Raw genomic sequence first — 70,891 nt, forward strand, 5'->3', positions numbered from 1 at the left:
GTAATGGAGGCAATATTGGTTTCAGTGTCAAGCTATGCCAGTGACTGCATAGCGCCCTTGAGGGAATTCTCCAATCAAGAGGTGGTGTGACTGAATGCTCCTGTTCCATTGGCTAAGGCTGAGGCACTTGGCTACGTGAATGGCAGAGGGGGCTGGGAAATGTAGATGAACTGGACCAAGGTCTGGTGAACAGTTGGCCGTCTCTCCCTCAGTCCACTCTTCAGGTCAGCAGTTTCAGGCTATGCCAGTGCCTGTGAAGTGAAACTCCAATGAAAGGGTCTTCTGATCACGAGCTGTTTCAGTCTTCCAATCTGCAATTGGTAGACTCTACTGCAGCTTTGAGGGACCACCTCTAGCAGTGCCCACGCACCCTCATGGTACCTCCAGTCTTCTCTGGGTTGTCTATTCTCTGTCTCAGATTTCTTTAGACCGCATTAACTCTGATCCAACAATAGCTACAACTTCCACAAACCCCCCATCTTTGTGAATACAATGTCTAATGTGTGTGGAAAAGACAACTTCTATTTTCAGTTACCTGGATATTAATATATAATTTATTAAAATTCTAAATATAATCTCTGGTTTTGTTCAAGCCTTTAAATTCAAAGCCTGAAATTCCATTTATAAATGTACTAAATGGTTTTTAATTCCATTTATTCTTAACTTAACTTGAATAGATTTAAATTTCCTTTAACAATTAGTCCCATCTACAAACTTAGTAAAAATTTCCATAACTGTTTTAGACCCTATTCATATGCTTAATATAGTCTATTTTTTTCCTGATGCACTTCAGTTGCCTGATATGGTAGACTTAAAATCCTTACCTGCAAAATCTTTCTTATAACAGAAACACCTGTAAACTAATTACTTGACTTACCATGTTCAGATGTTCAGTTTGCCTTAAATGCTCTAAAACTCTTTCTAAGCACAAGCAGTTATCTTACACCTATCATCTAAAAATCAAAATTTAACAAATATGTTGAGTTGAAAATGCAAAGTTTTGGGCCTCCCCTGGGCGCAGGTGGTTGAGTGCAGCGCTGTGAAGCTGTCCACAGCCTCTGCAGCGCTGGTTCAATCCCCACCGGCCAGCAAGAATCACATATGGTGCAGCAGACCTCTCCTGTCTCGCCCGCTGCGCCCCTCAGCAGTGTATTTCGTCAGTCTGCCTGTTCTGTTCCCCACTCTGTCTCTGGTGAATCCTCTCACCCTCCTGCGCATCTGGCCTATACCCTGGTTCTTGTATAAATAAATAAATAAATCTTTTTAAAAAAAAAAGAAAATGCAAAATTTAATTTAACTTAAATACAGACTTTTTAATGTATCTTAAACTTAACATCAAAGTGTTATGATTTACTTCAATGCCTCTATGTTCAATTTTAAACATCTTCTCAGGAGAACAATTTAACCATCTCAGAAGGCTGAGGTTATTAGGTCTAAAAAAAAAAAAAATAGTGCCTTAAAACAGCTGTCAGATTAAAGGCAGCATGGGAATTCTGAGGCTAAGGGATTCCTGGATGCCAAGGAAGTTCTCGCCAGTGAAGTCACTGAGCATTCTGGTGGAGTTGTCCCTGCTGGCAGCAGGGCTGGTCACATCAGCAGGTCATGTTTCCTTACCTGGTCCTGGGTAGATGGACCACTACTGCATGTCCACCTAAATCTCAGCAGATTTCCCTCACTTATTAAGTCTTGCATTCCTTCTGTGTTCTTGTCTTACCTGACCCTCTAGCTCTGCCAATGGCCTCTCTCTTCTGTAGGAGATCTGTAAGTCTCCTTTTCCCTTCCATACCTGCCTAGCCTTGGCTCAGTGACCTCATGCTCCCCAAATATGTGTCTAACTTGTCTTCAAAGACCAGAAGGGGCCTCCCTGGTGGCACAGGCAGTTGAGCGCAGTGCTGTGAAGCTGTTCACAGCCTCTGCTGTGCCGGTTCGATCCCCACTGGCCGCGGAGATACCCACATGGCAGGGTAGACCTCTCCTGTCTCAACCGTTGCTCCCCTCAGCAGAGTATTTCATCAGTCTGCCTGTTCTGTTCCCTGCTCTGTCTCTGGTGAATCCTCTCACCCTCCCATACATCTGGCTTGTACCCCAATTCTTGTATAAAAATAAATAAATCTTAAAAAAAAAAAAACCCAGAAGTCTTTCTTCCAATGAAATCTATCTCCACCTCTGTTTAACCAGGCATCTGTTTTCTTTCAATTTCCACCTCCCCCGTTCCAGAATTAAGAACTAATTCTAGTTGTCACCTCGTCCTCTCCTCCTCCACTACCACCACCATTTCTTAAGCTGTTCCTCCCTGACTCCCTGAGCAAACATGATTCTTAGAATCAAGATGTTCCAGACCATCGACATTTTTAATTGCCTTCTTGAGCCTTTGGGTTTACAGGAAGTTCAATCATTTTTCTATCTTAACAAGAAAATCGTGTATCTCCTCTATAAGGACTCCTCACTCCTTTTGATCTCTTCATTGGAAAAAATATATACCACCTTTGGCAGCTAAAGCCACTGCTGGGTCTTCAAAATTCAAATTCATGACTAAGGGATTGTGCAATTAACCAAAGGATGGTAAAGGTTATAATTTCAAAGCCATGGCAGAGATGATAGGGAGGTAATTATGCAAGTTTGTGGACAGACCTAATAATCTGGAATACTAGCCCTGCCACACTTCATTCCTTTGTCCCACGATGGATTTCACAGAGACAGCAAGAGATAGACTACACGTGGCCCTCCTTGCCCACACAGAATCTCACATACACACACATACACAGGCTCACACATGCTGGGGGTGGCATGCAGCTTCTTTCAAGGTTTGAGGTACAGTTTCACAATCTGGATGAAAACACAGCAAAACAGTTATTGTAGCCGTCTGACCTGGAGGCCTTTTCTAAAAAAACCTTTATAACTCAGAGTCTGCCATTCCAAGGTGAGACCAAAAGACTTCTATTTGATGAACTAATCTCTAGTTTTGCCTTCACTGCAATACCAGATCACTTTCTCCATCGAGCTTAAGGTCAGCACAGAAGTCTGCACCCAAAGCCTGAGAGCTCCTGCATACTAAGACCGTGGGAGCGCCTGTGGTTCCACCCCCACCTGTTACAAAACATCCTTGTGCCAGTTTCAAACAACCCTGGTAACTATAAAAATAGACACTCTTCTTATAGGCATAAACTACAATAAGTTTCTGTAAACTGTGAAGGTTTTGGGGGGGCGGGGGAACAGGTGTGTCTGCTTCTATTGCTTGTGTTCCAAACCAGAACCTCATGCCCTCTATGTTTTGAATGGAGGGAAATTTAAGATCCTGCCATCCCCAAGTCTTCATGTTTTTAAGGACCCCAATGTCACAGGGGCTAGCTATAGGTCTTGTCCATCTCGTGAAAATTAATGGTAATGATAGCTAGCACTATCAGAAAAAATTATCTTGTTTAAGCCTTGCTCAACCCTTTGAGGAAGCAGTTCTGTTAGGTCATGAGCTAAAACATAGAGGCATTAAAGACCAAGACTGAACACTAAGTGGCTGGGATTGGACACAGGCAACCTGTCAGCAAAGGCCTCTTCCCACACCTCACCCAGCAAAAGTTGCCCCTCTGAGCTGTAGGATTTCCCTCAAGATGGTGGATCAAGAGTAGGACCCCATGCAGAAAATCACTGGCTCGTTGATCTGTGAAGGGCCTGCTAGACCTCCATGTGGCAGGAGCAGGCTAAGTCCTTCCCGTGGGCCCAGTATTCTGGGACTTTCCCCAGTTATCACCTGGAGCTAATATTATTTTCTCTTTCTCAAGCCTGTAGATTGAGAATGAAGGCAGACTATACCCCCTGCATTGGCCTTACTGAAAATCAGATTCTCAAGTGTTGCTTTTGACGTGGTGGTTTTCCTCTGTCCTCAAGATAAACGGTAAGCTCCTGGCATGGCCCTTTAATACCTGGGCCCTCCCCAGCCTCATTTCTCACCCAGGCCCCAAAATATTGCTCTGGCCTATTAACAGCCTCTTCCCTCCAGAGCACGCTGCTCTGCAGCCCTTGGAAAAAGGACAACAGAAGCCCAGCCTGTTGGAATTGAAAAGAAAAGAAAAAAAATCGCATCTGATGGAGGAGGCAGAGAGGGCCACAGAGCTGGGGTGGGAATTGGGGTCAGGTCTTTGAGATTGGCTATTTGGGACAGACGTTCCTTTTTACCTTTGTGGATTAAAATCTTCACCCAGGCATCATGGGGTTCCCATTCCTTTTCTGACAGAACGAGTTCCACCCCATTCCAGTCTCCCTCCCCACTTTTCCACTGTTGCTAAATTTAAACCCTCATCTGTCCTTTTCCTGTAGGATGTGGGTATTTTAAGGGAGCGCCAGCATGCGCCGCTGCCACAGGAGATGCAGTGACACGGCGCTGAGAAGTAAGTGTGCCGCTCCGGTCTGCCTCAGATGCGCCCACCCACCCGCAGGGCTCACCCATCTCCAGCCCCTCTCTCCTCCTGCCGTCCTCTCTCCCAGGAGGCAGCCACAGGGACTCCACTGTGAGCCCCCAGCAGACAGGGATGGGAGGGGAGGAGGAGGTCTCAGGGAGGTGGGGTTCAGGAAACCCTACCCATAGTTCTGGAGGAGCACCTGACCTCAGTTCATGTCCATAGACACCCCATGAAATACCCCAGGGCCTGAGGAATTCACCCCCAACACAGTCCTGAGGAGCCCTGAGGTGTGATAATCTGGAGAACCCCTTACACGGAGATTAAAATCTAAAGGGACATGAGGTCTTCCGTAGCTGCTAGGAGGCCAGACCGGGATCACCTGTCACACTGGCCCAACCCAAGCACGTGCCTGGGTGGGTCTGGTGGTGGGCAATGGAGGTTTCAGGGTGGTTGCTAATTGGTGCATCAGGACCAGGGTTAAAGGTCACTGGTGGACAGGTGACTCCTGAAGGAGGCAGACCCTCTGCATTTATCCACCAACAAATGGGTTTCTGGTCTCTGGTAACACGCACACACTGTCCTTGAACTGAGGTCACGTATCTGCCTCTACAGTGTGGCACTTCCCAAGGGACAGCTTTTCATCATGCACCTACCCAGAAGCTAATTTTCCTTGCAGAGTGGATTTAAGAGGAAAACAGCCTTCCAATGCAGGCAAGACTGAGTTAGGCCAAAGGAGTTTGCTGTTTTGAATGAAATCAAGATGGGTACACTGGAGACTCTGCTCCAGGCCTGGCATCCTGGAGTTCATGAGGAAGGGTTGGGACAGCCCTCCAGGAGATCTTGAGCAACAAAATAAAAACCCAGTTGGACACCTGCCTGCTGCCCTTGCGCTGCATGATTGGAGTTGGCATCTTGCTTCACTCTTGATTCCAATTTCCTCGGGGCGGTGGGGGCAGAGGGAGGGTGCGCATGCGTGTATGCATGTGTGTGTGAGACAGAGAGACTAAGAGTGAGAAGGCTGCCTGACCATCAAGGACAGAGTGCGCGTCATTTTGTGATACAGGAGTTCAAGGTCTCCTCCAGGGTCCTATGTATACCCCCACCCCAACATGGCCTGTTTTCCCATCCAAATGTCCTAGAGGGAGACGTGGTAACTGAGGACTGGGATCTGTGGGTCAGGTGCTGTGAGTGAAGAGGAGGGACAGGGAAGGTCACACCTATAATACATGCCCAATGGCCAGGGGTTCCAATTCTGCAGTCTCTGGGACACCAAGGCAGAATGTTGATGTCCAGAGAGGAAGAGAGTCAGGCCAAAGTTGGGCAGAGGCTGAGGTTCTCTGCTGCCCTCACCTTGATGTGTGTGCACCAAGTGGGTCAGAGTTCACAGCACACTCATTCTGTCTCCCATTTGCCCCTCCCCGCCCCCAGAGTTCTGGCTTACACTGGAGGTAAGAAAAGACCCCAAGTCTCGAGTCTAGGCTATGAGTCGGGGGCTCCCAGGGGTAATACAGAAATAATGGGATCCACTTGGCTTCTGCTGTTCTATATGTGAAGATGTGGTCTCGGGGAACAGGGTGGGTGATGACTAGAGGGATGGCAAGAACAGAGGGGTGTGAGCCACAAACTAAAATCTCACTCATGCCCAGATGAGAGCAAAGTCCTCCCATGTCACCTGAGCCTCGGAGAAGCAAGGGGTTAACAGGCAGGACAGATTCCCATGGGGGATTGCCACAGACGCTGAAATATCAGCCTGGAAGCTCCATGGGCCCTGCAACAGGAGAGTCGCTGCAGGCCATTTGCTTGGCCACCTCTGTCCTCTGTACACTGACTCCAAGGTCAGAGGGCCGCCAGGGCAGCTCTCTTGTTCCCTCCTACCAGTAGGTCTTCTCTCAGAGTGAAAGCCACACACATGACCTCATTCACCATTTCCAGAGCCCCATGCAAGTGGCTGCAGACATGGCAAATCTGGTAGAGACACCCGTGAACACAGCCTGGGAAGAAGTGCTGTGACAAAGGGTGAACAGGGGGTGATTCTTCCAGGAAGACTTCCTGGAGGAGGCCACATTCCAACTGGGTCTTCAGTGATAAATAGAAGATCACCAGGCATAATTGGAGCAGAATTCAGGAAAAGGTTGAGTTTGAGGCACAAAATGCCCTACAGAGATACCAATGGGTAGGTGTACATACGGTGAGGAAAGAGACCTGGGTGAGAGATATAAAGATGGCAGCATCGGCACATGGCTGGTATTTGAAGTCATGGGCAAGTGGGGGGACACCTGGCAGAGCTAAGAATGGGCCCCATGGAGCATGGGATGAGCCAGTGAACTCATCTCCTCCCCAACGGTGTTGAAAGAACCAGTTGAACTAGAGGAACCAGAAGGGAAAAACTGCTGAGACTTGAGGGCCCTTATCCCACAGAAAGAAACTAAGACTTGGATCTCGTATTCCTGAGGAGGCACCGACTACAGCTCACTCCCCTGAAATCAGCCCTCTGGTCACTGGCCCTTACTACCTGGGGCCTAAGACAGACTGGGTCAGGAACAGATAGCCCAGAAGACAGAGGAAGGACCAGCATCTGCCTGCTCTCAGGCCAGGCTGAGCACGAAGCAGGCGAAGGCCACTCAGCAGCCTTATTAGGAGAGCCGTGGAGACATCATGGATCAGAGAACTGGCTAGCAAGGAAGGCTCACTGAACTTGTCTCAGAGCCTGTTCTCTTGTTACAATAGCAGTGGCCTGCCCTCTCCTAACAGAACTTCTATGTGCGTCAGGCAGAATGTTCTAAGACATGAGGAGGGGCTGACAGTGGCCCCCAAAGCCCAGGAATCTACCCGGAGTTCTAGGATTTACCTGATGATGGAATCCAAAGCAATCATCCCTGTGACCTCACCTGAGTTCTGCCCCTCTCATCTCAGTCCTGTTCAGAGACCCCAAATGGGCCCTGAAACCCAAGGGCCTGCCCTCCACAAGATACCCACACAGGACCAGGTAGGAGGCAGTTCAGGGAGTCTTTTTTCTGGTTGTTTTATTTGAAAACTTTATGGTGTGTCACCCCTCACCACACCCATCCCTACCCCCACCCCAGGACATGACGATGCCACACACACACACAAGGCTGTGAGCTGCACACGGAACACAGGAGCTGCGCTCACGACAACATGAAAAAATATACATTATATATAATACCCCCGGGGCCCCACGCCTGCGCCCATCCCACACCTAGCCACCTCCGGGGCATGTAGGAAGGGGCAGGGGCTACAGGACCTCAGATAAAGATTGGAGGGGATAGAGGACAAACAAGGAAGAAAGTGGGTACAGTGAGGAAGCAGGGATCCCTAGAGTGAGATGGAAAGAGGTGGAGGTGGATTGTCAGGAGTAGGGAGGCCCTGGGACAAAGGCCTCGGGGGGCAGGGGGCTGGGAAGGGTAGAGGAGGGCTTCCTTCAATGTCGTCCAGGGCTCCTGCCCTTGCTGCTGACAGCCCCTGCCCCCCACACAGCACATGGCTGGTGGAGGAAGAGAGACAGAGACATGGTGAGGGGAAGGGGCTGCTGCCATGGGGGGCAGAAGAGGCAGCCAGAGTCTTCCACACCAGGGGGGTAAGGGCCTGCAGGCACCGGAGGCCAGGGGTAGGGGTGAGGGTGGAGGTGGAGGGCGAGGGCCCACTGGGATTCCAGGTAAAAGGATGACTCTGAAGAGTTCTCTCCACCTTGGTCTCTCTTCTCTCAGAATGTCCTTCTCTCTTTTCTGGGGGTGTCTCTGTCACGCCAGGGCAGAATTCTCCCTCTGTCTGGGGAGGGGCATAGGCCTTAATAGCGGTGTGGAGGGGTCTCAATGATGCGTCTCTCGTCGCTGCTGGGGGAGTCGGCAGCCTCAGAGTCACTGCTGTCCTCATCTTCCTGCTGGCCCCCAGCAGCCCCTGACACACCGGCCTGCCGATTCTGGTAGGACTAGAGAAGGTGGAAGAGAGGACTCAGAGGCCTGCACACTCCCAGAGCCTCTTCTTTGGGGGCCACACCTCCTTCAGTGTTCTTACCCCTCCCCACCTCCCACCCCCACTCTCCCAGCTTTCTCCTTCTTGCTTTGGCTGCTCTGTCTAGAACTTTCTATCCAGGCCCCGTTCACAAGTTAGGAGTCTGCTGTGTGTGCTCCCGCTGAATCTTGACTCTGCAGACCTCTACATGCCCCAGGGCCACTCACCTCCATGGGGTTCACAATAATGGTGAGAGCGGAGTCATCCCAGAAGAGGTCAGGGTCCTTGGGGTCGCTGGACACCCCCGGGGGCCCGCCGGTCCCTGCCACGCGGCGGTGAAGGGAGTGGATACGCACCAGGCCCAGGATGACCATGAGCACCAGGAAGCCCACACACACCACGATGATGAGAGTTGCCGCACTGGGGATCACTGTGGGGACAGCGAGGGCTTAGGAGCTGTGCCCAGGCACACCGAGGGCAGTCAGGGAGGGGAGCCCTGGGTAGAGGGAGTCCCTGAGAAAGAGAAGACAGGACCCAGATGGCCCAGAACAGGGGTCTTGTGGAAGTTGGAAGAGAAATGGGCCCCACCAGGGAGAAAAGGAAACAGGGAGGGAAGGGTGTGGGGGGTGGAGCAGCTGCTGCTGGCACCAAAGGGACAGAGGCAGAGGGCAAGAGATGTGCAGAGAGGCAGGGCAGGGGAGGGGGGCAGGAGCGAAACCACCCTATTCTCAGCAGAGGGCAAGGATTGGCATCAGCTTGTGCCTTCCCCTCAGACCTAGAAAGGAGGTAACTGGTGCCCAGTGGGGGCGAGAGAGGCAGCCACACAGACTTGATGGAGCAAGAGAAGAGAATGTCCTCATGCATCCCCCACATCTGCCAGAAGGAAGTGCCAGCACCCAGAGCTGGGGGACAAGTCCAAGAGACAAGCAGCAGCCCCTTCACTTACCCCCTGGACTGAGCCCACGCCTGCTTGGTGACGCCTCCCTTTTCCTTGTAGGCTTAGGGCTCTGAGACATCTGGGGCTTCTTCTCCTCCAAAATCTCCCTTTGAGGTACACCCACCTCTCCCTTGGCCCTCCCATGCCTCTGGCCTGGCACCCTAGCGCGGATGCCCAGGTTCAAGGGGGCATGGGCCCTGAAGGGCAGGGAGACAGAGAGGGGCGCGTGCACCTTCACATGGACCTTAGAGCTGATGGCGGTGAAGCAGATGTGCATGCACAGGAAGAATGTGTGGGCACACAGTTGCACAAAGTTTGCCAACCCCTTCACCCGAGCCAGGCCTCTGCTGACCCACACACCTGCCCGCACCAGCCACCTGGCACCTGGTTCACACAGCAGGAGCAAAGGGACACGACTGAGGGTGTCCAGCAAAGCACAGTAGAGTATTACGTGCAGGTTCACCCAGATGCCCACCAGGTGGGCAAAGCAGGCCACCCCCTGAAGGAAGAGGTAAACACTCCAGATGCGGAGTATGCGGGCCGGGGAGTGAGCAGCTGTGAGCACAGTGCTGCCTGCCTCCTGCACACACACATACAGCACTCGGAGAGGCAAGAGGAGGCAAAGCAGGAGGGTCCACAGCCCCAGGGACAGCAAGTGGAGGCATAGACTCCATGTACGTGCTCCCAGCCTCACGGCCCTCATGGGCAGCTGGATCACCACAGCCCACATGAGTGCACCCCTCCACAGCTCACCCCCCCACCGAGGCTCCGTGAGGCACAGACCCTGGGCAGTCCTTTTGCTGCAGGACTACTACATGTACGCACTACATGCATGAGCGCACACACACACACACACACACGTTATACACTAGCCCACACAGATATCTCCCAGTCCTGAATTTACCCCTACCTTCTAAAACTCACATGGCAATGACAGAGCAGAGCGTAGGGAAGCATAAGGCACAGGAGACCCCCACAGACCCCTCCATGCACCCCTGCAGCCAGCATATGCAGGCAGGAAGAGAAGACAGGACAGATATATGGAGAGTGCCAGCCTGAGCAGGAACACAGGCTCATCCTCACCCTTAGGCCGCCCCGATGGCTCTCTGCCAAGTCGGTGCCCATCCTGACCTGACCCCTAACCCACTTGAGGCTGCTTGCCAATGAGAGCTGACTGCACAGCAGGCTCCCCAAGCACTGGCTCCTGGGCAGAGATGGACTGGATGGATCAGCATTTCTCAACTGCCTGGGCATGGGTGGAGGGAAGATGGGTACAGAAAGTGCTTTCTGGCCATCTGCAACAAACATCCCTCCCATGTCTCCATGTCAATGGGCAAGATTCAGGGGTGGTGACCCCTCAAGCAGACGGACCCCTTTGGCCCCGAGAAGGTTCTAGAAGTACTGAAGACACCCTCCCTCCTCAAGTGAGGCTGTGGCAGGTGAGCTTGCTCTAGGGATATTATGATGCCTGGTCTGTGCCTTCATAAACGCACTTGTCCTTCTGTCCTCCCGGAGCAAATAACAAGTCAGGAATAAAAGATGACCACAGGAAAGACAAAGTGGACATGGTCTATGTTTGTCTGTCAGCAGACAAATAAGTATGGTTAATTCGTTTAAAATGAGACAGCAGTCCAGGGAGATGGGAGGATTTCAAAATTAGCTACAGACAAAAATCGGTAGTTTATAAGAAGCAAAATCAACCTTTCCTGCAATATTAAATGCAAGCTATTAATTCTGGACTTAAATGACCACCACAGACATTAAGGAGTATTGTAGCAAAGGGCCCAGCCCAGGGCAAACTCCTGGTTTCAGCTGACTGTAAGGACACTGTTGAAATCCCTGCCCACACTCCCATCTGGTGCCTCCTTTGGAAATACTGGTTGGCTCCTACTATGTGACTCTCATAACCACTCAGGTTTTCCTTTTGCCTTAGCTACAGGAAGTTTAGAGTCAAGTTTCTGACCCATGCTAGCAACTGTGTGGTGTCTCATAGATACATTTCATACACAGACTATTCCCTGGCTTCATCTTATTCTTCTCTCATCAATGTCCTTTCTCCTCACTTTCTCATACATTTCCCACTGCGTCATATGTGTGTGTGTCAAACCTCCGATACTTTGTAGGGAACAAGGTAGGAAATCGTTCCCTTATACTGCCCTACACTGGAATCACCTAGGGATCTTTAAAAAGCACAGCCGGGCCTCCCTGGTGGCCCAAGGGGTTAAGCACCACATTATGAAGCTGTCTGCAGCCTCTGCAGCACGAATTCGATTCCCGGCCAGCCATGGAGCAACACACATGGTGCAGCAGACCTCTCCTGTCGTGCCCGCTGCTCCCCTCAGCAGTGTATTTCAGTCAGTCTGCCTGTTCTGCTCCCCACTCTGTCTCTGGTGAATCCTCTCACCTCCTCCCGCCCCCCCCAGCATCTCTGGCCTGTGCCCCAGCTCTTGTATGCATAAATAAATAAATCTTTAAAAAAAAAAAAAAACACAGCCACCTGGCCCCACTCCCAAGCACTCTGGTTTCATTGGTTTGGGGGCTAATCTAGGCACCAAGTGCTTTTATAGCCCCCAGGTGGTTCTATAAGCATCAACATTTGGGATGACTTGAGAACATTGTCTTTATCACCTTATCTCGTCCTTCTCAGACATCATGCTTCCTAACTCACCTCCCAATTCTCAAATCCTCATTCTCACTCATACTTGTCCAAAATCCCTTCTACCCTCCAGGTCCAAGCTCCAAGTTTACATGCCCCACAACTGCGCCCCTGACTATCCCTATTCACACTCACCCTTTCCTTTAAAGAGCTTCTGAGAAACGAACCTCCTGTTTCATTGGAGGAATTTACATCTCTTGCTGCTTCTATCGATAAATGCTTGGAGCAATTTGAAATTGGAAAGCCATCATTTCATAACACCAGTCTCAGAGAGGAAGGGGAAGGAGTGCCTCGAGGAAAAGACTTACGGAATGGCTTTATGGACTGGGTCTCCTGGGAGGCTCGAGAGATGTCAGTCACCAATGCCCTCAAGTGAACTAGGAACTCCACACCCTACTTAGGTCAAAATTGGGTGGGGGGGCGGGGAAACAATTGGAATCTCAGGAAACTGGGTCAGCATGTCTATCAGTTCAAAACAGTAGTTGGGGGTGAGGGCTGGTTCACTCTGAGGACGTAAAGTAAGGCCGGTGACCCTCAGTCAAAGGAGCCCAGGGAAGCCAGCAGGAGCTCCCTCAATGTAAGTGCAACCATAAAAGAATAAGACTTTTTTTAATTAAAAAAAAAAAGTACCCAACATAAATGGAGAGGGTGCAGGCTCTGGAATGCTGCTGCCTAGATTTGAATCCTTTCTAGCTGTGTGAGCTTGGAAAAGATGCTTAACCTCTCTGGACCTCCATTAGCCTACCTTTCAAGGGGGTAATTCTAGCAGCTATTTCATTTGTGTTTTAAATGACTAAAGGGGCTCATGTGTGTAAAAGTCCATGAGAAGGGTGGCCGGCTGACACATGTGTTTACTGTTCGTATTGTTACATGTATTCAAAGTGCTGAACTTTCAGGGTAAAGCTCAGTGACCATGAACTTCTTCCAAGAAAGTATTCACAGAACACCTTAGGGAACTGCCTTCAGAGCCTGTGACATGCTTTTTGTTAGCCTTTACTATTCAGGTTTTATTGTAAATCTCTAAGTGGGGAGAAAGAAGGTTTTCTTTTCCTCCATTTTTTTGACCTGGAAGTTGCCTCCACAGGCATCTCTAACATGCCAAAGGGCACTGGCATTCCACAAAACCCAGATCAGAGAATGCCATTCCAAGAACTGAGGGAAGCCCCAGCTGTCCAGGAGACCCAGCTCCCAGCCCAGCAGGGACATTCCCAATGGAAAGCTCTTGTGACACTCCTTGAGACTTTTTCAAAAGTGACAAATCCGTGCCCTCTGAGACTGTCTTTAATGTTTAAAAACTGAAACTCACACCTTACCACTAGCTGAAATCTGGCCTTTTGCAACAACACTGATGGAAGTTGAACAAACTATGTTAAAAGGAATGAATCAGAAAGAGAAAGACAAACACCAAGTGGCTTCACTCACATGTGGAATATAAAGAAAGAAGTGAACAAAACACAACAAAAATAATTCTTAGACTCTGGGAACAAAATAATGGTTACCAGAGGGGCAGGGGAAGGAGACAAAGGGAAGGGGTAGAGGAGGTCAGCTGGACAGTGTGACAGGCACTTGAACTTCAGGGATGAGGATGCTGTGTGGTGTCTGCACATATCAGGTGTGAGGCTGTTCTCCTGAAACTTACATAATATTATAAGCCAATGGTAATTTATTTTTTATGACATCCAGAGCCAACTCTGACAAAAAGGGATGCCGAAATTGGGTAATAACAAACTGAGCCAAAAGTAAGGTAGGTCCAAAAAGTAACAAAAATGAAAGCATCTCTTACACTGCCTTTGAAAGTAATTCTGAAAAGGCTTTCCAAAAATCATTTTCAGCCACATCAGAATCATTTTGCAGTCAATCATTAATCACGTGGGAGATGACTCATTTTATATTAGGTGTCAGTAAACATCAGGTTGCAAAATAGTTTGAGCCCAATTTCATAAAAAGAAAAAAAAGCATACAAAGACAGCTGGCGGGCCTCCCCTGGTGGTGCGGGCAGTTGAGCGCAGCGCTGTGAAGCTGTCTGTAGCCTCTGCAGCGCCGGTTTGATCCTGGCCAGCTGGTGAGGGTCCCACATGGTGCAGCAGACCTCTCCTGTCGCACCCGCTGCGCCCCTCAGCAGTGTATTTCGTCAGTCTGCCTGTTCTGTTCCCCACTCTGTGTCTGGTGAATCCTCTCACCCTCCTGCACATCTGGCCTGTACCCCATTCTTGTATAAATAAATAAATCTTAAAAAAAAAACTGGCATGTGATATGCCATATTAAGAATGGTTTTCTCTCTGTGATGGAATTTTGCCTGATTTTCCTTATCCATACCTCTTTTTCTCTAACTTTTCTACTATTCAGCAACACTTAAACAGAGAATGGAAAATTACATTACTGGTCAAGGAGCATGGCCAGGCGTAAGATCGCTTTGAAGAGCAGCACTCCATCTGGAATCATGCTTTGTGTGTGTGAGGGTTTCCTTTAGAAACAGCCTTATGACTTTATAGGGAACACAGTCACAGCTGCGATGGTGGCAACTTTCTCCTTGGGGATAGGACAGTCTCTAGCCTATAATCCTTTCAGATTCCTAGTAGTTTAGGAGTTAGTACCCAGTGGCTGCATAATGCATACTCAATACCATCACTACCCAGGATCTAGAACTAATTTGATGTTGTTGGAGACAGAGAGAAGCAGAAGGGACAGCAAAGACCCTACACCCACATGGACTCTGTGATTCCAGAATGGGTTCCCCCTGAGAAGCTCATGGTCCTGGGGATAAAGGATTAGAAGACAGCATCCCCTGAGTGAGCCGCCACAGGACACAGAACCACCCAGAGGTGAGGGGAAGGCAGCCCAGCTGCCCCTCTCGGCCCTGCCTGGCCCCACGCTGCCTCACGTACTGGAGTTCCGGTGGGAGCTGGCCAGGCTGTGTCCTGCCATCTCGGGGGGCGGCTGGTGGGCACGGTGCAGGAACTGCTGGGAGTTGAGCACGTGGCTGGGGTGGGCCACCCGGTTCATGCTGTGCAGGACGTTGACCTGGGGAGAGGGCAGGCTCTGTGGGCACACATGCATCTCCGGGCCCCGCTCCTCCTCTCTAGAGCTGTCGCTAACCACTGCCCCTTCCACAGCGCCAGCCCAGGAGTCGCCCATGCTGCAATTTCCATTCCCACCAGCTATGAGTCTCAGCCCACTCCTCCTGGACCCTCACTAGTGGGGCGTAGGAGGGGGAAGTTACCTCCACGATGAATTCATTGCTGGAGTAACGGCCATTCATCTCCGAGCAGGAAAGCCGGAATTTCCGGGCATAGAGGGCAGCTCCGTGTCGCAGCCTATAACGAGCCTGCTGCAGGATCTCCTCGTACACCGTGATGCTCTCCACCCCTGGGGGGCAAGGAGCAGATGGGTCCAGGGGCCGATGGAAGGGCAGGACCCATTCCGACTCCCATCAGCTGACACCACACAGAGATGCAGAATGGGCCAGTGCCACCCCCGCCACCCCTGCTGGGGGCTCCATTTCTTTTCCCCAGTTCAGCAGTTTGGGCGCAGGGGCAAAGAAAAGGAAATGAGGATACCCGGTGAGACAGAGGGAGGTGGCAAGCAGAGGGAAAGAGAAAGGAGAGAATATAGAAGGCTTTGGAAGGGAAGGGAAGAGGAGGGGACTTCTCCCCTACTGCCCTGTGCAGGGCCTTTGGAGAAGAACAGACTTTTTCTGGAAGCTCTGGAAGCATTACCACTACTGCTTAAGAGATGAGCGTGTAACTTAAAGCTGTGATGTGTGCATGAGGCTGGTGAGGTGGAAGACAGAAAAGACAGCTACAAACAGCTGGAGGAGTAGGAAGTTAGGGGGAGAAAAACAAGTTAAGGAAGGTGAGTGAGGAGACCTAATGGAAAGTAGAAGGGGAGTCAGGGTGGCGGGGGGTGAGGGTGAGCCAGGCTGTCAAAAGAAGCAGGGAGAAAAGAACATTTGCCCCTAAACCTGAAACCTGGAGGAGCTTCCAGGCTGGGAAGCTGCCACATGGCACTTGAGTCACATCCCTGGGTCCAGAAGGGGGGCCTCTGCAGTGCCCAGACACTTGAGCATGGGCAGGCGCTCGGGCCACTGACCAGCAATGGTGAGGTAGGCGGATGTGTTGGTGAGCTCCAGCCCTCGCTGCTGCAAGGATGCCGTGTCCAGCAGCAGACTTTCCCGCTCGGGGTCCAGGTCATCCCCCACCAGAGATATCTCGCAGCCATCCAGGTTGTGCACGATCTCATCTGACATGCGTGTGTCCGTCACTGAGTGGGAGAGCCAGGGCCCAGGTCAGGGATGACAGCCCCTGCCCCTCCAGGTCATTCCCAAGAGCAGCCAGCATCATTTTCAAGGACGTCTTTACCCGACAATCTCCTTACACCCATGCGTCTCCTGCTGCCTCTGTAGCATACCCTCTTGTCTGCAGTTCCGCTTTTCACAGTCCAAAAATATTACATACAATAAGATACTTTCAGACACAGAGAGAGTGACCCCGCTCACATAACTCTTATTACAATATATGGTTGTAATTGTTCTATTTTACTATTTGTTATTGTCATTAATCTCTAACTGTGCCTAAGTTAGAAATTAAGCTATCACAGGAGAGCATATATGTGAAAAGCATAGCATGTATATGGGGGTCTTGGCATGTATCCCCCCATGGATGAGGGGGCACTTCTGTACCCCCAATGACCAATAGTCCTAGTAAAGCAAATGCAGGATGGAATCACCCTCTCCATCCAGCCCCAGATTTTCGCCCTCACGCTGACTCCAGATGAGGGCCCATCTCTGGATGATGTCCTCACCTGTGCCCTGCCAACTCTCATCCTTTTTGGCCTCTACCTGGTGAGAAATGGAACAAGTGATTTGAAGATCGGGAAACAAAGGAACCCCCTCAGGCCCCTCGAAGTCCACAGCTGGACGGGCAAAATGAGCAGTGCCACTCAGCAAGATCTGGGGGGCATCTGGCTGAAGAACCACCACGTAGCCCTCCACTTCGGGGATGGAGACACAGGATTCTTCGCTGAAGCACCTACATGAGAAAAGGGGAGAGAAGCAGCTTGTGACCCCAAGTTAGATTATAAGTTATATTCCATTTTGTTCCCCTGGGCCCCTATCTCTACAGCAGAGCACCCCGTGTCAGGGAGGGCAAGGAAAGGAAAGAGGAATCAACTCTACACCCCCCAGCCCCCAGGAGTAAAACTAGAGGGAGATGTCACTTCAGCAAAAGGTCAGAGACAGGCGTCAGGCAGCCCTAGTCTGCAGGAGTGATCACCTCATCAACGTCCTGCCCAAGGCTATGGCCCAGCTCTCAAACTGTCTTACAAACCAAACTCTCAAAAGTGGATACACATCCACAGTTCTATAGCCAGGAGGTTAAAAAGAAAAGGTGTTCAGTACAATATCTGGGATATATGAGGCAAGAAATACTCAACAACAGAGAAGTGGGGTGAGTTGGGGGAAGCTATCAAAAGATGTCCTTGAGGTGTCTCCCATTCATTCCCTTCACTATGAGAGAAATACTTTGGTAGATGAGTGAATCTGACCATCTGGGGCCTGCAGACACTGTCTCATAAGCCTCCCTGATCTTGGTGCCAGAACACACTCTCCCTGGAGAACTCAGCCAGGCCACGGCCCCCAACAGCACAGCCACTCAGGCCTGTGCACCCAGGCACCTCTAGCTCCTTCCTTTGCCAATCAGTAACAATAATTCATCACATTCTCTTAACATTTGCCAGCGTATGACGTCTTTTGCCTGTGTTATTTTGTTCAAACTTATCTCAATGTGGTGGAATAGAGAGGAGAAGCTAACACTCTTTGATGAAGTCAAAGCTTAAATCCATACTTCTCATTCCAAGTTCAGTCAACCATGGCAACCAGCTGGGGTGTGGGCTTATACCAATCAAATTTATTTGTAAAGAGGTACCCCCTTGCACAAGCATCTTCGCAAGTGTGTCGATAATACAGGAGCAGGGACCATGGTCTACAGGAATGTGCTACTTGAAATGATTGGCTCCACTGCTAATAGTGTTACTGAGCATGCCCAGCTTATAGCCGGAGACAGAAAGGAGAAGGTGCAATCTCAGCAGAGAGGTTACTGATGTCCATGACTTGGCGTGTCCCTGCACCACAAGGAATGGGATCTAAAGCAATCGGCACCATCATCCAGAAAGGCCCACATCAAAGCCTCCCAGCAAACAACCCCACTGACCCTGGGAACACAGGCTCCAGCAGACACTCACACTGGGATGGGTCATCCAAAGGGGACACAACTGGAACAGGGGGCTGTCCCACACCCAAAGGCACAAATAACTGGAAAGTTTAAATGAAACCATCACATGAGAGGAAGAAACAAAAAGCCACAAGAGCTGAGATGAAGAGGTTATTTCTGGCTAGGATGGAAGTGGGGTGTCTGACGAGGAAGGGTAGGGATGATGGAGAAAAGTAGCAATGGGGCTAGCCTACAAAGGGGAGAGGGGCTACAATAGGCAGAAGGTTGACACAGGTGGATGGTGAGGAGTGTCCTAAGGGGAGTAAAGGAACACATGGAAGGAAAGGCAGGCAAGGGCCAGATGGTGGGGGCTTTGAGTGCCATTTTTATGGAAATGAAAAGGAAGCCATCAACATCATCTTCAGGAGAGAATAAAATTCTGATTTAAGATCACTAACAGCCCCAGGCGGCAGGTAAACTGAAGTCAGAATAGGGACAGGTCAACTAATCAGGAGATTAAGACAAAAGACCAGGTGAGAGGTAATTGGATCCTGGCCTAGAGTCCTAGCAGCAGATGGAAAAGCAGAGACAGATTCCAGACACCATGGATCTAGGTGACCTGGCAAACTGATGGGGCGTGGAGGGTAAAGACAGGGAGGATCAAAGATGACTCAGAGGCTTCAAGCCTGGGTGATGGCAAGCAGGAGGCACCATTACAGGAGACAGAAAATTCAGGAAGAAGGGCTAGTTCAGGTGTTGAAGCTCATTATTTCAGCATTGGCATGTTTGCTTGCACAACTTCTTGAAAAAGGTTATAGCAAGCAGGTAGATATTCAAAAGCAATGTAAAGAGGACAAAGCTAGAAAAAAAAGATAGGGTCATTATGTGTTCAGGAGTTAATGCCACGAGTTAATGGGCTTTCTAAGAAAGATGTTTAGAAAAAGAAAAAAAGGAAGGAAAATCTGCATTCACTGGATAGTTGCATAAATCTGGCTTAATGTGGACAGAGGTCTGAGAAGAATAGAACACTGGAAGTCAGAGAAGCCTCACAGACTGGGGCCAGGAAGTATGTGTATCAGGGAAAAGGCGCACACACACACACTCACACTTCCCCATACTCACACTTTTCTTACCATGACCTCTGGAAGCATTAGGGCAACACTAACCAGCCTTAAAAATGTAGAAATGAGGGCCTCCCTGGTGGCAGGGGTTAAGTCTCAGCGCTATCAAACTATTGCCAGCCACTGAGGCAAGAGTGTGATCCCTGGCCAGGGAGTTGACACACATGGCACAGCAAACCTCTCCTGTCTCACCTGCTGCTCCCCTCAGCAGTTTATTTCAGTAGATCCGCCTGTTCTGCTGCCCACTCTGTCTCTGGTGAATCCTCTCATCGCCCCCTGCACCTCTGACCTACTACACCCCCAGTTCTTGTATGCATAAATAAATAAAAATAAATTTTTTTAGAAATGTAAAAATGAGAACTCTCTTTCCATTTATTTATTTATTACATTTTAAAAGGACAGGTTTATTAGGAAAAAGAGAGGCACCTGCACAGTCACAGGTGAGCAGGAGAGCTGCCAAGAACACTCTTTCCTAACATAATAAAGAAAACAAGGCCCCCTTCCCCTCCACTTATGGGCCAAAGTCAGTTCGCCAAGTAAAAGAAGTAGGAGGAAATCAGATGAGCCCACCAACCAAGAGGATGTCAACCCTCCCCCTGCGGGATCCCAGCTGCCATGGTCCTGAACAAACTGAAGGGGATAAGGCAATTCCTGGGTGTCTGGAGGACTAAGCCCTCCAGAACAGGACAGCAGCCCTTAAACCATCAGAGTCCTGACCTACTCACTCTGATCTGTGTGTACATGGTCTCATCTTTCTGTGGCTTCAGCTCCACACCATGACCCACCATTCCCCAAAGCTGCCTGCCTTCCATAGCTCTAATTGAAATGCCTGATATTCATGCACAGTCACTGTCTGGGGCGCAGAGCCCTCTCCTCTTTAAATTCACTCCTCCCCCAAGATGGGGATAAGTCAAAGATGCTTATCTCCATAGCATTTGTGCAAAAACTGAGGCAGAGTAGGGGCAGAGAAGCTGCTTACTCAGGAATCCTGATATTAAGATCAAGTAATCCACCCACTACATGGTAGGATCTCCTAAAAACTGCCCCATAAACCACAATAAGGGGTGAACATATCTTCATATAAAAGCCAAAACAGAACAGGCTTTCTGCTAGGCATGGAGCTGAATTTTGGTTACATTACTGAGGGTTCATGACAATTTCCCAAGTTAGATACTATTGTTCTCCCTGTTTTACTGCATTTCCTCAGTACTAAAAATCTAGTAGTAAGGACATAGAGTCCTTAACTATTATACTTTCATTACCTGTCAGTTCATCTATATTTTTAAATACCGAATATATTTAAACCTTGAGTCGAGTACAGTTTCTCTTATAAAGAGTTGAAAATCATTTACTCAGAATTCACAGGGAAGCAAAGTTTTCCTGGGAAGGGCCAGACAGTAAATATCTTTCAGCTTTTGGAGCCATTCCAACTACTCAGTGCTGCCATCACAGGGGGAAATCAGCCACAAAACAATGTGCAAATGAATGAGCTGTGTCCTAATAAAACTTTATTTACAAAAACAGCTGGTGGGCCAGATTACATCCAGGTCATGGGGTGCCAACTCTCAGGCTTAGATCATCCTATTTGACCTTGCAAGAGCTTGATAAATGAAGACTAAAGTAGGTGAACAACTGGAGCTCTTTGCCCAAAGTCAACCAGGCAATTAGTATTGAGTCAGAATTAATGTCACCTCTACCGGCTCCCAATCGACCCTCCCTGTCTGGCTTTACATAGCAACACAGAGAAGATTAAAGCCTCCAAATCCTGGAAGTTTGGCTTCAAGAGTAATGAATCAGTTGTTGGGAAACTGAGTCTGGTCCAAGCTCTTCTACAGACATTGCTACCACTGTGGAGCATGTCAGGCGTGGCCTCTGGGGGCCCAATCTCTCCATCCATACATGAGGGCCATGTGCCCAGCCTGACAACCGCTAAGGCCAAGAAGTCCTGATGTTGTCTGGCTCTGCTCTGTGATTTGCCCTCCCCCCACACTCACTTGACGGCAGTGGTGAGGCGCAGGGGTCTGACGCCAGGCGTGGCAAAGCGCAGAGTGTTCATGTAAGCCACATGCTGCAGGGCATGGTTGAAGGTCTCCACATCATCCCCCTCCAGGGTGAGCAGGGACTGCGAGGGGTTCACGTGGACCTGGGTCCCAGACACAGACACAGCTAAGAGCAAGACCGGGAGGCGGGAGAGGAAGGGAGCAGGGGTAGAGACGTGGGGAGGGGCAGGGCAGGGGTCATGCCCCCAGGATGGGATAGGGGAAGGGACTATACCTTCATGCCTTTGCCCAGGCTCTCGAAATCCCTATAGTCCAGCCCCTCCCGACATGCATAGAGGCACTCGATGACCTCGCGGCTCTCCAGGCGGCCTGAGCGCACGCTGAAACCAGCCAGGTAGCCATGGAAGTAGTGGTGGATCGGCAAGGGGTCTCCTAGGGCAGGAACACAGGGGCGACAGGAGGTGAGAGAGAGGAATGGGGCATGGGGCAAGGAAAGGGAGCTGAGTGGAAGGGAAAAGAGAGGAAGAGCGGCCTTGGGAAAGAAAATAAGAAGGAAAAATGTGGAGACTTAAAAAAGGAGAGATGACAGAGCCGTGAGGCTGAGGAGAAGGCAGAGAGCTCCAGAAGACAGAATCAATCCAGGGGGAGAAAAAGAGAGGAGGGAATGGAATAGAAGCAACAGGAAAAAAAGAAAAGCCTCAGGGATGGACAGAGAGGAAGGCAGGAAGGCAGGAAGGCAGTACCAAAGGTGGTATCAGGGAAGGTATCCGAGGAGACAGGAGGACGAGAAGCTGACTGTGGAGAGGGCATCTTTAGGGCATGCAAGGAGCCCGGGATGGATGTGTGTGAGCTTCACGGACGCCCGATGCCCCTGCTTGTGGCTGCCTCCTGCCCCATGCCCAGAAGCCAGTGTGAGAACCCCTCTCCTCCACCCTGCCGGCAGGAGGGGACTCCACATCCAGCCTTGCTCCCTCTGGCTTCACCTCTCCAGGAAACCCTGCCCTGCCACAGTTCTGGGAGCCTCTGCCCTCTGGTGGTGTGTGAAGAGGTTAACAGAGGCTGCAGGGGGTTGGGATGCAAAAGGGGACACCCAGCAGAAGGTGCAGAAAACTCTCTGACCTCCAGTTCTCCCACACACAGTACCTTGTGAGGTGTCAGTGCTGTTGTCTCCTCCCTTCTCCTTCTCTTTGTTCTTCTCCTCTGGAGGGAAAAAGAGGGGGAAGGCAGTGAGCTCAAGGCTGAGCAGATGGGCAGAGAGCAAGAGGGCTTCTCTGTCTGACCCAGCCCATGGAGGACTTGCAAGCTCTCAGCAGAATCCCAGCTCTGCTTAGTCTGTCTGGTCTCTGTTACAGACAAAAGCACAAGTATGTTGCTAAGGAAACACAAAGACTCTGGTAGACACACACACACACACACACACACAGCCAGCCAGCAGGAACAGATGAAAGAAATTGCTTAAAAGTTGGAAGACTGAGGGCTCTCTGCAGGGCAGCCTGGCCTCCAGCGGCAAATCATGCTGGAACAAGGTGGGGACAGTGGTTGATGTTACAGATAGAGAGAGTCTGCTGATGCCTGACAAGGGGATGGTCAGCAGCTGGGATGACCAGCTAAATGGATAGGCCTACAGGAGCAGTCTCCTCCACTGCAGAACTTTCTGCCCTTGCTCTGTCCACTCCAGCCACTGGAGGCTCCAACTCTTAGTGTCTTCGCTGAAATGCTCAGGGACTTACCAGCCCAACAGGCCCCAATCATGAGAGCAGGTTCCCTTCGGGGTGGATGGATGAGACCATTGTCGTGGATGAGGGCAGGGTCGAAGGAGATGCCATCAGCGTAGAGAGTGACTGTGGGGAACTCCAGATTCAAAGCATAGTGGTGCCACTCATCGTCACAGACCTGGAGGGGCAGGTAAGGCTCAGAACCCCCGGCAACCTCACCTTCAGGAGACTAACACAAAGGGACCCAGTTCCCTTATTCTCCCAGTCCTACCACCAGGGGTCCCAGCTCAAAACCTATCAGGCACCAATCTAAAATTCCACTCTTCAGGGAATTCTTCATAAACATTCCCAGGAGGAGTAGCACAACATTTTGTGAATAAATTTTCCCCCAAAAGTGTATATATGTGTGTATGTGTGTATGTGTGTATGTATGTGTGCTTGCGTGGGGGCAAGGGGAGGCACTGGAATCTCCAGAGGAGCTTGGCACCCCAGTGAAGCACTGAAACAACAAACACTGAAGCTTTGGAAACAGCCCAAATGCCCAAAAATAGATGACTGGATCAAGAAGATGTGGTACATATACACCATGGAATATTACTCAGCATTCAAAAAAGATAAACACATGCAGTTTGCAGCAACATGGATGGCGCTGGAAGGGATCATGCTCAGCGAAATAAGCCAGAAAGAAAAAGAAAAATACCGGATGGTCTCACTCATAGCAGGAAGCTAGAAAACTTAAATAAGGGACCAGGAAAATGAATAACTATAGGAAAGTGAAAATCAAAATCAACAAAAAACTATGAACCAGAGACACTTTTGGGGGGGGTGGCGGGAGGGGAGGGATTGGGGTCAGAATGGGGGGGTTGCAATTGTATGGGGAATATAAAAATAAAATCTATTATTTAAAAAAAAAAAAACACTGAAGCACTTTCCTCTTCCCAAGATGGGGTGAGGGTGGCCAGCAGAATAAGGAGATAGAAAGTTCTCTGCTTTATCAACTTCCAAATGCTGGAATCCCTCAGAGCTCCACTTGCCCCTCTTACCTTTTCTCTATACCCTCCCTTCCTAGGGGTTACTTCATCTGTTCCCACAGGTTCTGCTACCATATCCAGGCTGATAACTCAAAATCTACCCTGCCAGCCCAGAACTCTCCTTTGACTGCTGGACACTCCGTTTGGATTCTCCCAGGTACTTCACACCTCGCCAGTACAGGCACACCTCAGCAGTACTGCAAGTGTGCAATAAAGTTATGATTGCAATGAAGGGAGTGGTGGATTTTCTGGCTTCCCCATGCATACAAAATTGTGTTTATGCTACAATCACATGCACTGCTTAATGGCAGGGATGTTCTGAGAAACGTGTCATTGGGCAACTCAGTCGCTGTGCGAACATCAAAGAGGATTACACACGTCCAGATGGTACAGCCTGCTACACTCTAGGCTCCATGTATGGCCTCCTGGGACCAGCACCTACATGCAGCCCACCTCTGACTGAGACGTCGTTTAGCAATGCATGACTATGTGCTGTCATCTGTTAAGTGTGAGACAGCTTTAAGCCTGAAAAACCAATGCACACATCATCCCTAAAAATGCTTTCTTGCTAAGAAAGACTAACCATCATCTAAGCAGTTGGAAAAAGGGCGCCAACAGCCTTGCTAGACACAGACCACAAACTGTCAATTTGCAAAATTGTGAAGCACAATAAAGATAAGTGTGATAAAACAAGGTATGCCTGTCCAAGGTGGAAGGCCATGCCCCCTTCCCACCCTGCAGGCTTCTCTGGGTAGCACAGACACTCCACCATCCATCCAGGTGCTCAAATGGATGACCTAGCCGCTATCTTTGATCTTTCTCTTTCCCTTGTCCTCACGACATCCAACCAATCAGTGGGGGCTGTCAATGCTGGGAAGAGAAAGAACTGAGTGCTGTGCTTCCGTGCAGCTCTGTGTCCATGGCCAGTAGAGTCCTCTGCCGTTCTCATGGGCCCCACAGTCTCGTCTGCGTACTTACACCCTTACATCTTCAACACGTTCCTCCCATAGCTACCAGTGGGGTCCCTTATATGTAAATCTGATCAGGTCATGTTCCTGCTTTAAGCCCCTCAAAAGGTTGTCCATCTCTCATGGGACAAAATCTAAATGAAACCCAGTCGACAAAGTCCACTGTACAACCTGATCACTGTCCATCTCTCCAACCTCTGTCCAATCTTTCCCTGGCTCACTGTACTCAGTCTCACTGGTCTTCTTTGCATGTTTGGAACATGCTAAGCTCTCCCCCTGCCTCGGGCCTTTGCAGCTGGTCTTTTCTCTTCTCACAGCTGTTTCTCATCCTTTAAGCTTACACTTCAGTGATGCTCTCCCTAAACGCTGAATCTAAAGTAAGTTCCCCTCGCCTTGCCTTCCCCTCAGGCCCTTGAATTGATAACAATTTATCAATTTTACATGTCTACCTACTTTAAAAAAATCAATTCACCCAGCTAAGATGAAGCTCAACAAAAGCAAAGATTTTGCTTCATCTTACATTCTATTGTATCCCCAGAATTTATCAAGGAATAAAGGAGTTAATTGATATTTAATAAATATTTGTTGAATAAATAGGGATAAACATAAGAAAAACAGAAAGAGTACTGTTACCAGTGTTAGCAACCTGGGAGAAAGATCGAGAAGCAGCAAATGGCTGACTGCCTCTTTAAAAGAAGACCACAAAAAGCAGAAACTTTTGCAGATAGCCCTCCATTATCCAATTTGCGGATTTTCTAGACCCCTGATTTCCCTCTCTCTCTTTTCCACATCCTGCCTTTTCCCAGTCATTTGTTTACTCAGCCACTTCACCCGGTCGCAAGGAAAACAGGAGATGGAAACTTAAATTAGTCCTCCTGGCCTTTGTGGTCACTTGGAGGATGAATAAAGGAGAGGCTGCATCTGCAGGCTCAAGAGAGGATGTTACAGTTTTTTGGTCCATTTTTATGTCTCCATCATCATGGATAATAGTAGTGAGAATTAACATTTCTAGTGAGAACAATAGTGGGAATCTTCAGTCTATAACATCAAGTACATGACTAAATCCTACAGCAACCCTGGGATACAGAGTTCTTAGCATCTCTGTTTAATAAGTGGAGGCCAAGAGGTTTAGACATATTCGCCAAGACTCGATGGCTAGTAAATACCCCTGAAGGGACTCAACCCCAATCTGTGTATCTCAGAGTTATTCATTTTCTCAATTACAGCATGCTAACTGCTTGGGAGTCAAGGATATTGCTGCTACGTTTCTAGATAAGAGATGAAATAAAGCAATGGGGAAAGACAGTTGGTTAGGTCTGATGTTAGTAGTAATTTGCTCCCTATTTCCTTTCAATGCAGGCAAGCTTTCTGCAGGAGACGGGGGTGGGGGGGTGGGGTGGGGGGAGAAGGGGGGGCGAGGGATAGGATGAGAAGGAACTGAAAGTCGGGACACAGAACAACTCAGAAAATGCCAGCCCCTGCCCCCAGACCCTCCCTCCCTGAAAATGGTCACATCCACCCCATCCAGCCAATGTAGCCAGGAGTCAGCATGGGCCTCACCTGTTCCAGCTTCCAAAGGAACTTGACTGGGCGGGCACTCTCCAGCAGAGGCCAGTAGAGGAAAGCAATTCTGCAGCCATGGACAGTCAGTGAGTAGTGAGAGAAGCCGTCCTCTGAGGGGAGAGGATGGGGAGCAGTCAGACATGGAGTGTCAGGCAAGAGCAGGTTCATAGCACAAGAAGGGAGGGGACACAGAGTTGCCTTCTCCCTCTCCCAGGTGTTTTCTCCCCCCTCATTCTCTAGCATGTTTTCCCCTCTCTCTCTCTCTCTCTCTCTCTCTCTCTCTCTCTATCTCTCTCTCTCTCTATCTCTCTCACAGATTCCAGTCCACCTGATAACTAGGGCTTCTCCAGCACTCAAATTGACTGAGAACTATATCACCCGGCCTGCTCCCAAGAGATATCAAGGATAATAATCCTGTTCAGGTCAAGAGAAAGGAGCTCATAGACATGGCTGGAAATAGAAGAGCAGGTCAGCAGGTCAAGGCTGAGACCTTTCTAGAGGGATGTGCCTTGTAGCCCAGGGAAGGGGCACCTGGAGACGAGCCCACCGGCCTTACAGGAGGATGAGAAAGTGGTGAAGGGAAAGGATGGGGTACACTATTACCCAGGCACTTCCATTGCAGTGACAAGGCTTTAACGAAGGTAGGTTGGGGGGCAGTCTACTACAAGCTGGGATGCACAAGGACTGGACAACTGTGAGTGAAAATGGCAGCAGTAGGATCTCAACCTGTCAGGTCAGGAGTGAATCACAGAATCTCAGGGAGCAGCCAACCCAGCACTGCCAACTTGAAGGTGAGAAGGGAGGAAAGACCCACGTGCAGTGACAGACTGGATAGTGACAGAGGCAGGACAAGAAGCCATTTTTCCCAGATTGGTGCCCCAGGAAGGCTCACCGTTCTGGACAGTATTACACACGATGGTTTCCTCTTCCTTCTTGCCCTTGTTGGGAGTCACACCATGCTTCATCCAGAAGGACAGGGTAAAATGGTCACTGAAGCTGTCCTGGGGCCCTGAGCCCAGCCCAGCTGTGCTACCCAAGGGCACCTGCACAGCTTGGGTGCCATTGAACCAGTAGATAAGGCTGCTGTCCTGGCTGTAGTGCACTGAGAGTCCCGCTGTCCAGTTGGCATTGGGGCCAGGCATGGGCAGCAGATCCACCTCCCCAGTGGCTGCGCCTGCAAGAGCCCCAGACACACATGAGTCAGATGGGGAGACAGGAAGCAGGCAGGGGAAAGGTGACTGGTGGGAAACGATGTCCTATAGCTAGTCTCACTGGCTCTTCTGGTCTTTTGAAACCAAGACAGGGATGCTAGGATGCTCTCTGATGAACCCAACTCACTTTCCAGCTCTTCATCTCTCCCCATGCTGTCGCACTGTGGACCAGGTGGCTATCTTAGGCGATGACTATGTATCTTTGCCAACAACATGTTTATTTGCTTTCAAGGCCACAAGATCTACCCACATGCTGCAAACCACTCCTCCCTAGCCCCCCAAAGATATATACAATGGCAGGTCCTCGGAGTCACAGGCAGAGCCTAGGTGGGGAGGGACAAGCCTGGGGACAGGGGCACACCCACCACAGAGTTTCCGTAAAGCCCGCTCTGAGTAGTTGTCACGGTCACAGCCCTTGGCCACGTGGCTGGTCTGCAGCTCTATGGTAGCCTGAATGTTCCAGAGAGGCTCATCACAGGTCTCCAGGCGGATACCAGGGAACAAAGCCAAGCTCCCAGCACCAGGTGCATATTCAATCCTTTTGTTCCAGCCTAGACAGGTGAGAGGGAGGGGACAGTGGAGAAAGAGAAGGGATAGCAGCCCTTTCTATGGATACGATTCTCCCCTTGACATGTCCGCTGAAGACATGTCCGCTGACAGCTGCTAGGAGAATGGCTAGCTAGAGTAGACCCCTATGACCCTGCTCCCAAATATGTCTCCCCTGACCTCCGGCCTAGGCCCCATGATTGCCAGAAGGGACGAACAGAGAGACCGAGAGGAAAGCTGGTGATTCCCGGTGTGGAGCGCCTCACCTTGCCAGCTGGGTTTGCAGGTGGGCTTCACCTGGATCTCCACCTCAGCATCGTCTGCTGCCCGCTTCTTCCCGCAGTCATAAGCCGTCACCGTGAACTTGTAGAGCCTCTCACCACTGTACTGCAGCTTCTCCGTGTTCTCAATGTTCCCTGCAGTGGGAGTGGGAAGGACAGATAGTCTGGAGCACTAGAGAAAGCCAGGGAGGCAAGGGGAGGACTCAGGAGCTAATCAAGCAGCAGCTGAATTAGGAAGCTGGGAAGAAGTTATCTGGGAAAGACAATTCCACATGTGGGAAAGAGGGTGTGGAATGAGGGTCTGAGAGGCAAGGGACCTGGAGAGCACAGGCCTGGGGTCTCCTAAGGGTGCAGGAGCATAAAGGCTGGGTGGCAGGGTGGGCAGGAGGGGGCTCACCATCGTTGTCGATGAGGAAGGGGGTGTTGGGTGTCAGGATCTCATAGTAGCAGATCTGGCTGTACTGGGGTGAGCAGTCGCCATCAATGGCTTCCACCCGCAGGATGCGATCATAGAGCTTCCCCTCTGTCACAGCGGCACGGTACAGCCGCTCCACAAACACGGGAGCAAACTCGTTCACATCGTTAACACGCACATGCACGGTGGCCCTGCAGGCACCAGCACAGAGGAGGGGTGAAGACTCTGTCCCCAAGCCTGGGGCAATGACACCCTCCCTCTGCCCCTCAGGGGACTGCCCAAGGTAGGGTGACTGGTGTGAGGGGTGAGGAACAAACCCAGCTGATTCTGTTGACTTCTGTACAGAATGCAATAGGCTGGCTGGCAAGGTCAAGGCAAAGGTAGAAGATCTTGTGTCCAGCAGGTCATTCCATTATAATAACCAGAGGTGATGGGGTAATCAAGGAAAATGCAGCATAAACCCCAAATTAAAACCAGCCACAGGGAGGAAAATGTCATTGGCATGTAAGCTGTCTGGCAGGAGCTGTGCACGCATGCGCATGTGTGCTCAGGACCCTCCCTGCTCAGGTACCCACGGGCCAAGCAGAGCTGGGGCTGAACCCTGTCCCTGTCCAGGTTCCAGATGGCCAGGCCCAAAGGCCAGGGTCCTATCTCAATGTGAGAAACTGAGTCACAAGGAGTGGTTTATCTCTATAGCCACATAACAGTCCAGGAATCCTGACTATCAATCCTTCTTCCCTTCTCAAAGGAGAAGTTGGCCAAAGCTAAGCCTCTTTTATGCTGTGGCTATTTCCTGCCCACCCTCACCTGGAGCTCTGGGTGTGTGTTATGAATCATGTGTGTGTGAGGCTCTCAGCAAATACAAAGGGGGCCAGCTGGAAGGAACGTGGATGTGTGCTGAATACGCTCATCCTCTTCCTCCCTGCTCTCCTCATCATCATGTTAACGCCTCTGTACTGCGTCCTCTGAGGCATCAAGGTCTGTGATGCAATCTTCACAGCAACCCAAAGAAAGATCACCATAATCCCCATTTTACAGACGCGGAAAAGCAGAAAGGCTGAGTTGCCCAAGGTCAAAAAAGGCAGAGCCAGGATAGATTCCACTGAGTATCTTTGTGTGTTTCTGTCACCTTGACTGAAGGCCCCTGTTGTACAAGGACCCTGGCCCTAAACTCTATAAACAGAAAGAGAAGAAAGCATGGGTAGGGAAGGCTGAGGGCTTGGAAACATGGAAGGAAGCCCTATAGCAGGGGACAGGGGGCAGAGGGCAGAGCTTCCTCACTTGTGGGACTTCTTGGTGTTGGCCCCGTCGGGGCCCTCGCCACAGTCGTAGGCCTGGATGGTGAAGGTATGCTCCTTCTGGGCTTCACAGTCCACGGGCTCCTTGGCCCGGATCAGCCCTTCTCCAGTTGCCTTATCCAGGATCACGGCCTCGAAGGGCACTCCAGACCCATGGAGCCGGAAGCCACAGATCTCACCTGGCCCAGGGGGGAGGGTAGGATGAGTGTCCTGTACCACCTCCAGCCTTTCCTCTCCATCTTGGCTTCCCGCCTCACCTCTCCTCCCAAGCCCCTGTCCCTTCTGGTGTACATGTGAAAGCAGCACTGATTCTCAAATGCACCCCAACCCCAGCTTCCCCAAGCAGCAACCCCTCAGAGCCACTAGTGAGCTCTGGCAAAATCTGCCTGCCCGTGTCCTTCTCTCTGGCTCCCTTCACCCAACCACCATCTTCACTGTAACCCCATCCCCTCCAGAGTCCACTTCTTTCACTCTCCCAAGGCCTCTTCCCACCGTCTCCTTCCTCTCCTTCCCAGGACAGCCCTTCCTTCCCTTGCCCTCTGCCCTCCTTGCCTGGCCATCCCCCAACCCCAATTACCTGCATAGCGTAGGGGAGCATCCTTGTCCAGGGCAAAGAGTGGGGGGTTCAGCAGGACAGTGTTGTCATTCTCCATGACGATGCCCTGATATTCCGCCTCAATCCATGGCTTGTGTTTGTTGGCTGACCCCCCCAGGGAGAAGAGACGAAGCCCTTGTGAGCTGGACCTCCATCCCCAAACAACCCTGGGGAACTGGACGCACCCCCACTCCAGTGTCATCACCCATTCCCCCCTCCTGCAGAAGCACCCACAGGAAGAAGGGCTGAGGACAAGAAATCAGCTATTGAAGGAGTCATAGGGTCTGTGGGAGGTCACAGATTTCTCCTATAGCAAGATAGGCCGTTTCTATGGCAACAGCCCGCCCTGGGGGAGGGGGACCACTATCTCCCATGGGAAACATGATCAGAAGGTGCAGAATTTTCTTTAGGGATTTCAAGTGCTAGAGAGTGAGACTGGGGGTTCAGAGAGCAGTGGTAAGCCCTGGGGAAAGAGACGGATTGATGAAGGAGAGAGTTGAGTTTAGGGAAAGAAGATCTAGAAGTTTCCCGAGGTCCTGATTGCTTATCCTCTCCACCACCACCTCATTTCAATGCTGATCTCTTCACTCTGCCTTCTCCCAGCCAAGCCCAACCTAGGGCCATTCTCCCATAGTAGAGGGAAGAGGAGACAGGAGACAAGAGAAATAAATATAGGACAGAGGGAGGGGACAGAAAAGGACAGGGATGGAGCAGAGAAATCAATGCCAAATAACTGGACCCAGCAGGGCAGACATCCTAAGGGATTAGCGAGCTGGCCTAGAAACACGACAAATCCCTTCCCTGCCTCTCACCCCCACACCCAAGAGAACACACTCATAACCTGCACATTTCTAGGGTTACCAAACCCCACTTTTCCTGAATCCACTTTTTATAAAGATTCATGACTCAGTCCCAAATCTTACTTAACTCAACCCCCTCCCCTTCAACCACCAGCTAATCCAGTATGGACCGGAACTCACTCAGCCTCCAGACCTCCCCCACCTCCTACCAGACTCCGCTCAATCATCTCCCCCCACCCACTCCCCCAGGACCAATCTCCCACTATGTCCCCTCTACTGAGGGGATACGGGGAAAGGGGAGCATGTTCCTTGGGGCCTGGCCTTCTTCCTATCCCTTCAACATCGGCCCCAACCTCAGCCTCCACTGCTGGCTTTAATCCCATCATGCCACCTCCCCAGGATTCCAAGGCACATCCCTGACGGCCCATCAGTGGGCCATGGTAGAGGAAGACCTATCAGCAGAAGGAAACTGAGTCACCAAAAGGCAACTCAGTCCCAGCATATCATGAGCAAGATGTCCTGATTTCCACTCTTCCCTCCATCCACACCCTAAAAAGCCTTCTGATACGGGAAGGCCTGTCCTTTCTCGCTAATGAGCACCCTAATCCCCTCTAATGGCAGGGGGGAAAGCCAGAAGATGGTGTTCAGAAGGCAGCACAGCAAGGGGCGGGAGATTAACACACTGGCCAGGGGTCAGGGAATGAGGTGAAGAGCCACAGCAGAAGGATGGAGGAGCTGCCACCTCAAGGCCAAAGGTGGACACCCTCTCCACACCTCTGCTCCTGCTCTTCACCTGGGGCTCCTTGTTCCTCTCCTCTGGGCCACCCACCCTCTTCCTTACTCTCTTCTTAGCTCCCTCTCCTCTCCTCACCTTTGCTTCCAGGTTGCACCTTCGTTCCTCTTTTGTGTTTGCCTTCACCTTTACCCCTTGCATCCGCTCCCTCCCACCTTACTACCTTCTCCTCAGCTTTTCCTCTCGTCCCTCATTTAGCACCCCCCACACCCACTTCTGCCCTTTCCTGCCTCCCTCCACCCACCTGGGCTCTCTACCCCACACACACCCCTGCCCTCCCTCCTCGCCCCTCTGCCGGCCTCACTCAGCTGAAGGTGTCTGCTGCTGCCAGAGAGGGCAGCTCGCCCCAGGCCCAGCTGTATGCGGCGTGAGGGTATGCATGCAGAAGCACACGCCAAAACATACGTGCTCCGAATCTCTGAGCTGCGAGAAACACTTCTCCCCGGGATGGGAAGGCGAGGAAGCAGATGGAGCTGCCACGCACGCCTAGCGCAGGCACACCCCAGAGAAAACGGTGCACCAAGAGAGATGCATGTCACCCCGCAGGGGCAGGTCCTTCTGACACCTGAGCTATCTCCAGCAGCGCGAGATGGGCCAGGGGAGCCCGAGACCCCAAGATGGGAATGGAGACCCAATGAAGCAAAATCCCCCAGAGGAGAAGCACATGGATGGAGATGGACCGGAGACAAGGCGATGGCCAGGGTCATGTGAGAGGCCAGCAGGGCTGAGGAGAGGACAGGAAGCGGGCGATGGGGAGAAGGACACCTGTCATGTGCCAGGGAGCCTCGCCAGCTCCTGCCCACCCCGCCCCCACCTCCTGCGCCCCGGCCCCTTTCCGCGCGCGCCCCCCCCCCACCTGGCTCACCTTTGTTACAGGAGCTGGAGGGGAGCAGGGAGGCCAGCAAGAGGGGGAGCAGCAGGAGGGTCATGGTGTGGGGTGGGCAGGGCAGGGCCAGGCGTTGACTCTCCCCTGGGAGCCTCCTGCCGGCTGATGCCACCTCTGGGGGAGGCTCGCAGGGGGTCTCAGAGCCGGGGGTGAGCGGGCGGCAGCCGGAGGCAGAAGGGAGCCCGCAGCCCGCACTAGTCCCTCCGGCCGGCCTGGGCAGACCCAGCCCGGAGGCAGCAGCGGGCACTTGCGGCGGCTCCTCGGCGCTCGCAGCCCTGCGCCCTCGCCGCTCACTCCCACCCCGTCCCCGCTACTGCAGGATGACGTCAGCACCGCCGGGCGGGGATTGATGGGGCCGCGGGCCAATCGGGGGGTTGGGGGGCCCGGGCGCTGCAGGGGGGCGGGGGACCAATGGGACCCGGGAGCAGGGGCGGAGAATGTGTTAGAGTTTTTTTTTCCCCTGACTGCAATTTGGGGGAGCAAGAGAACTGCGGGGGCCGGGGAGGAAGCTGGAAAGCCGTGGAGGGGGTGGAAAGCGACGGGGACATCGGGAGATCAGCGATGCCCGAACCTGGCGCTGGCGAAGGGAGACGTCAGCGGAGAGGGGAGGGAGGCAGGCGAGGAGGGGCAGCGTTTGCGTCACACACACACCCCAACTCTGCATTAACCTCTTTTCACAGCGAGTCCCTGCTGCCTCCTGGGAACCAAGAGGTGAACCCGCACCCGGGGCCTCAGAGAGCCTAGCACTGCAGGGTCCGTCCAGGGGCTTCCAGGTGGGCAGCATGGCCGTGGCAAGAGCTCTGGGTTTGGAGGAGTGAGATGTTTGTGCAACACACACACCTACCTGTGGACCGTTCGTCACCAGGTGGGATTATTCCCACTGCCTACCTTCCCCCCTCCTCCAAGTAGCCCACTTTACACCATGATAAAGCAGCCCAACTGGTTCCAAGCCAAGGAAGCTGGTAGGTTTGAGAGGTTGGTGTGTATGTGTGGTTGGGGGTACAATCCTTTAGTCCTCCCTGCCAACGGTGGGAATACATCTAGCTGCCCAAGGTGGGAGGACCTGGGGTGAGGGTATCATCAGTGACTCCAGAGAGAGCAGGAAATCCCTGGATCCCAAGCCAGAGTATGCAGTTCTCCAGAACAGCTGACCAAACCCCTCCCCTTCTGCTGGGAGAACTTTGAACCCAACGCTTCTGCAGACTGCTGACAGTCCTCTTGGCGCTCCCTGCCTCCCTGCTAATGACCCTGTAGGACTATCTGCAAAGCCAGAGGTGGGGGGGACCCAGCTTGGAAATGTTGTCAGAGGCAGCTGTGGGGGCATTATGGATTTTTCATCCTATAAAATCCTGTCCAGTTGGCTGTCCCTCCATTCCCCAGCACTTCCCCCTGACTCAGGCTTCCCGATCTATCTGGGAATCTCAGGATGGGTGATCCTGGAAGAACCCCCACTCTGCGCAGCAAGCCAGACCCGCTCCCATGGGAGACTGCCCTTCGGGGCTCTGGAATGGATCCCAGGTCTGCCCCCAAATGGGCTGGTGGCCAAAACTGACCTTCAAGAAGACCCAAGTCTTGCATGAGTGGCAGCCCAGACCCTGCTCCAGGTTCCTTCCGCAGGAAAAGCCGAGGTCAGGTAGAACTTTGCCAAGTCCCGGCCCCTCCCTTAGGCTGCAGACACCAGCCCAGACTCATCAGGGGGCGGGAGGGAGGAAGTCTGATAGGAACTCTTATTGCAAAAGGGCCCCGGTTCTATAAAAACCCTGGTGAGCACAGCCACTTACACAAGCCTGTCCCACAGGATTTGGGACCAGAGGGGAGACTCCCAGCCTCACCTGCCACCAGCACCCCCTCCCTCCTCACCCTGTAGCCTATAATTCTCCTGAATCTTGACCATCCTCTCAGCCAGCTTGGACGATGCCGCCCAACCTCACTGGCTACTATCGCTTTGTCTCACAGAAGAACTTGGAGGACTACCTGCAAGCCCTAAGTAACGGCCTCCTGCATCCCAGACCCCTCTCGCTCCTTCTCTCCTTCCCTCTCCTCTCTGGCTCCAGAACCATCGGGAAGTGGGATTGGGGGGCCGGTTGGAGCTGGAGAGGTTTGGGCACTGGCAGCTGACATGGGATCCGTTTCCAGCCCGGGAATTGCTGGGAGGGAGCAAATCCGCAGTCCCAGTTGAGGGAAAGCTCCCAGCCCCAGGGGCCGCCACCACAGCCCTGCTAAGAGATAGCCCCCACAGACATCAACGTGGCCCTGCGCAAGATCGCGCTGCTGCTCAAGCCCGACAAGGAGATCGACCAGCAGGGCAGCCACATCACGGTGAAGACCCTCAGCACCTTTCACAACTACATTCTGGAATTCGAGGTGGGAGTGGAGTTTGAGGAGGACCTGAGGCTCGTGGACGGACGCAAATGCCAGGTACTTTTCTCAGGCTTGGGGGTGTGGATGAGCAGGTGCCGCTTCACAAGTTAGGGCAAACAGTGACCTCGCCCAGCCAGGGCCAGAGCCATGATTTCCTCGAAGGTTCCCAGGATAACCAGCTCCTGGTGCACCCCGCCGGCACTCCTCCCCCACTTCATCCCTGCCCCCTCTTATCACCAGCCCAAAGGACAAAAAGAGCACATCACCCTCAAGCCAATGGGCAAACATTTGCTAAGCCTCTAGCCTGTGACCCTGCAGGTCTCCGAAGAGTATCTTTCCCTTTAGCCTGTGTAACTTGCCTCTTGCCTTTCCTGCTTCTCAAGTGTTCCTGTCGGTCTACTTTGCAGACTGTAATCCTCTATAGCCCCTTAAACTGAGTTTCCCCCAGGATTTTGCTCCTGACATTCTCGCTCTTGTCCTTATGCCATCCGTTAGTTAGATCATTTACATGCCTGCTTTCAGCTACTTTGACATGCATTCCCCAGCCAGAGCCACCTCCTGAGCTCCAGGGTGACGTTTTCAACTCCCTGCACAGTATTTCCATCTGCCTGCCTTAACATCAAACCCAAATTCATTATCTCCTCCCCAAAGCTATTCCTGCTTTTACACTGACTCTCCATTAAGGGCAGTAACCAGCCAGACCAGTGACCTGGCAGTCACGGTCAGTATCTTGTGTTCCCTCCTTACTTGTGCGCCCTCAACACAGACATACACACACACACACACACACACACACACACACACACACAAGCACTGCATCTATTTTGTCAAGAAATCTTATATCTTCTACACTGCATCTAATTTATCGCAATCTTTATAACTTCTATACTGTCCAACATAGCAGGTGCTTGTCATAGCTAGAGACTGAACATTTGAAATATGACTAATCCAAATTAAGATGTGCTCACATCATAAAATACATGCTGAATTTTTAAAATACAAAAAATAGAAAACATCTTGAAAATACAAGGAATATAAAGAGTCTCTAAAGTCTTTATATTGAACACATGCTGAAATTACAGTCTTTTGGATATGTTAGGTTACATGTTTTATTAAAATTAAATTTCATTTGTTTCCTTTAACTTTTTTAATGTGGCTACTAGGCGTTTTTTAATTATAAATGTGGTTTGCATTTATGATCCATTAAATTTCTATTGAACATTGCTGTTCTCATGGCCTCTCATCCCTTCCTTTCTAGCCTTTCTCACAATCACCTTCTAACTCAGGCCCTCATTTCTCAGCTGGTGCCCAAAATTGTGGCTAATTTAGTCTACATAGTCTTTTAACTGCAAAGTCGACCATGTCCCTCCCTGACTTACACCCTTTCAGTGACAAGCTACATTCTGGGTAAAGTCCATCTGCTTCCTAAGGCATCTGAGGATCCTGGAGATTCTGAGCTACACGTTCGGTAGAACCTGTCATATGAGAGAGCTCAGCGATGTCCATGGCAATGCCCAGACCCACCCAGCTCTGATTGAGGGGACTTGACCTTTCATTCCCATGGATGGTTCCGCAGTCCTTAAAAAGAAAAAGGAGAAAAGAGATTCTCTGGTGGGACTGATCTGTCTTCTATCCCAAAGGTCCCTCCAGATCAACAAAGTCCGTTCTTCACCACCCCCATCTCCGGTGTCACCCCTGGTTATCTTGCTCTATCTCTGCCCTGGCCCTTTGATCACTGCAGATGAGCTGTGGGCACCCCTTGGTGGCCTCTGGGAATGGGGAAGGGGGTTCTGTTGAGTCAGAGCAGCCCCTCCTCCAGAGTGAAGGGGCTGGAGCAAGTGGTGTCTAATGTTGGGGGGAAAGTAGTCCAGTCAGTGTGAATGGGATGCATTTTGGGTGTCTTGCCCTCACTCTTCCTGTGTACCTGCTTTCCCCTACAGACCATAGTGACCTGGGAAGAGGAGCAACTGGTGTCTGTGCAGAAAGGAGAGGTCCCCAACCGAGGCTGGAGACACTGGCTGGAGGGAGAGATGTTGTATCTGGTAAGCTGGGTGAGGGCCGGGCGAGTGGCTCCAGCTAGGGGTGATCCCCGTGCCCAAGTCCAATAAGTCTACTCCTCCCCACCCACACACCTCCCCAACTGCCCAAGGAAGGGAGACAAAAGCACTGGGAGCAGAAGAGAGAGGAAGAAATAAGGCATCCAGGTCCAGTTTGTTTGCAAGTCAGACAAAAGTTCATAAATCAGAACTGGAGATAGATGTAGCCCAGTTACCTTCCTTCCTCTGGGGTGAACCGTGGAGGTTTGGAACAATGAGACAATTCCCCATACATCACAAGCTGAGGCTGATGTGTCCTGAAGGATTCAGTGGAGTTCAAGGACCTTGAGACAGGAGCTCCTGTGGCAAGAACCGTCTTTCTTCCTGTCATTCCTACTCTGTCCCCAGGAGCTGACCGCAAGGGATGCCGTGTGCGAGCAGGTCTTCAGGAAGGTCAAGTAGCCGGAGAGCAGCCAAATGCCCCTCCAGACAGCACCAGCCCAGGGCTCCTCCTGGGGGTGCTCCTTCCAGACCCAGGTCAGCAGTCCCTTGCCCAGGCACTTCCCTGCCCTCAGGTCCTGTGTTAATATGTTAATCGGTAACTTGCAGCCCCCAGGCCACATTGCCTTCTCTCCCTCCATCCTCCATCCTGTATCAGTTCACACCCTCCTCTCCAGCTCTAGGTCTGGTCGCCTGGATAAAAGAAACAGACCAGGGGAAAGGACCCTTGAGAATAACCCATCTCGACTCGTTACAGTTCATTTGGCCTCTTCCTGTTCCATCTAAGAAAGAACTAAGCTCCAGGTCTTTGGGGAGTACTGAAAACCCTATCTTGGTGGGCTTTTTTGGGAAACTGTGACTGGGGTTCAGGAATTTAAACAGGAGCAACAGGCAGTCTTTCTACCCTTTTCTTTGTCCTTATTCATGAGAAAACCCCACTTGCTCAACAGAACCAGGCCCAAGCTTTCCCCCTCTTCTCTCCCTGACCTCCACCCCCACACCCCCACACCCCCACACCCCCACAACCCCCAACCTCCCAACCCCCCCACCCCGGCCCCAGACCAGTTTGGGCAACATTCATCCTGGTTATCCTGCACTTGGCTCCTACACATGGGGAAGAGGGATGGAACTGGGAGAAATTCTTCATCCAGAGCTGCGGGCAGTTGGGAAGCTTCTAGATAGTGATCCGGACTCCATGTCTGCTTGACAAGAACAGGCAGGAAGAAGGCCAGAAGAGTCTAGAAAGGAAAACAGATGGAGGCTAAAGGATAGAAAAATGGGGGCTTGTGGGTATTTCAGCAACCACAGGGAGAAGACCAACAGGCCTGGCTCTAGGACCCTCTACTTAAAGACCAGCAAGGCTGGGGACAGAGGATCAGGGGGCCACTGCCCTGGAAAAGAGCCCAGAAGGTAGGTCCTGTTCAGGGTCTGGGCCCTAACTCCAGAGTCTTGATTCTTCCAGAATAAAAGTCCTGTGAGACAAGAGACAGAGAAGCAGGCTCAGTGTGAGTGGGGACAGAGCCTGGCTAGGGAGGGAAAGGGGGTGGGGGGTGTTGGAAAGTCCCTGGCGAGTTCTCATTAGATGAACTCCCACCCCTCTTCCTGCATTGGTTAGGCCCCCTACACCCTCAAGAGTCACTGGGGCTCTGGCCAAGAACTCAGCTACACTGATCCTACCATACAGCCTGGAAAACATTTGGAAAAGCAAAAGAAAGTGGAAATGGATTTGCTGACACCCTGCCCACCCTCTCTGCAGATGCCCCCAGATGAGTGGGCAGCAGAGCGCTCTCCTCTGGGCAAAGGCACCCAGTAGAATCTCCAAGGGCTGCTGCTTCCTACCTTGTCCCTTTCCAAGGGACAGCAAAGCAGAGGTGCTACCTGTGCATTCACCCTTTGCCTAAGTTGCCAGGTCAACACAGTGTCTCAGGGCCTCCCCGGTGGCACAGCGGTTGAGCGCTGGGTTGCGAAGCTGCCCGCAGCCTCTGCAGCGCCGGTTCAATCCCCGGCTGCTCCCCGGTCACCGGAGGAGGGTCCCACATGGCGCGCAGACCTCTCCTGCCGCCCGCTGCTCCCCTCAGCAGTGTACTTTGGTCCTTCTGCCTGCTCTGCTCCCCGCTCTGGCTCTGGTGAATTCTCTCACCCTCCCGCGCTTCTGACTGTACCAGTGCTTGCATAAATAAATAAATAAATAAATCTTTAAAAAAAAAAAAAAAAAAAAAAACCACAGTGTCTCAGCCACTCTGAGTTCACGTACATGTCCAAGCCTCTCCCTGCGGGATTGTCCTTGGCTCTTCTTGTCAGTCCAGTCACCTTGCTGGAGTCTTGCCTGAGGGCCTGACTCAGGAGCGTGAAGGCCCACATGGCCACAATCAAGTCCAAGAGAAAGCAGCCAGTCTACCAAAACTCCGGTGACCTGAGCCTTCACTCCATCGACTTCACAGTCCACACCCACACCAACCCTTCAGGAGCCAGAGTCCCAGAAGTCTGGAGACCCCCAACTGCATACAAGGAACCAGAAGAGGACTGAACAGCTCCAGAGGCGTCTCCAAAGAGGCGCACCCAACCACCCCAACCTCAGACTTTGGGGAGTCAGAACTGCTGTGAGTGGATGCTGGTCACAGAGGTGAGGGTCAGACCCACAAAGTTCAGTCTTCCCTTCTGACAAAACTTCTTGAATATTCCGGTACCCAACACACACACACACACACACACACACACAATCCACAAACTTATCCTCACAAGACCCCAAAGCTGTTCATTTATCCTTAGATGGAAGAGTTGGTCACCTGGTCACCAACAGCTCCAGCATGAAGAAAAAGCAGGGAGGTGACTACGGTCCCCAGAGTCCCCCCTCCCCAAGCCCTTTGGGGGCATACAAAGCTGACTCTGACTTTGTTGACCAGTGTCTTAGCCCCCAGGGAGATGATCAGGCATCCAAAAGGTATGTTTCCATGTGTGATGGAATAGCTGCATGTTCAAGCCAAGTCCTGGTCCTTCCCACGCCTCCAGGCCCAGAACACCAAATGGTCACAAACAGCCTTCCAGCCAGAACCCAGTGATCTTATCCCTCGTCCTTGAAGCCAGTCGGATCCTTCTGCTCAGAAGAGACTGACCCATAGCGGACGCAGGGTATGGGTGTGCTTCTCAGCGCGGGCACAGGCTGCCTGAGGACTCAGGTTCTGCACTCTGGTCAGGGGCCCAAAAGGAGGCAGGAGTAGCAATGGAGTGCACCCCTCCCCTACTGTCCCACTCCCCTCAACTCACTCTCCCACATGCCACCCACCTGCTCAGACCTGCACATTGAAAAGGGGCCAGGTGGAAGCAGGAAATTCCCCCGCACTAAAGCACAAAGACAATCCCAGCCTGAAGCCTGACCCTGGAACAAGCTTGGGGCCCTTATTGGCAGCAGGGGACCCTTCAGGACCACTGCAAATCCTAGTATCCCTTCTCCCACCCAATCATTATCCCCTAAAGGCAAAAACCACATCTGGGACAAGGGTTCCCACAGGTCAGGAAGAGGCCAGGGGTGCCATCTCTCTCGGCACTTCCACAGGATCTCCTTCCTCCTCTGGGACTGTCTGCCTTTGCCCAGCCTGGAGGGGCCACCTCCAGCATCCCCACCCAGTTTCTGGGAGACATCCCAGGACATCCCCCACCATAACCCCCCTCAGTGATGACAGCACCCATGCCATCAGGCTCCCCAGAGACCAATCTGGAGCCACCCCAGGGCTGTGTCTATGATTATGGACAGGTGAGGATGGGGGACACTGAAACTAAATCAGAAGATGAGAGGGTCAAGGTTGGGGGCCCTGGTGGGCTCTGTGAAGGACCCTGATGGATCCAATTTGGGTTTGCAGGGGAGAGGAGGGGCAGAAAGAAACAAAATGATAGCCAAGGTGTCTGAAGCCTCGGGTGAAGGCCCAGAACCAGCACCCACAGATCCTAGATCTCAGCCAACAAGGCATCTCCAGGTCAGCTCTGTGGGCACTTGCAGTCCACATTAAATGTCCACCCCCACCAGAGGCCATTTCAGCGTCACAGACATGAGATAACTTCACCTGCCACTCTGACCCTTTCAGCAAGACCAAGGGGATCCCTGTCTAATCAAGGGCGTCCTGGCCCTCCACCAAGCTGAGGGTGATCCTCTCTCCTCCCTCATCCTCTCCCAAGTCTCACTTCCCTGTCCCTCACTTGGGAGAAGGGGAGCCCTCAGAGACTCTGTTCTTTCCCCCATGGGAGGTGCCCAAACAGAGCAGCACTAGCACAGCCAGGACATTGGGTTCACAGTAAAGCACTTGCCCCAGAGACTCTAGATGAACCTAAAATAGTACTCAAATTAGGAGGGAGTCGTACACAGGTCAGGTGAGCGGACTCTGGCATCAGGCTGTACCTCTTGTTAGCAATGTGGGTCACATCTACAAGCCACTAACTTTCATTGATGAGCTGCATCTGTTGGTCAGAAAAAGCGATGCCTAGAATACTTCCTCCTAGGGATTTTGTGAAGATTCCTTGTAAAATCACTCAGCAGAGTACCAGGAATAGAGGATCCCCTGACAAAAGTTAGCTATTTTCACTTTTGTTTTCTCCTACCTCTTCTCTTTTTTTTTTTTAAAGATTTATTTATTTATTATTAATACAAGCACTGGGTACAGTCAGAAGTGTGGGAGGGTGAGAGAATTCACCAGAGCCAGAGCGGGGAGCAGAGCAGGCAGAAGGACCGAAGTACACTGCTGAGGGGAGCAGCGGGCGGCAGGAGAGGTCTGCGCACCATGCGGGACCCTCCTCCGGTGGCCGGGGAGCAGCCGGGGATCGAACCGGCGCCGCAGAGGCCACGGGCAGCTTCGCAACCCAGCGCTCAACCACTGTGCCACCGAGGAGGCCCTCCTACCTCTTCTCTTGATTGAAATTTTCTAAACTGGAAGCGAAGCCTTGTACTCTATTGTTTAGGGTGACGCATCACTGCCCGTGGCCCTGACACCCTTCCCACACCTCATTTATACCAAACTGTAAGTGACTGACACCAGAGCTTCTGAGACAGTATAGCCCTCACCTTGGCTATCAGAGCAGGCAAAAGGTCCCAGGTAGGGGGTGAGGGTGAGATAGTGAGAAGTTGTTGTCTCCCCATTCTCAGCCCAAGGTCTCAAACGGCAGTATCTCCCTGAATCCCAGAGCCACTCACCTTCAGACTTAAAGTCCACACAAAGCCCCCAGGGTGGGGGAGATTTGTGCTGAAATTGCCACTCTGAACTTGTCCTTTTGAACAGTCTGTTGGCATGGAAATATAGTCCTGGATCCTCAGGACTCACTCTGGTCACCCTCAGGTTGGACATGAGGGTGGGCCTTCATCTTCTTACACTTCCTCTCTCTTTATCAACTGTTTTTGGTCTCTTTTACCCTTTTGCTATCCTTCCCATACCCCACCTCCACTTGTGTTTAGTCTCCTGTGGGTCCAGCAGGTTGTATTCTGATGAGAGGGGTAAAGGGCCCTTCAGGTCTTAGGGTAAAAGAAAAGAGGGTCAGAGCACCCTAAAGAACTCTGGTTTCAGGTTCATGCAGCTGAAATACAGCCACACTTAGCTAACAGCTGTACATCCTGCCAACTGAGTGGCTGCATTTATTGTACTAAAATAATATGCCTACTTCTGGGTTAGCCAGCCTCCAAGATGGCCCCTGATGAGTCCTGCTTCCTGGCAACCCCAACTTTGTATGGTTCCTTCCTACACTGTGTCAGGATTGGTCTGTGTGACAAATAAAATATGGCTGCGGAATGGGAACACCGTAGGACGCAGCAATACCATTCTTGGGCATTTATCCACAGAATGCAAAACATCAACAAAAAACCCCACATGTTCCACAGTGTTTATAGCTGCATAATTCACAATAGTTAGGACATGGAAGCTACCAAAATGCCCATCAGTGGACCGCAGGACCAAGAAGATGTGGTGTAACCACACCATGCAGTACTATATAGACGTAAGAAAGGGTGAAAGGCAGCCATTTTCAATAAAGTGAAGGGAATTTGGAAGAATTCTATACAGCAAAATAAGTCAGAACAACAACAACAAAAAACACTGGACATTTACACAACAGACAATTCAATTATTTAAAACAGTTTCAAAAACCAGTGGGCATTAGTACACACTATCAGGGCTCTGAGGTTAAGAGGGAGGGGCGAGGGAAGGGGACAAGAGGGCACAAAGGATGGTGGTGGGGAAAATAATCCTTCAATGGGATCATTCTATTAAAAAAAGTTAATCTTTGAATAAATGAATAAGTACATTTCGGTGACTTCCATTGGTGAGTATTCCTTTATTTGGTCCTATTCTAGGAAGAATCAGAATGCTAGCTGGAGTGATTCAATTTTTAGTATTTAGGGCACTCTGAGTTACTAAGAAAATGCTAATCAACACTTAACAATCATTTTTATTGTATAAAATATCTTCTATTTTCTTAAGTGTTTGATAGTTCTTTGCTTTCGGTTGCTTTTTTCCTAATTATGTGTCTAGACACTAATGGAATCATCTGAATCTTTATTATCAAAATATAATTTCATCTAAAGACAATATTTTAGTCCTCTAGGGTGTTTAGCAGAGATAGGCAAAAAAAAAAAATTGTTAAAAGACCTTAAATTTATATCAGTGGATTTTTTGACAGGGGCACTAAGACAATCAAGGGAGGAAAGAATAGTCATTTCAAAATGAAAAAAGAAAGTGGTAGCAGTATACTCTCACTTCCAAGGCTAGGATAATAGACATTTTGGATTTTTTTTAATAACTTCATGTCTATAGTTAACAATACTGCATTGTACACTTAAACGTTTGTTAAGAGGGACAATCTCAAGCTGGGTTCACATCACAATAAAACAAAAATATTTTTTAAAGGGACATTTTGGCATCAGTCTTGTTCATTCTACCTTAGATCACTCTGGGCAAAGCCAGTGTCCAAGTCAGAAGGAGAGTTAAATGTCCTAGGAAGACAGACTGTTGAGCCCCAGTCCAGCCTTCAGATGACTGCAGCCTTTGAAAGAATCTGAGCCCAAACCAATCCCTTGAGCGGCTTCTAGAATTCTAACCCTCAGAAATGATGAGAAATAATACGTTATTCTAAACTGCTATATGTGGTAACAGTTAATTGCACCTCAGATAGCTAACATACATTCTCAAGTTTTAATTTCATCCCAAGCGACCCTTATTCTAATGTTACAACATCAATATTTTCCAAATTAGCAATAGGTTGGGGGCAGGTGATTTGGGACAGTAAATACCTGTCCAGGTATGGCCCTACACTCATATCATAGGCCCTTCCATCCTAGCTCTAAGCCTAGACAGAATCTGCACACCAGCCCCAGGGCTCACATCTCAGCGCCTGCCCCTCTACATAAGTCTACAGAGTGACGTTCAGAGATAGGCAGCTGTCCCTTTCCTGCCTCGCCAAGGTCCTGGAGGCCCACCTGAGAATCCAGTCCCTCTCTGGTCAATTGTTTATAGGAGCCTCCATCATCTCTGGGTGATACCCCACCCCTTTCACAGATGTGTGGCCTTACCTTGTAGCCTCAACAAGACAGGTGCAGCTGCATGCAACTCAATAAGCACATAGCGAGAGAGAGAGAGAGACAGAGAGAGAGAGACAGAGAGAAGGAGAGAGAGAGAGAAGGAGAGAGAGAGAGAGCATGCTACCTGAGGCAGGGAGGCTACCTCCCATATGCAGATCTTTGCTGGTGAGAAGCTGGTTGACACATTCTCAGAAGGGCAGAGGAGCAGAGCCAGCTATCCCCCGCAGAGTAAGGACTCTCTGGGGTCCTCCCCACTGTCCAGGACCAGCACAGTGACAATGGAGTCAGAGTTTCTTTGCTGAAAAGAGGGAGAGTGAAACTCAAAAAGGAAACCTGCGCTCCTGCTTATTGCAGCACTATTTACAACAGCCTACATGCAGAAACAACCCAAATGCCCAAAATAGATGAATGATCAAGAAGATGCGGTACATATACACAATGGTGTACTCCTCAGCAAACAAAAAAAGATAACGCTCACCATTTGCAACAACATGGATGGAGTTGGAAGGGATTCTGCTAAGCGAAATAAGTCAGAACGACAATGATAAATACCGGATGGTTTCATTTATATATGGAATATAGAGAAACCTAATAAAATGTCATGAGAAAGACAAAGCTTTCAGGGTGACCATAGATCTGAGGCAAACAGCAGTTCATTGTGCATCTTCCAGAAACACCCTCAAAAACACACCAAGAGATAATGTTTAACCAGATGTCTGGACCTATCCAAGCCTGGTCAAGTCGACACTAAAACTAAACATCATATAAACTAAAAACAGAGTGTTTACTTCCAAAGGTCATGAAGCAAATAAAAGCAGAGCTAAGACTTGAACCCAAACAGATTGGCTAGTGAGGATCCAGACCACCAAACTCAGGGTTTCTCAACCTCGGTGCTATTGACGTTATTGGTTTGGGGTCGGAGAGTTTGTGATGTGGGAGGTGCTGGCTTGTGGCAAGCACCCCTGGCTCTACCCATTAAATGCCAGTAGCGTTCATCCCAGCTGCAAAGACCATAACTCTCTATTTGATGTTGTCAAGATGGTTCCCAGTTAAGAATCACTGACCTCACCATTTCACCATTCCGCCTCTGAGCAAGTTGTAATGTTTATTGACTGCCAAATGCCGGGTGCTCTCCCAAAGAATTTTGACTATTAACTCCTTTAATCCTCCTATGAAGTGGTTGCCATTGTCCTCAACCTCAAATTTTCTAAGTTTGCAGTACCTGAGTTTGAACCTGGTAACCCTGACCCAAGAACCCACGCCCTTAATCACTAAGCTACCTGAGGCCTTTAGTGACCAAAAACATGGAGTTGGCCAGAAAGTCACAAGTGTCTTGCAAATGCAAGACAATGGGAACCGGGAGATCATCCTGTGGCTAGCACAGATATGAGAGGGAAACAGCATAGAGTAGGAGTAGAAATTATGAATGAAGAATGAGTTATGAAAGGATGTGCCAGAATAATCAAGAAGCTTGGATTTCGTCTTGTGGATCGGTCATTGAAAGGTTTTAAGCTGGGAAGGGCATGATGGACTGACACACTCCCCTGGGGTAATTTAGCCCCTGTCCGAATATCTCTAATCTATAGATAAAGAAGCCAAGCCCGAACTTGCAGACCTGACACCACTCCAGGAACATGCAGGCCAGACCCAGCTCTCCCTAGAGTCACTTTTCTCCCCGACCTGGCCAACTCTCTACTGGCCTTTAAGGACAGAAGCCCAGCTGGCCCAGGCCTCTGCTCACGAACCTTCCCGGTGTCTCTCCTTACCCACCACTGGACATAGAAGCCCAAACAAATCCTGGCCCAGAACAGGCTGTCAAGAGAGAGGAAACTGCCCTGACCCTCTCCCCCAGTTCAGGTCTCCCTCAGCTGTTTGGATCCCAGAGAGGGGGACCTCCTCTCTAAATGCTGGGATCTGAAGAAGGCTATCTTGCAGGTAGGAAAACCCAGTCTGCCCCTGTTGGGTCCTTCTCCACACAGGACAGCAGGTGGCAGCACCGACAGGATATTCAAAAATGAAAGCAAAAATAAAAATCCAAAGTGTGAAAATGTCTGTGCACTTCCTGGGTTCATACCCATGTTCTTCCTCTGCTTTCTCCCCATGCACTCCACTCCCCACCTTTCCCAACCCATCACAACTCCTGCTTCTGCCCTGTGCCTGTCTTCTGTTAATGAGAAACAAAATCCAATGCACACAGGGGCAAAGGGTTCTCTGTTGAGTGAAATTCCTGTAATGTTATTAAGTCAAAGATCACAGGTGTGAGAACTGGAGGAGGGAGAGAGCTGAGACAGCAGGATACCAATTGGTCTCTCAACAGAAGCTCCCCCACATTGAGAGGATCCATGCTCGGCCCAAGTTTGTATCTAAGGACAAAGAGTTCTTCATTAATCACATGCATTAACGATGCCCCAGAGCCTGGGTCTAGCCCCATCTTCAGGGCCATGGCCTCGTCCTTTTTGTCTGATGACAATGAGCACTTTAAATAGATGTATTTAATAATGATTAAAGTGACTTAATAGCATTACAGGAATTTCACTCAACAGAGAAAACTTCAAATCCATTGTTATTGAAGGAACATTAGTTTATAAAATTCTGTAAGTTTCAGGGGGACAGCATTGTAGTTCCACATCTATTAACACTGTGTCATGAACCCCACCTGAAGTCTAGTTTCCATCCAAGAGAGAAACCTCTTTTAATCATCTGCATAGCCCTATGCTCTAATAGGGTCACGCTGACTTTGGAGGGTTCCATGGATGTTTTTGATTTTTGCAAATATCATGTACTTATAATTTGAAGTTTCCTTGCTTCCTTCCTTTTATTCAGTCCTCCTACCTCTGTTTGGGGACCCACGCACAGAGCAGATGTGGCTTTGGTTCTTGAGGGACTCACATTTGGCTAAAAGAAAGGGGGACAAGAGAGATGATTGAAGAACTAGAAATAGCCAGCAGTTCCAGTTTGCCTGGGATGGAGCCAGTTTCACTGAAAGTCTCCACAACCCAGGATCATTCCTCTTAGAAGCAAGTGTCCTCACACAAAACCAGTTTAGAGATTAGAATTCCATTTAAATTTTTATTTATTTTTTTTACTTTTTTATAACATTAGAGTTTTTTGTGTTTACATGTTCTTTTTATATATAATTTTTTTATTCTTTACATTACTGTTCATTTTTAAACAATATTTGCTTCCTCCCACCCCCTCAGGTCCATTTTAATTTTTAGGTGGGCCTTTTAACTATCTCTTTGCCTTTCTTTTTTTATTTTTAGTTATAAATTTACTCTAGTGAATGCTCCAGGACAGCTGTTCTCAAACTTTCTACCTTTAAAAAGTATTGAGAATCCCCAAGATGCTTTGTTTCTGTAGGCTCCATCTACTGTATTAGAAGTTAAGACAGAACATTTTAAAACACAGGAGATACAAACACACACATTTCATTAATTGTCCAGACTATGTCCTCACACCTCAAGAAAGAGCAAGATGAAGGAACAAATAGGATCTTAGCTTTGTTATAAAAAATATTTGGGGGAGGGAAGGAGAGTGGTCAAAAACAGGGAGCGTAGAGCACAGGGACCTTGGTATATGAAGAAACCTGGGAATGGGGCCTCCCTGGTAGCGCAAGGGGTTAAGACACAACCTATGTATTTACCCAAAGGACACAGAAACATCAATTCCGAAGAGCACCTGCACCCCTATGTTTATAGCAGCACTGTTTACAATAGCTAAGCTTTGGAAACAACCCAAATGCCCAAAAATAGATGACTGGATCAAGAAGATGTGGTACATATACGCCATGGAATATTACTCAGCATTCAAAAAAGATAAACACATGCAGTTTGCAGCAACATGGATGGCGCTGGAAGGGATCATGCTCAGCGAAATAAGCCAGAAAGAAAAAGAAAAATACCGGATGGTCTCACTCATAGCAGGAATCTAGAAAACTTAAATAAGGGACCAGGAAAAAGAATAACTACAAGAAAGAAAATATCAAAATCAACAAACAACTATGAACCAGAGACACTCTATGGGGGGTGGGGTGGGGGGAAAGGAGGGATTGGGGTCAAAATAAGGGGGTTGTAATTGTATGGGGAATATAAAAATAAAATTTAAATTAAAAAATAAAAGAAAGAAAATTGACGGTCAAAGAAAAAAAAATGACACAACCTATGAAGCTCTCTGCAGCCACTACATCACGAGTTCCATCCCCGGCCAGCCAGGGAGCTACCCACATGGCACAGCAGACCTCTCCTGACTCTCCTGCTACTCCCCTCAGTCAATCCACCTGTTCTGTTCCCCACTCTATCTCCAGTGAATCCTCTCACCCCCCACACCTTTGGTCTACAGCCCAGTTCATGTATGCATAAATAAATAAATCTTTAAAAAAAAAGAAAAAGAAACCTGGGAATGGAATGGATCCTTCCCCTCATGCATTAAGCCATAGTTCTGAATATGTTGCATTATGGGCCCCACATTACAGTATCATTTTTGCTTTAGACAGAAATGTGTATTTTTAAAGATTTATTTTATTTATTTTTACATACAAGAACTGGGGTGTAGGGCAGAGGTGTGGGGGGTGAGAGGATTCACCAGAGACAGAGTGGGGAGCAGAATAGGCAGATCTATTGAAACACACTGCTGAGGGGAGCAGTGGGTGAGACAGGAGAGGTCTGCTGCGCCATGTGGGTTGGTTCCCCATTCAGGGATCTATCAAGCTCATGCTGCAGTGGCTGGTGGATACCTTGATAGCACTGAGACTTTAACCCCTGCACCATCAGGAAGGCCCCAGAGATGTATATTTTAAAGACATAAAAAGAAAAAAAGCACATTCTATCTCTACCTACAAGTTGACCACTCCTCTTCCTAAGTCCTGCAGGTCTGTCCATGTAGGTTCCTACCCTCCGCCTGGAGACTGGCTTTCACATTCTCAGAGCACAAGTCTGCTGCCAACAAATTCCCTGAGTCTTCTCTTATCCACAAATGGTTCTATTTCATCTTCATTCTTGGAGAATATTTTCACTAGAAAGCCATTCTAAGTTGACAATTTTTCTTTCAGTGCTTTGATAATGTTCTACTATCTTCTGGTGTGTGGTCTTCGGTGAAAAATCTGTGATACTGACAAGTTTGTTCTCACTGTGCATTGAGTTCTTTTTCTCTGGCTGCTTTCAAGATGTTCTCTTTGGCTTTGGCTTTTAGTGCTTTGACATGCCTGGGTGTGCTTTTTTGTTTATTCTCAATTCTGCTTTCAATTACCTGAGCTTCTTGAATCTCCCATTGTATTTATGCCCCTCTTGTTCATGGGCAGCCCGCAGGTCCTAGCTTTTACCAGCAGGTGGCAGTAGAAAGCTTCTCTTTTGGAGCTGCATTTCCTCCTCCCTCTACTGTGATTGGCAAGAAGTGACCCAATCTGAACTTCTCAGAGCCATCAGCCATCCCTCCTTCCGACAAGCAGACACAGTCAGCCCTTACATGCTCTAACATCCAACAAGGAAGGTATAACCTCTAACATTGGATGTCACTCAAGAGTTCCAATATGGGATATGGTGGATCAGGGCAGACTAGGAACTGTGGAGGTGTACTCTGTTCCCCTTCACCCAGATCTTGCTGTCTCCATCACTTCATTTCAGTGAGGTCTGTCCTGTTGCCTCCACCCGACCAACAACCATCTCAATTATCTCATAGATTATGCCCTACCAAGGGAGGGTAAAGTGAGTGACAACTGTGGGCTAGAGAGATATTCATAAAGAATCAAAAATATAAAGACATGGAAATGATATCTTGGAAGTTTTAAAAGAATGTTTAAAAGATAAGGTTTTTTTTTAAAAAAAAATATGGACAGCTGACACAGCCCCTATAGAACATTCTATAAGCTTCTCTTTCAAGTTAAGGCTTAGGCTTAGTGTCAATGGCTAAGAGATCTTCCTGGACTAAGCAATATCAAGAAGGATAAAAACCGTCTCTGACATGTTAGCTATCTCTGAGCCTAATAGCAAGTGGTATGTAATCTAGAGATTATTTAAAGGCCATGCTGACAATTAGTCTATGTCCAGTAACTTTCCATTCAGCCTGCTCACAGAACCTTCTAGGGCCCAGCCCCATGCCCTACCTTGGGCCAAGCTCTCTCTGAAGACCCTGTCTCCAACATGCAGATAAAAGCCGTAATGTGTCCCATCTCCCACTTGTGATCTCTCTCTCCCAACTAGCCTTTATTGTTTTCCATATTTCTAGGCTTTGATGAGGGTTCTTTGGATCAAGACTGTCTAAGCTGATCATTAAGCTCTTGACTTGACTGAGGTTGGCTAATGCAGGATGGTCTCACTCACAGACCCAACAATGGTCTAACTCTCAACCACCGCCTCAGTCTCCTCTGCATGGACTTGCCTTTCGGTGGCTGCAGCCTGTTCATGTGATGGTCTCAGAATTCCAAGTTCAACAAGAAAGGAGCCCCTTAACACAAATGCTTTACATCCTCTGTCTGCACTATATTGGCTAATGCCTCACTGGCCAAACAGATGGCCAAGTCCAAATTCATATTTTAATAAAAATTTACAAAATTTATGCTGCTTTCTCTTTTCCTTTCATCAGTTTAAGTTTTTCAGACCTGCCTATTTTGATCCCCTTTCTAAATTGCCTTAGTGAAATCCTGGTGTTTGGTTTTAAAAAACAAGTCCCACAAAATGCTAATGAAATAAATCCCAACAAAATGAGAAACCCTCCCTCTTGTCCTAGAGTTGCCAAAAATCAGACATAATTCTGCTTCATAAAGCTGATTCTGATGAAGTGGTGAATCAAGAACATTCAATCTTGCTGGTCTGAAAATACATAATCCTGTTCTATGCTATATTTATATCATCTCTGGAAGTACAATTTGCATGAAGGCATCTTTTAAGACATTCAGAAATGATTGCTGTGTGACCAGTGCAATGGAATCTGTAAGCCTTAAAAATTTACAGCTTTAGTTGGTCATTGATAACTTATTACTCTGAAAATGATATTTAAATTAACCTCTTCCATTTCTAAAATCTCAACTACTTATGAAACTGTTGTTTGTTTGCTAAACTGAAAGAATATCTCCAGGGTCTCTCTTCTCCTTTCCAGCATAAAAGTAAAAGCCCATTACTCTGTTTGATTTTGTTTTAAAAAGAGTGCAAGAGTCAGTGATTAATGCAATACTACTCAGCTATTTATATATATAAAAATAGATGAACTCTTGCCGTTTGTGGCAACATGGATGGAACTGGAAGGGATTATGCTAAGAAAAATAAATCAGAAGGAGAAAGACAAATACCAGATGATTTCACTCATAGGTGGAATATAGAGAAACAAACAAGGGAACACAAAAATAAATCAAAACAAACCCTGGAAATATGACTGTAGAATTGAGGTTACAAGAGGGGCAGGGCCAGGGGTAGATAGGAAACGGGAGGGAGCTCAATGGACAAGGGAGAGGATGACTGTGCCTCAGTGGTGCATGTGATGTGGTAACACAGATGTAAAGAGGTGTGAACCTGTACCCCAAATTCATATGTGATCCTATAAACCAATGCTACCTTAATAAAAAATTGTAGGATTTTAAGTTTTTTAATGTCTGTGATTATTTGAATTAACAGCAAGAATCCTACTCCATGGTCACCAGGAAAGCTAGGAACCAGCCCTTAGGAAAGACTGGAAAAGGACAGGGAAGGGAAATGATAAAACCTGAGTTTACTAACATGAGGGACTTGTCTGCACCCCTCCCTGGTGTCGTCCTAAGGAAGACAAAGGCTCTGCCATGGAAACAGCATCTGGGACAGTGGGGGTCCTCTCTACTATGGCCCTATTCCTTGGGAGACAGTAGACATTCCCAAGCCCAACAGGAGGCTACCTGCTCAAGTCAGAGGCCCCAGGAAGATGGAGAGACAGGACGCAGAGGGCAGGACAATCTCAATCTGGTGGATCAAGGAAGAGCATGACAGCAAGAATACAATAGCCTGGGCAAAGGGAGGAGAAGGGAGGCGAAGACTTTGTTAAGGAAAGATCACCAGCCACAACACCAGAAGGCAAACAGGTGGTCCAGATTACTCCACGAAACCGGGGCTGAGACAGATTGCCTCCAAGTCCTCCTTCCAACTAAGAATGGAGGGAAAATGCTCTAGAAGAGGACCTGAATGGAAAGGGACAGATCATTTGGGAGGGGATGACCAGAGGCAGCCTGGAAGGAGTTGCTGTGGCTACTATAGGACTGTAATGTCTGACGGAAATATACCATTTTCAGTATAATTTTACATATATGTGGGTCTTCCTCACTCTGCTACTATAATAGAGTGAGCTGACAAAGTCACCATATGACCTGGAGCCCCAGAGGTGAGCAGAATTCTAGATGGGTTAGAGTCCACCCCCAAGATGTGACCCTGTGACCCCGGTCAAAGGAAGTTTGTGTTCTGGGGAACAGCTGCTGCCCACCTTCCACACAGCTGCTTCCTTTGAGGACAGGACTGCTGGCCTCCACAGAGCTTCCTGCCCCTACCAAACACAGGCAATGTGGGTGCAGGAGGGCACCCTCTGACCTCAGCCCCAACACTGCCTGATAAGCAGGCAGGATTCCAAACACCTTAAGTGAGTGCCCACCTCCTCCTCCATGGTTGGTGAAAAAGGAGTGGGAAAGTGAAGGGCAAGTTCACAGGTCACAAGCTTCAATTTCTATAAGAGGCAGGCAGGTAGCATAAATGAGTGGAAGGCCAGGGAGGGAGCGGGAGCAGCATGGTGGATTAAAGTCTTCCCTTACAAGGAGCCATCCTATTGTGCGTGGTGCAAGCACATGGTAAAAATGATTTTAAACAGTGAAAAGAGTCAAGAATGTGTCTTCCCAGTCCTGGTTGGAGATGTTTTTCCTCCAGGTTGTGTATGTGTGTGTGTGTGGGGGGGGGGGGGGGTGAGCCTGTCCCTGAGTCACACAGCAGGTGGCGCTCGTGCCAGAGAATTAGAAAGAGGAACGAAACTGAGTTACTTATTTCCAGTAACTTCTCTCCCTCCTCCCCCACAGAGCCTTCTCCAGCCCCACCTCCTGTTCCCAGGCCTATGCCAAGTCTTTGCAGGTCCTAGATGTCGGCTTCCAGCTGTCTGGTGTCAGAGTGGGGGAACTATCTCTGGAGAAGCCCCCCCTTCACAGCTGCTCAGGCAAGATGTGAGTGTGCTATGGCGAGGCCTGGAGCCTGGGACTAGGGCCAGTAGAGAGAGAGAGAGTGAGAGTGAGAACTGAATTTGCCCCCAGACTCTAGTGTCCTGTCTGGGTAGTCAGTCTCCGTGGTCTGAGCCAGGAAGTGTCCCTCTCTTGTACCACTTCTCTTGGGCCCCTCAGATCCCATGGCAAGGGTGGGGTTTCTGAAGCAGAAATCAGCCCTACTTTAGATGAAATTCTTCAGGGATTTGAGCAATAGTGGGAAACTCAAAGCTGAGTTCAGGCTGAATAGGAAGTTGCAGGAACTGAGGTGAGGAGGGACATTAAACAGAGGTGCCCAGGCCTCAAGGGTTGATGCCACAGTCACTAAATTTTTTGCCAGGCCTGTCTATCCCTTTGCATGGCCTGCCTGGCTCCTCATATTTCTGCAGGCCTCAGGCCACAAGTGTGTAACCTAATTTCATCTTCACCCACTCACAGGTGGTGGCTGCTCCTCTGGGGAGTCCTCCAGGCTTGCCCCACACAAGGTTCTGTGCTCTTGGCCCAGCAGCTACCCCAGCAACTGACATCCCCAGGGTACCCAGAGCCATATCTCAGAGGCCAAGAGAGCACCACTGACATCGAGGCTCCAGAGGGCTTTGCTGTGAAGCTCATCTTCCAGGACTTCGACCTGGAGCCATCCCAAGACTGTGAACTAGACTCTGTCACAGTGAGCTGGGCTGGGGTACTGGTGGGACTCTGGGAAGGGAGGCTGCTGACCTGGAGCCCAGGGGCAGTGGGAGGCAGCTGCACCCTGGGTCATGGAGGATGGATGAAGAACCTGAGTCAGGAGCTCAGGTCCTGGCTTCCCTGGGAGGAACAGGTTTGCCCCAATGCCCAGCCCCCACCAGCAACCCTGCCCCTGCTGCCATCAGGGCCCCATGGAGCAAAGGTCAGGGCAGCAGGACAGATTCTGCCTCCTGAGGTCTTACAAAGGGCCACACAAATTCCGAGAGAAAAAGAACAAGGAATTAAATAATTGGTCATGAAAAATACACCACCAGATTTCATGGAGCGCTCTCTTTATCAGGCCAGAAAGCTGGGTATAAATAATACCAAGGGGTCAGATAACTGTCTTTGCCTTAGAGAAGCAATCACAAAACTTCTTATGATGAGGCATTCATCTGAATATAGACTCTTTAAAAATACTACCTTATATTATCTTTTGGTTTAAGTTTATATATCAAAGTAATTCATGCACAATTTTTGTTGTTGTTTTTTTAATCAGAGTTACAAAACTTATAATGAATAACAGCAGATTCCAACTGTCCTCTCCACCCATCACTATGCCGTAGGGACAATCATTTACAATCATATAGCTGTTTCATCTGATATTAGTTTCATATGTGTAAATACCATATTTATTCTGGCTTGCTTTTGGTTTTTGCATATTAACTATTGATTTCCAACTGTAGAAGATGAGGATTGGTTTTATTTCTCTTGAATCTTTAGTACCCTCCTTTCTCCACCTGCATTATCATTTTTAGTTACATCTATAGGGAAGGAAAAGTGTTCCACTATCCATCAAGCTTCTTTCAACTGGTCTAATAATTAAATTGATATAAGACAGATAAACAGGAGAAAAACAAACTGAATTTCATAGGCATAGAAGCTCACAGACACAGGTAAAATTGCGTGTATGTGCTACCTTGAGCTAAGGAGTGAATAAGAGCCTGAGGCTTCAAAGGGGGAGAAGAATAATTCACAACATAATAAGAATAGATGTTTGGCAATTAGATGTTTGCCCTGCCATGCAGATAGCTCATGGGTAAGGTCCCTATGTAAATTCTTCTAGGTGTTCTTCTAGGTGTTTGTCTCAAGAGGCAAAAGTTTCTCCTGAGCCTTCAAGATCTCAATTGCCTCAACTCAAAATAATCCACATACCAAAGGGCCATCTCTCGGGGAGACTTTTTCTGAACCCCTCCATGTTTATATTCACTATTTACACTGTGAGGACTATAAAACATTCGTATCTAGGCATGTGGTGTACAGTCACAGTTCCTCTCTTCCACAACTTTGTATTTTCCCTAGAGTCAATAATTAGATGGAGTTCTTGAGGGGTTTTGTTTGTTTTGTTTCAATTTTTCAGTTTGCTTAGTTCTCTCTAAACTAATCTTCCCACAAACTCTTAGCCAGAATAAATCTCGTGGCATATTCAAATACATATCTGAATTGCTTTATCTTTTTTATTGCTGACATCCCACCTGAAGATCTCTGGAAGTTTTCTTTCTCCTTCTAAGAACTTTCTCCTTCATATTATAGGAACTCCCTTCTCCCTGATTCTGGGGATTTCCTTTAACTGTCCTGTCCTGGAACTGTATCCCATAACATTATCATCTTGGTTTATACCCTCATTTTGAAGGAACACATTCTCCACCAGAAAGGGCACAGTGGGAGCTAAATGTTAGAGGGTCTCACACTTCCCTAATGTCTTTATTCTACCCTCCCAGTTGAGGGGCAGTTGATCTGGGTTGCATTCACTCTAGAACTCTAGGAATTTTATCTCTTTAGAGAGCTTTATTTTCCTTATTATCAATATACTGAGTGTTCATTATTATGTGCTATATGCAGGTCATTCTGTAGTCATTGCACAGGATTCTTTTAATCTAGAGACTCTTTTTAATCTAGTCCTTCAATTCTAGGAATGTTCTTGTTGTTTTTTAATAATTTCTAGATGTCTATTTTCTTGATTTTCTCATTCTAGAGCTTCTGAAATTTAGCTATTATGTATATTCTGGAATGATTCTCTGGTTTTGTTATCCATTCTGTTCTGTTTTTTATCTCTTCGTCTTTTTATTCCACTTTCTGGGAGATTTCCTCATTTTAAATACCAATTTTTAACATTAACTGTTTCTACTTACATATTTTTCCATCTAAAGGCTTATTTTTATTTTCTAAATTGCCTTTTCATAAAACATTGTTCTTGTTACATGGAGACAATAGCTATCATTGCCCCTCTGTTGGGATTATTTTAAAATATTTCTTCTCTATATTATTTCTGCTTCATCCACGTTCCTTTTTACTGTTTGTTTGTTTTGGTCTCTGTTTTTCATGTTAGGGACTTTTCCGATAAGCCTTGAGTATTCTTTCATATTTAAGAACAAAGTACTAGAATATACTGGATGCTCATTGTGGATAGATAAAATTTGTCAAATGACAGGCTTAGATTTGCTGCAAATCTAAGGAACCTTCTGGCAGGGGACCATAGGGAAGGGGCAAAAAGGGCAAATAGGGCAAAAAAGGCAAAAAGGGGCAAAGTACAAATCAAGATAATGACTGCCATGGTCAGCCTCCCCACAGGTCAGTCAGCCTCCCCACAGGTCTTTCACCCACAAACCTCTTTCAAGTATCTCTACATGTCTTGATTCCATGTGTCTTCCCCAAATCCCCCAAGCCCCTGGTGCAAGTCAAAAACCAAGAAGGATGCACCTTTCTTCCTCACATGTCTCCCTGAGTCCACCTGCCTTCGTGTCTATAGCTTCCCTTGGCCACTCAGCTCTGCCCCTCATTAAGTGGGGCAGGGAACATGGTACTTCCCTTCTATGGAGATGCCTCTGTTAAAATATTGCTTCAGATTTAAGCAGAAGTCAGGAAAACACATTTTCAATTGGGTCTAGGTCTATTGAGTACCTATCATGAACACTGGACAATTTTAATTTTAATCCTGGCCTGACTCTTCCCTTTTCAAGGGAAGAGCTTGAAGTTCAAGCTCAGGACTAGGCTTCCTCCCTCCACCTTTTCTTTGCCGTCAGAGCAAGTCACACCCACCCACCTTGAATGCAGAATTCAACACACTATAGTCAAGTTCATTTTTTTACTGTCAGTGATCAGCCAGACTGTGGGTTGAGTAACAGAAGTCTGTCTTACCCACACCTACCCCAGCACGTCACATATAAAACATAATGAGTAACCATTTGTTGACTGGTGAATAAAAGAATAAATGAAATCCAAACTTGCCACGTGTGCAAGACACACAACAGAATGAATTTTGAATCAGCTCCCGACACTCTGCAAGCACATGCTAGAGAGGTGTCGTAGGGTGCAATGTTGTCCTGGCTGGATGAGGTTTCACAGACCATTTTATAGAAGAGAAAACTGACATCTGAGTCAGTTAAGAAATTCCCATGTCCTACAGGGAATTAGGAACAGTCTGGAATTTAACTCAGATCTTATATTGTATGACTCCTCATTGTGTGCTCATTCTGCTTTGCTAGTTAAACTCCTAAGTGATTTTATTTGGCCAGCAATTCATGAGGAAGAATAAAAAGAGAACTGGTAGGTTTTACAAGGGAAAAGAATAAAATTCATCTGAATTTAGAGGTTTAATTGGCTTTAATGAATGATCGTGAATTGGGCACCATCCCTTCTAACAAGCCACAGGGCTCTGCAAGGACTTGCCTAAAATGGAAGGTTTTTATTTCTAGAAAGAGGGTGGGATAAGCTCATTAACCAAAGAAAAATTACTTCAGGCAAAGCCACTTCTACTACTAAAGGCAGGGAGGGTCTTATCATGCAGGTGACCTCACAGGTGCAAACTCGGAAACTCCAGATTCATGGATTTAGAATTCCACTTTCAGAAAAGCTGAAACTGCAGTTGGACTAGGTATTAAGTCATGGTGGGCGTTAGCATGAAAGATTCCATTTTGGACCTGCTGTTTTGCTTTTGGTTTTTTTTTTTTTTTTTTTTTTTTTACAGCCAAAAAGATCAGTTAAAGAACCATTTCCTATACCTAATGCTTTCCCCCCCCAAGAGCTACGCCTCTTAAATAATGGGGACTTATACTTGCCAATGTTCTAAGGAAAAGAACAATATTGGCACGTGCCCAAGCAAGGCATTTGGGGTGACTAGAAAGTTTCTCTGTGCCAACTATGAGCCAGTTAATGTGATCACAGCAAGATGGGCTGGACAGAGTCTTAAAGGAACTTGAGACTTAGGGAGAATGAGAGAATGAAAAGCTGGCAAGCATCCAGGAAACGTGGCCCAATATGAAAGTCAGAAAGGAAATGAGCTGAGCAGTGAGCTATGTGCCCAGAATACAGGCCCTGCCTGAAGTGTGGGCTGGGGGAGGACCTTCCAAGGGGTCCTCAGAAGGAAGGGGTCTGAGCAGGGCCAAGGCAGTCAGAGGGGGACTGAAAGAGAAATAACCTACTTACAGAACAGATTAAGTCAAACCGGAACCCCAGTGTGCCTGTACTGTGTACACTGTGGTGTGTGTGACTCCACCTGTGGGGGCTTCATTTACAGTTCATGGGGTGGAAGAGGGACACTCCCAAAGAAGGAAAGGCCAGGGACCCCAGAGCTCAGTCTTTGCAGGTCTCATTGCTTCACAGCTGTTGGCCCCACAGGAAGTTAAAGACGTTAGAAGCAATGAGGGTGGAGGAAGCCAATGGGAGGGGCCTGTGCCTGTATGTGCAGGGCCTCAAAGCTGTGGTGCCATGGGCGCCATGTTAAGCATCAGGGCCTGGGTGGTAAGCAAATTCAATGTAATTGCTGCCTTCCTAAGACTTACAATCCAGTGGACTATTGGGGAACTTCTTGAAAGGAGGTAATTTGGTAGGCTTTATGAGCTCATTGCAGTAGGCCAAAGAAATATGCTAGACTAAAAGAAACTTGGGGATCAGTGATGAAACAGGAACCTGCTTGAGGAAGATCCTATGAGGTGCAGCTTCTGAGCCCCTGAGGGGGGCAGGCCTTCTAGATGGGACTGCTTGGAGTCCACACCCATGGAGTGACCTGTGACCAGGTACAGATTCATGCCACACCTGCCTGTTCCCATCTTCTCCTCCCCTTCAGATCACAGCCAATGGGATAGAGCCAATTCGGTTCTGTGGGCAGCAGGACTCCCCACTGGGCAACCCCCCTGGTCAGAGGGCGTTTGTGTCCTCAGGGAGCAGTTTACGGCTGACCTTTCGTGTACCTGCCTCCTCTGAGGAGAGAACCACCAGTCTCCACAAGGGCTTCCTGGCCCTCTACCACGCGGTGGGTGAGTGTCCCTCCTGAGGAGGCAAGGAGGCTGCCTCTGTCCCAAGCCATACCCCCCCATCTTGAAGGGACTGGTGGAAGCTTGAATGACTGCTGAGGCTGGGGACACAGGGACTCCAGAACCTAACCCAGACCCACCCCAGCCTCACCCCTGAGGGTAAGCAATTAAATTGGCCTGTGCTCAGCTACTGGGGTTGTTTCTGTACAGATTTAAAGCCCCAGTGCTTATGGGTCATCTTGCTTTTGAAGAACAGCCCAAAAAAAAATAGATTTTTAAGTGAAATTCTAATTTCCAAATGATAACTCCATTTTTCCAAAAGATAATACAGATGATAAAAACTTCTTTTAAAAATATAGTGAAAAATAAAAATAAAAATATAGTAAAAAGTAAGTCTTCCTCTGATTTCTGACCCTTAGTCCCTGGCTACCTTCTCCAGAAATAACCCTGTTCTCCTTTTGCTGGGTATCCTTCCAAAGTCATTCTATGCCATTCAAAAATGTGTGTTTGGGCCTCCCCGGTGGCGCAGCGGTTGAGCGCTGGGTTGTGAAACTGCCCGCAGCCTCTGCAGCGCCGGTTCGATCCCCGGCTGCTCCCCGGCCACCGGAGGAGGGTCCCACATGGCGCGCAGACCTCTCCTGCCGCCCGCTGCTCCCCTCAGCAGTGTACTTCGGTCCTTCTGCCTGCTCTGCTCCCCGCTCTGGCTCTGGTGATTTCTCTCACCCTCCCCGCGTGCTTCTGACTGTACCCAGTGCTTGTATAAATAAATAAATAAATAAATAAATAAATAAATCTTTAAAAAAAAAATAATAAAAGCAAAAAAAAAAAAAGTGTGTTTGTGTGTGTGCATAAGCTGCATAATGTTAAAATGTTTTAAATTTGATATTTTTCACTCACTGATATATCTTTAAAACCATCACATATTCCTAAGGTTAGCATTGCCTAATTCTTTTTAGTGGCCATATAATATTCCTTGATGCATCCTGGTGTTCTTAGTCCTCCATTGAGAAATACTTCACTGCCACATCAGTCCTGTGATGGGTATCTTGTATGTACATCTTTGTGCATGTGTATGAGGTTAAATTCTTAGAAATGCAAATGCACAGGGCCTCCCTGGTGGCACAAGGGGTTAAGCACCACACTATGAAGCAATCCGCAGCCTCTGTAGCATGAGTTCAATCCCCAGTGGCCACGGAGCAACCCACATGGCACAGCAGACATCTCCTGTCTCTCCCACTGCTCCCCTCAGCAGTGTATTTCGGTTAGTCTGCCTATTCTGTTCCCCACTCTGTCTCTGGTGAATCCTCTCACCCCCTACATCTCTGGCCTGAGCCCCAGCTGTTGTATGCATAAATAAATAAATCTTTAGAAAAAAAAAAAGAAATGCAAATGCTCAATTAAAAAAAAATTGCAATTTTACTTTAGCTTTTGCTAAATATCCCTGCAAAGAGGTTTTGCTAAAGTACACTCCCACTAACCATGTATGAACATTTACCCACACTCTACCTATCACAGTTATTCTCATACGTTTTAACATTGACAGTTTGATCAGTAAAAAATAGTTTAAATGTCTTTTTATAAGGACCATGCAGGTCAAACTGTATATGGGTACAGGCCAGAATCAGTTCCTGGGCTGCCAGTTTCTTATTATTTTATAGTTGAATGGCCACTGATTTCTTGTAGGTGTGTACAACAGTCAGACCCCCAATCAGGCCAGCAGGGAACCTGAGGCTATCAACACACCTGAACATGACCCCTCCATGATCCAGAGCCATTGCTGGGAGCCTTATTATGAAGCAGGTGAGTCCCCCATCTACTGGTGATCTGGCTCCCATTTGTCTCACTCTCTCCCAAACTCTGGAGACCTACTCTTTTAGCCCCACACTCTCAATTCTGATCCTTTGCCCCCTCCTTTCACTCCTCAGAGACACTCACCTGCACAGCCCAGTACCCCTGGATGAAGAAAGAAGTTCCTCACTGTGTGCCCGGTGAGTCACGTCCCTTCAGCACAGTGACTGTGCCACCTCCCAAAGGTGCCAAGTTGTCCTTGGGCCTGCAGGGCAGGACACAGTGTTAAAGGAAAGCCTTTGAATTGATAGGGGGGATAAAGGCAGGATGTGGGGAAGAAAGAGGAACCAGAAGATCCCCAAAAGGAGAAGCAAGGATCTTGTCCTTATTCTTTGAGAATCATTAGGTAATTGACAAAACTAAAAGCACAAAGGAAGTTAGTCATTTGGGAAAGTATTTCTCCTGAAATAAGAGAAAACCCTTTGTTGGTGTGGTAGTTTTAAAGATACACAGACAGGGCCTCCCCTGGTGGTGCAGCGCTTGAGCGCTGGGCTGCGTAGCTGCCGCTGGGCGAGGGTCCTACATGGCGCACAGACCTCTCCTGCCGCCCGCTGCTCCCCTTAGCAGTGTACTTTGTCTGCCTGTTCTGTTCTCCACTCTGGCTCTGGTGAATTCTCTCACCCTCCCACGCTTCTGACTGTACCCAGTGCTTGTATAAATAAATAAATAAATCTTTTAAAAAAAGTTTTTAAAAAATAAATAAAGATACACAGACAGGTTCTCAGCCCCCCAAATATCTCCTGATCTACATGCCACAGTACCAGAAAGTTCTTACATTTTATGCTTTTTTTTGTTGTTGAGATAAAATTCCCATAACCTAAAACACACATTTTTACCATTTTAAAGTGTAAAATTCAGTCATGTTTAGTATATTTGCAATGGTGCACAGTCATTACCACTAATTCCAGAATATTCCATTACCCCATAAAGAAACTCCAACACTCCCTCATCCAACATCTGGCAACCAATGATCCACTTTCTGTCCATAGACCTGACTATTCTGGACAGTTCCTATCACTGGAATCAGACAGCATGTGGCCTTTTGTGTCTGGCTTCTTTCACTTGGCATCATGTTTTCAAGACTCACCCACACTGTAGGATCAGTACTCTATTCCTTTTCATGGCTGAATAGAACTCCACTGAACAGAGGTACCACATTTGCTCACCATGCATCAATGCATTTGCTCACCATGCGCCATGCATTTTTTTTTTTTTGTCTTTTATGGACAATCCTGCTATGAGCATCCACATACAAGTTTCTGTTTGAACATGAGTTTCCAGTTCTGTTGGGTGTATACCTAGGAGTGAAAATGCCAAGTTCTACCACAGTTCTGTGTTTAAACTTGTAGAGGAACTGCCAAATTATTTGCCAAAGTGATTGCGCCATTTTAAATTTCCACCAGCAAGAGATGAGAGTTCAAGGCCACCCTTTTTGAAACTTACTTTTTTTTAGTTGAAACATTACCATTTTAACTGAATCTGAGTAAATTCCTCAGCTTTGACACCTACCCACAGAAAGTTCTAGCAGCAGCCTGAAGTGGTGCTTTGGGAATCCAAATAGGTTAGAGAGCAGACGGCAATGTTACAAACAAGGGAATGACACAAAAAACAGAGACAGGAGGCACTGAAGACAGACTCTGCTCAGTGTGTGGCCTTACCCAGCTGAGGAGGGTCCCACCAAGAGTCTAAAGAAGTGATTTAAAAATGGCAGAGGCGGGGGCTCTGATGGTGGTGCAGAAATTAAAGTCTCAGCACTATCAAGCTATTGCCAGCCACTGTGGCATGAGTTTGATCCCCAGCCAGGGAGCTACCCACATGGTGCAGCAGACCTCTCCTGTCCTGCCCACTGCTCCCCTCAGCAGTGTATTTCAGTCCCTCTGCCTGTTCTGCTCCCCACGCTCTCTCCGGTGAATCCTCTCACCACCCCACCTCTCCACCCCTGGCATACACCCCAGTTCTCGTATGTATAAATAAACAAAAATAAAACTTTTTTTAAAAAAAATGGTGGAGAGGACAGAAGAGAGAGCACCTCACAGAAGTGGGCCTCTAGTGACCCCATCCAGCGGCGCCTGCTGACATTCACCCCTGCCTCTCCTCTTTTGCAGTCTGCGGTCGGCCAGTCACCCCCATAGACCCCATCCAGGAGGCCAGCGGTTCTTCCAAAGCCAAGCGGGGCGCCTTCCCCTGGCAAGCCCTCACCAGTGTCTATGGCCGAGGTGGCGGAGCACTGCTGGGCGACAGGTGGGTCCTCACCGCGGCCCACACCATCTACCCCAAGGACAGCGTCTTCCCGGGGAAGAACCGGAGCGTGGATGTGTTCCTGGGCCACACGGGCGTAGACGAGATGCTGCAGCTGGGCCAGCGCCCCGTGCGGCGCGTGGTCGTGCACCCCGACTACCGCCAGGACGAGTCTGGTAACTTCGACGGGGACATCGCCCTCCTGGAGCTGCAGCACCGCGTACCCCTGGGGCCCAGCCTCCTCCCGGTGTGTCTCCCCGACAGCGAGCGCCTCTACCGCAGCGGCCTGGGGGGCTACGTGAGCGGCTTCGGCGTGGACAGGGGCTGGCTCCCCGCGGAGCTCAAGTACTCGGGGCTGCGCGTGGCCCCGCGGCGGGCCTGTGAGGCCTGGCTCCGGCAGCAGCGGAGGACGGAGGTGTTTTCTGACAACATGTTCTGTGTGGGGGACGAGAAGCGGGCGCAGGGGGTCTGCCAGGGGGACAGTGGCGGTGCGTTCGTGGTGTGGGATGACGGTGCCCGCCGCTGGGTGGCCACGGGCATCGTCTCGTGGGGCGTTGGGTGTGGCGAAGGGTATGGTTTCTACACCAAGGTGCTCAACTACGTGGACTGGATCAAGGGTGTGATGGGCGGGAAGGACTGACCCTGAGTGGGGAGCAGGGGAATGAGCAACACAGCAGCCCTGTGGAAGCCCCAGACAGGAGGAGGCTGGGAGTGAGGATGGACCTCCCAGGTGGGGAGGCAGGGCAGGCAGAGACCCCCTAGTCCAGTCACTTCTCTGCTCTACCCCTTGCCACCCGGCATAAGAAGGGGCATCCCACAGCCCCTCCTGCTCGTCCTCCACCTTGCCTTGCATCCAGGGCCACCTTCACTTTGAACTTCACATCCTGCTAACACAGCCTCCTCTGTGCTCTCCTGGGAAGCCCATCACCGCCTCACCTCCCAGTTCAGGTGGAGTTGGGCGGAATGTTCTGAATCACATTTCGTTTCTGAAACCTTCCAAAGCCCCTTTAGTTAACCTTCAAATATTTGCCCTAATGGCTTCACCTGCCACCTCAGTTCCTCCTTACAATTATAGTAACAGCTCATTTATTTGTTTGACATCTCCTATATACCAAGTGCTTCACGGGTGTCATTTCATTGACTCCTCACAAGAAGTTTGCAAAGAATGTGTTGTTGGCCATGTTTTACAAATGAGGAAACTGAAGCAAGTGAAACAGGAGAGCAAGTGACATGCCCAGATCCCACAGCCAGGACCGCTCCCCCTTCCCAATCCCTCCATCTTTACAGAGTCCCCTAACCTAGAAGCCCCTGCTTCAGGGAAGATGACAATACCTGGCTCTCGCTTCTCCTCCAGTCACATCTCCTGCAGACAGGAGCTGAGCCCAGAGCGCTGGGCTGGATTTTCCTGCAGACACCCTCCCTGCTGCTACTGGACACCACGAAATCCATGTTCCACCTGACATCAATTCTTAAATTTTTAGCAAGGAGTTGAGGCAATTCACAATAAAAGACACAAAACACAAGTGTTCAAATGGAAATAGAAAATGAATACCATAAAACAGAGAAGAGAGCAAATTTGCTAGCCCAGAAAGCCAAGTTAGCTATTTGGCTAAAGGTTACATTTATCTTTGAAAAATGGCAAGATTCAGGGCCTCCCTGGTGGCACAAGTGGTTAAGCACAGCACTCTGAAGCTATCTGCAGCCTCTGCAGCATAAGTTCGATCCCCGGCTGGCCAGGGAGAGACCCACATGGTGCAGCAGACCTTTCCTGCCTCACCCGCTGCTCCACTCAGCAATGTATTTCAGTCAGTCTGCCTGTTCTGCTGCCCACTCTGTGTCTGGTGAATCCTCTCACCCTTCTGCACCTCTGGCCTGTACCCCAGCTTAAAATAAATCTTTTTTAAAAATGACAACATTCAAATATGTACATGGAGACAGTTCTATTTTTAAAACCTATACATAGTACAAAAGACTATACTCTAGAAGACTATTCAAAGATTGTTTTAGGTGGTATAATTTGACTATTTTATTTTCCCCTATTCTTCATTTGTTAAATTTGACTAAATGATCATTTATTGGTTGTATTTATTTTTTATTAGAAAAATAATGCATCTCCCTACCAAAGCAAAGATATATTTTTATATCTATGTCTTCATATCTGTTACTGCTGCAAATATATAGACATGGACATAGATATAGATAATATAGGTATAGATAATACCCACATAGGGAATCCTATCATTACTTAAAGAGAGAACTTTTCCCTTGGAATCAAATCCTAACAGGAATGAACACTATAACAGAAAATCTCTTCAATACTGGTTTTCAAACAAGTGCCTGTGCAATCTTCATAAGGCAGTTTCTTCTTTCTATTCTTGGTTTAAGTCAAGGGGATGAAACAAATGTGTAAGTAAAGATTATTTTGAGTGGAGGCAGAGCTGGGACTGAGCTAATGGGGTCCAGATTGTCACTTTCTAGTCACATTGCATGATGCATGATAGCAGGGCAGAACTCAGAATCCCTGGGGTGCATGGGGGAGCTGCAGCTAAGACTTACCTTCTTAGACTACCTTTTCCCTGACCTTTATTTCTGCCATCTTGCCCCCACCATGCACGTGTGCGCACACACACACACACACACTGCTGTCAGGATATTAATGTGTGATGTGCTAGACAAGATCCCACTTCGTTCATGTCTCCTGATCTGGTCTCATCATCCTCCCCTCTCTTTTGTCTTCCTGACATGACAAGGTCATGGGTCATGTCATTAGTCACCTGGTGGCTCAGCTCCCCCCACCCCCACTGCCATTTGCTTCACGTATAAGCCTGCAGGAGAACCCCTCCAAACCTTGGGTCCTCTTGCATCTTCCATATGCCTCTCGAACTACACCCAGTGCCTGCTTGGTCACCAGCTAGTGCGGAACCACACCATCTTCATGAATCCTTGCAATCCATTCCTGGGAAAGTGTCGACACCCATAAATGGGTAATGGGTGGGTGGGGGGATGGAGGGCTTGCTCTAACAGGACAGACTATAGAGGCCTGAGAGACACAAGCAGGACAGGCTACAGAGGCTGAGAAAATAGAGGCCTATAACTCCAGGTGGTGCAGGGTGCCCGAGCATGGCAAGTTGGTAGAGAAAGAGAAAGAGCATCTTTTAAAGCAGGACACTATGGCCTGGTGGGCAAGAGAGGCAGAGCCTGTCCTCCCTCCCAGAGACCTTACTTCATCTCAGAAACGGTCAATCTCAGTCCATCGCCACACCCTTTGCTTAGCTCTACACATTTGTTACCCTTGGGGATGCCAATTGTTGACCAGATGCAGAGGAAAAGAGGATTTTCCTGCCTCCTTCTCAGCTGCCGTTGCTTTCCTAAGAGCCAAGGTCATTGGCAGGCCAGAGTCCATTGAGGTGGGAAGGAAGGGTCTTATAACAGACCCAAGCGCTGCTTAGGGTCCCCCTGCCACAGCAGTCCCTGTTCTGCATCTCATCATCATTCATGAGGGAAGTAGGCCAGGCCCTGGACCATGCAACCCCACTCTCTTCTGTCCAGTCCTGCACTGCCCTCCTCTTGCCTTTGTTCCCATCACATCAGCTGGGCATCGAAACCCCATACCAGGGCTGCTGGATGACTAAGGACAGAAAGAGCCGGGCAGTGGACAAAGGCAGTCCAAGAATAGAGTCCCTCCACTGTGACTTCCATCGCCCTGGGTAGGACTCTTGTTAGCACAGCAGCAGTCCCGAGGAAGTGCCCTAAAAGAAGGGAGAATTCCTTTCAGAATTAGAAACTGAGCCTCAGGCCAATGACTTGTCCCTAAAAGCTCAGGCGGGCCCTTCCCCCAGCTGGCCAGCAGGTGGCACCACTATCAGCACTTTCAAAACCAAAACTGAATTAAACTGAAAACAGATTTTTTTTGTTTATGCAAATAGTTCATTCTCTACAACATTCCTCCGGGAACGGTTTCCCCCACCTCCCACTCCACCGTCATCCCATCCGCTCCCTCCTCTGCATGACCGTCCTCTGCCTCAACACAGTGGATGAAGACGCTTTCGGGAGAGTGCAGGAGCCCCAAACCGACCTTGAGATATGTGAGTAATGAGGGGGACCAAGAAGGGAGGGAGAAGCCACAGAGGAGAACCTGAGCTTGGGAGACACCACTGCTCCCCACTGTGTTCAGGGAGAGGGACACACTGTCCCCTCCCCACACACCTTACCTGTTCCGAGGAGCACACACATGCACACACCCCGCTCTCCCCTGGAGGACAAAAGGAGACCTTAGCCCCATGAGGTGATGGCCACATCCCTTTCCTCATCCCAGCACAGGATCAGTGAGATGGGGGAACCCACTCTGCTCAGGGGAGTGTCTTCTGTAGGTCACCCCATATTTTATGGAGGTTTCTGTCAGAGGCCTTTAAGGGTCCTTTGGGAGCCCTTTTGGAGGCCATGATAGTCCCATTCCGGGAAGGGGAGGGAAGCGATGGGAGGGAGGTGAAGGACAGTGATGACCTCTGGACTGGACGCTGCCCCGGGGAGGAGAACCCAGTGCAAGCACTGCAGACGCATCCCTTACCCCACCTCCTCCCCCTGGAACATTTCGGTGAGATCTAGAATGGTCAGAGGGAAAACGTCTGCAATGTGATCATTTCATCCACTGCCCCCGCCACTGCCCAAACAACAAGGGTGCCCACCTTCCAGCCCCACAGACACCCCCTTTCTTTTTGGCAGGTGGCTCTTATCCCTCCTGGTGCCAGTCCTGTTCTGCAGGGTGGAAGGCTCCATTCACCTGCCTCAGAAGCTCTTTGGGGAGGTGACTTCCCCTCTGTATCCCAAGCCTTACCCCAGCAACTTAGAGACAACCACTGTGATCACAGTCCCCACTGGATACAGGGTGAAGCTGACCTTCTGGCACTTTGACCTGGAGCCATCTGAGAGCTGCTTATATGACTATGTCAAGGTAGGGGGGCAGGCCGGGAAGGCAGTGAGACTGGGTGTGTCTGGGACCTGCGGACCCGTGTTCCCCACCCGAGGACACAACCCAGCCCCCAAAGAGCCAAAGGAGAAGCGCTGAGAGCCAGGTGATACCAGGATGGGGTGCCCACTGTTTTTAGGGGTCCTCAGTGAGCACAGGACGACGGTACAGGCTCCACTCTCTGGACATATACTGTCTGCAGGAGTCAGAAAAACCTTCCCCATCTGCTGACTTGCTGGGAGTCTTGGGGAAACTGCAGTGCCCAGTGTCCCTCTTTCGATGGAGAGTGTCGCCGTGGCTGTAGGTCACCTGCCTCAACAGGAGCAGAGGAACACAGGGAAGAGCGCGTGTGTGGAGGTAGCTCAAGCATAGCCTCCAGCGGGGACAATGGGCTCAGTCCCCTCACCTCATAACCAAGGACACCTTCCCAGCCCCAGCATTCTAGATCCAATAAAGATGAGTCTCCAGGCTCAAGTAGAGCCTACACCCCCCCCATTCCATTCCAACAGAGCCCCCAGAGGCTAAGGAATAACATAGAGGTGATGCATCTTCCTAGACCACAGTGCTTGAGAACTTGGGGGAGTTGGAGGGAAGGTTGGTGGCAGGGAGAGGGAGGAATGTGGTGGGGGGCAGGGGTCACTCATGCTTTTGAGGGGTGAGGAAAGAACCAAGGAGGCTGGGTGGTGCTTGCCACTGTCAAGGTGGTGGGACCCAGAGGCTCACCTTCAGCTGCGTATATCAGGAGGCATGGCTGGATGTGAGTGGTTTGACCAAGTAACAGAAAATCAAGCAGACAGGTCCAGGCTCAAGGAATGAAGGATGATAAAGGATGGGCAGACAACAAGGGTCCGGTGGAAGATGGGCACGGAGATGGTGGGCATGGAGAATGGTCTGAATCAAGCTGGGGAACATAAAGTAGGGAAGGGGTGATGGACCACATACCAGATACATGCAGAGTTAGCCAAGAGGGGACCCAGGTGGACAGATGGAGTCACCAGGGGAAGTCTGCGGCAAGTAGGAGACAGATAGGTCGGAGGCCATCCCAGCAGTGGGCCACGGAGGAAGTTCACTGACTGTCCTCATGGGATAAGACTCAACAGATCTTCCTCCGACCCCATGTTCTTCCTCCACCAGATCTCTGCTGATAAGAAAACCCTGGGGAGGTTCTGTGGGCAACTGGGTTCTCCACTGGGCAACCCTCCAGGAGAAAAAGAGTTTATCTCCCAAGGGAGCAAGATGCTGCTGACCTTCCACACAGACTTCTCCAATGAGGAGAATGGCACCATTATGTTCTACAAGGGCTTCCTGGCCTACTACCAAGCTGTGGGTGAGTGGCC

At 49.4% G+C, this 70,891-nt stretch overlaps 4 protein-coding genes across 4 annotated transcripts in view; 3 read left to right on the forward strand and 1 right to left on the reverse strand.

The window, feature by feature from the left end:
• Window positions 1–8,199: 8,199 nt before the first annotated feature.
• CLSTN3 (calsyntenin 3) lies at window positions 8,200–33,428 on the reverse strand (the record flags this gene model as incomplete). The annotated part of the gene is made up of 18 exons (XM_084255138.1): window positions 8,200–8,340; window positions 8,591–8,793; window positions 14,842–14,977; window positions 15,177–15,322; window positions 16,046–16,216; window positions 16,757–16,983; window positions 21,278–21,426; window positions 21,558–21,715; window positions 22,427–22,483; window positions 23,014–23,176; window positions 26,558–26,670; window positions 27,453–27,734; window positions 28,137–28,322; window positions 28,584–28,733; window positions 28,996–29,204; window positions 30,295–30,490; window positions 30,889–31,011; window positions 33,365–33,428. The coding sequence occupies 18 exons, from the start codon at window positions 33,426–33,428 to the stop codon at window positions 8,200–8,202; spliced, it is 2,874 nt and encodes a 957-aa protein (XP_084111264.1).
• Window positions 33,429–35,299: 1,871 nt separating this feature from the next.
• RBP5 (retinol binding protein 5) lies at window positions 35,300–38,244 on the forward strand (the record flags this gene model as incomplete). Its single annotated transcript, XM_084255508.1, has 4 exons — window positions 35,300–35,372; window positions 35,625–35,803; window positions 37,687–37,788; window positions 38,191–38,244. The coding sequence occupies 4 exons, from the start codon at window positions 35,300–35,302 to the stop codon at window positions 38,242–38,244; spliced, it is 408 nt and encodes a 135-aa protein (XP_084111634.1).
• Window positions 38,245–54,406: 16,162 nt separating this feature from the next.
• C1RL (complement C1r subcomponent like) lies at window positions 54,407–65,228 on the forward strand (the record flags this gene model as incomplete). Its single annotated transcript, XM_084256091.1, is given in 8 exon segments — window positions 54,407–54,470; window positions 54,473–54,488; window positions 54,963–55,191; window positions 60,316–60,503; window position 60,505; window positions 62,272–62,302; window positions 62,428–62,490; window positions 64,456–65,228. Coding segments are annotated over 8 exon segments (1,365 nt in total).
• A 3,366-nt stretch (window positions 65,229–68,594) lies between these two features.
• The window catches only part of C1R (complement C1r), a gene marked incomplete at its 5' end in the record, with an annotated part of 7,733 nt that continues 5,436 nt past the window's right edge, over window positions 68,595–70,891 (forward strand). The window contains 3 exons of the mRNA XM_084256092.1: window positions 68,595–68,673; window positions 69,289–69,539; window positions 70,689–70,881. Of these exons, the coding sequence (XP_084112218.1) occupies window positions 68,595–68,673; window positions 69,289–69,539; window positions 70,689–70,881 (523 nt within the window). The remainder of the gene's footprint in view (window positions 68,674–69,288; window positions 69,540–70,688; window positions 70,882–70,891) is intronic.

Source organism: Talpa europaea, assembly GCF_964194135.1.
Source record: "Talpa europaea genome assembly, chromosome: 15".
NCBI lineage: Eukaryota > Metazoa > Chordata > Mammalia > Eulipotyphla > Talpidae > Talpa > Talpa europaea.